The sequence below is a fragment of the Taudactylus pleione genome, unplaced genomic scaffold (assembly GCF_031769625.1).
Source record: "Taudactylus pleione unplaced genomic scaffold, aTauple2 ptg000393l, whole genome shotgun sequence".
In the NCBI taxonomy this organism is placed as follows: Eukaryota; Metazoa; Chordata; class Amphibia; order Anura; family Myobatrachidae; genus Taudactylus; species Taudactylus pleione.
Window position 1 is genome coordinate 4,749,772 of NW_028284794.1, and position 72,089 is coordinate 4,821,860.

Here is a 72,089-nt window from a genome sequence, read left to right on the forward strand (position 1 = left end):
TAGAATAATAGGTCTCTCTTTATTTGTAGAGCTCTTCTTGCCATGAGGGTTATTTATAACTAGTATATTGTCCCAGCCATGTGTGCGTTGAGAAGATGGGACAGACCTTCAGAAATTATTATATTATAAATTATTATTTCTGTATGATTTTCTCCAGAGTTCTTACATTTTATTAAAAGACACGTGAAAGGTTACCATGACGTCAGTCCTAATTCCTAAAATGTCCCAATCTGTAGATGTAATGGGTTGGGTATGAAATCCTGATGCCAGAAGCCCGAACGATGAAGATGCCAACAGGCATGGTAAGTAGCCTAACCCTACCCTTCTCGCCCCCCTAACCCTCCATTAGTGGTGCCTAACCCTAACCTCCCCCCTGGTGGTGCCTAGCCCTAACCTCCCCCCGGTGGTGCCTAGCCCTAACCTCCCCCCAGGGGGTGCCTAGCCCTAACCTCCCTCCGGTGGTGCCTAGCCCTAACCTCCCCCCGGTGGGTGCCTAACCCTAACCCCTCTTTCCCGCACCCTACACCTATCCCTCCCCGGGAGGTGCCTAACCCTAACACCCCCTCACTGTAGCCTAACACTAACTCACCCCGGGGCGTGCCTAACCCTAATCTCCCCCTGGAGTCCATAAAATGAACCCTCCCCAGGCGGCTAACACCTTACAGGGCCCCGCTTTCCTTTGTTCAGGATGCCGGCTGTCGGGATTTCGGCATCGGGTTAAAGATAGGCATCTGGATTTCAACGCCTATCTTTAGTCCCGGGTCATGCTTCTGACATCCTGGTCGCCGGTAAATTAACTATATCCTGATGTAACATCTGGTTTATTAACTAGGATTAAATCCAAAATAACTATGCCTCCCTAGCTGGATTTTCCTCTACCCAGAACTACCTATACATATGCCCAATAGGTAAGAGTGTTCCACCACTTAAAATCTTGTACCAACAGACCTAACTTGGTGATGCCTGACCATATGGAGAACCAGTGGTAAGTGTAAAGTTGATAGGCTATTGATTATTGGGTTCCAGCCAGAATGTTGGCATTTAGAATGTTGACATGGATATTATGTCAACGTAAAATTTTGACATTCACGAATATCAAAACGTCAACATGTTCATAATGTCTGCATTTTATACTGTATGCCGACAGAACATTTTTGTGTTATTTTTAGGGTTAGAATTAGGTTTAGGATTGGGGCTAGGGTTAGGATTAGGGTAAGGTTTTGGGTTAGGTTAAGGGCTATGGTTAGGCTAAAATAAGCAAAATCTGTCAACATTTTTAACCATGTTGTCATTTATGAACATTGACAATTTATTAGTCGAACTAATGTCAGTTTTGACACTGAGACTGTCGACATTTAGTACCTGTGAACATTCTGGTGTCGACATTCTCAATGTCAACTCTTCATACCACACCCTGATTATCCATAACTTTATTATAACCTCTGTCCCGGCCAATAGCCAGGCATTGCTGCACACATCATGGAAAACCCCAATGATTCCCCCTTGTTTCTCTAGTAAGAATTCAGCTCATTTTGTTAATTTTTTAGTTATAATTTTTATTTGTATTTTAAGATAATTGTATTTGTAAAAAAAAAATTGAGTTATACGTTGTGTTATTATGTCCAAAACCACTGACCAGTATAGAATTACTACCCCTGAATATGTATACTGGTCAATGGGTCAAATAGATACCTAAAAAAACCAAATTAATAAAAATAAAAAAAAATTCCTCGAAAATGTATTCAGTATTTTTTCCCAATTTTGGACCTAATTCAGAGCTGGACGCAGTTGCAGCCATGACTGCGTCACAAGGCTAATGCATCGGCCAATGGTCTTCCAACTGAGAGAACCCACCCACTGCGGTGCTATGCATATTAAGATGCACCATCTGTCGCACAATCAAATATTGCACCTGCCCTATGGTGACATAGACTCTCCCTCTGAACATGGCCACCTAGTGTCAGTGCCATTGTGTCTTTAGATGCCATTGCTGACCGTGACACACCCGCATCTTCCTAAACATCTCCTCCAATCCCTGGAATGCCCACTGATGTTCAAGACTCACGTCCAAATTCGTTCTGCATCTCCCGGTGTTAACCATGGGGGTGCATGTGCAATATTTCCAACATTGGCCAACCCCGTGAATATCGGCATTACATGCAATTAGCGTGTACCTCTGAACCGGGCCCCTCTCATCCGTATTGTGAAAAAAATAAACAAAGTAAAGAAAAATTAGTTAGCAGCTCATTGTCCTTTCCAGCCAATCAGATATTAGGAGAGTTATGGAAATAAATGACAAATATTCTCCTTTCATCTGATAAGTCGACCTTGTCCAAATAGTAGCTTTATTTGCTTTATCGTTAACTATTCTGCTTTATTATGATTTTTATGTTATGTTGTAACTTCTTATACCCAGGGGGAGATGTATCAAAACTATGACAGATATAAAGGGGAGAAGTTGCCCATAGTGACCAATCAGCTCCTAACTATCATTTTGTAGACTGTGCTTGATAAATAATAGTCAGAAGCTGATTCTTTACTTTACCTTTCATGAAGGTTTGATACATCTCCACCATCACGCTGTGCTGCTTATCCCATTTTTCGGTTCATAAAAGATCCCAAAAAATCTTTTGATATTAATCATTTATAATTTTGTTTTCCCCATGGCAGCTACACTATGTAGACAAACATGATTGAACACTGACAGCAAATAGTTGAATGAGATTTTATTGACATCAGTGCGTTGTAGGTCCACCACGTGCAGTGATTACTGTAGACACCCTTCTTGGCAAATTGTCTACAAGTTAATGGACAACAGCAGGTGGTATGTTTTGCCATTCCACCTTAAGTACAGTGACCAACTGTGACACCGAAGAAGGTCGAGTCAGCCTAGAACGCGCCCGTCGATCCAATTTGCCTAGAGGTTCTCAATAGGGATAAGATCTGGACTCTGAGCTGGCCGGTCCTCCAGGTTACCATTTTCTGTATTCCAGTTCAGTGTCACCCTGGTAACATGACATAGCATTGGGATCCTGATAAAAACATTTGTTGTTTCCGTAGAACTGCAAGTTAATGGGCCTCCCTACAAAGTGCTCTTGTTGAAACCGCCACATTAGTGGTCATTTGGAACTCGTGTGCAATGGTGTGCATGGTATACATTTCGCTTGCGCTGGGGGTGTCAAATCACTTTTGTCTACATAGTGTATATTTTCCATTTCTCTCTTTTCTTTGGTGGACAGCAGGGGAAGGCATACTGCCCCAATGCAAAAATGGATCTGCTAAATGATAAGAACCCCACTTGGAAAAGGTCATCAGTGTTACCAATGGGGTGAATAGTGGCAGCTTTATTTATTTTTTTATAAACTTAACAAAGGGGAAATGTTTGTCTCCTGTGAAAGTCATATCATGGTGACACAACATAGTGTAGAGCTGTCCAAAAATTCTCCTCAGGGCCCTGGTTTGTACCAAGAGATAGCCCAAATATCTGGGCCAAGGGAATGAATGTATAATGTATGCTTGGCTCTTCTGGTGACCTCCTCCAGCATGACAAACTGGAAAGGAAGAAGAAAATACTTTGATTATAACACAGGCTACTAAGGGGAGCAATCTTATAATGACCTCATTGGGGGAGGCTGCCCAAAACAGTTGATCCATGTTTCTGTATAAAAATATCAAAACCACCCCATGGCTTTAATAATGGTAACCTAGACCTTTAACTAATAATATGTTCTCCCTTTTAATTTAGGGATTCCAATGCCATGATCCCAGATCCAGGATGTTTTTCATTTCTAAAAATACCTGGAATTATAATCATTAAATTACATTGTGGATTGGGACAGAGAGCAGTGGGATAATTGCCAACTCAGTTCTGGTTGCATTATTTGGTTCTCTCAGAGTATCCCAGCTGCTTGTGGATTAGATGAAGTTCCATAATGCAGTTGCTCTCAGTCACTAATAGACTGGGAGCCTGACGCGCAGTGACAACATAACTGAGTGGTGAACTCAGGATACCAGCTCTTCTACTGCAGCTATTCCTGGGAGAGGACTGGACAAAGTTACTGCCAATGACAGAAACCCCTTCTGAGCACCACTATTGAATAAAGTAAGTGAAAGGGGAGGTTGATGCTGGGGGAGCAGGGAAAAGGATATCAGGAGGGTAAAGGAGAGAACAATAGCAGGGGGGAAGGAACAATATCAGGTGGCACAGAGGGGGTAGGATAAAATTAAGGGCATTGAGGACCGAGGGGGGAGATGGATGGCAGAGAGAGCAGAAGGGACAAATGGATGCCAGAGAGTGCAGGAGGTGGGAGATGAATGTCAGAGAAGGCACAAGGGGAAGATGGATAGAAGAGAGGATATGATGGGAAGATGGCTGAGACGGCAAGAGTGGGGAGGTGTATGGCAGAGAGGATGGGGGAATGGATGGTTGAGAGGACAGAAGGGGTGATTAATGGAAGAGAGGACAAAAGTGGGAGATGGATGGCTGAGACAACAGAAGGGGAAAATGGATGGCAGAGAGGACAGGAGAGGGAGATAGATGACAGAATGGACATGAGAGGAAGATGGATGGCAGAGAGGACAGGAGAGGGAGATGGATGAGAGAGAGGGCAGAAGAGGGAGATGGATGGCAGAGAGGACAGGAGGGGTAGATGGATGGCAGAGAGAACAGGAGGGGGAGATGGATGACAGAGAGGACAGGAGGGAGAGATGGATGACAGAGAGGACAGGAGGGAGAGATGGATGACAGAGAGGACAGGAGGGAGAGATGGATGACAGAGAGGACAGGAGGGAGAGATGGATGACAGAGGACAGGAGGGGAAGATGGATGGCAGAGAGGACAGGAGGGGGAGATGGATGACAGAGAGGACAGGAGGGAGGAGATGGATGGCACAGAGGACACAATAGAGATGGATGGCAGAAAGGACTTGAAGGGTAGATAGATAGCATAGAGGGCATATGAATAATAGAGAGGACAGGAGGGTGAGATAATAATAATAATAATAATAATAATAATAATAATTTTATTTATATAGCAATTTTCTCCCGCAGGACTCAAAGTCGCTTTACAGACATCAGAAAACATGGTACATTGTTCAAGGATTAGGTATTGCAGAGAATAGAAAACCACATGGAGATAATCAAAAACAACCAAATCTTAGAGAGCACAATAAGCATATTGCGGGGTTGTTGCAGACATTTTGGGATATAACTTCCATGGGTTATATATTCCACCCACAAAGGTACCAGATGAGGCAGCCATCTTGGGCACACTACATAGGATTATGTAGGTTATGCCTAGAAGAAATGACACAAAATGGGTGGTTGCAGCGTCCTAACGCTAGGAGTAGGGTCCAAACATAATTGTCAGGTCCATGTATTTTTCATCCCATCCACAAGTGTATCAGGTGAGGCAGCCATGTTGGGCGCACTATGAAGGTTACAATGTTGGAGAAAAGTCGTATGAGTACCCAAGGCATATATGGGAAAACTGATGTGTGTGTGGCAGTATGATATACCCAGTGTGAGTAGATCTATGTGAAGTACATCCTGCCCATGGAGGATACACTTCATTGGAGGTATATCATACAGTGGGGCGGAAGTACATGGTACAAAACAGGGAATACCAAACAGTGATGAAGTTTGGGCATGATGTAAATTAGTGACTGAAACCTTTGTAATATAATACACCCTGACTGAATAGATCCACGTGTTTATTCATCCTGCCCAAGAATTAACCATCCAAGGCAGCCATCTGGGGTGCACTGTGTAGGTTACACAGGGTGTGCAAGTAGCAGAAGTATAACATCCAGGTGGAGAGAAAATAAAAATAATGAATGAGAGGCTAAATACAAAGGTATAAAAAGGCCATCTTAAAAGAATAGTGACAGCTTTATAAGGTAAAAACCATGTTAAAGTTAATCAGAAATGATAAATAATGGTAAATAATGGTGTAAACTGTAACTGGTAACATGACTGTACCAAGTGTTTCCCTCATTCGAGTGTGAGATCTTGTCACATCCAGAAGTTTGTTGAGTGCGATTGGGATGCAGCATGAGACTGACCCCAAACCCAGTCTAAGGGGGGGTGGAGTGAATTGAAGGTGGAGTGGTAGCATTCCTGAGCTGCAGTGTTTGAGAAATTGTTCCATTTTGGTTTAGAAAGTAGTTCAAAGTCCAAATCCAGTTCCAACTCTGGTTCTAACTCCATGCTTCAGATGACATGCTTATGATGCAGGCTATAGTGGCAAGCCAAGCCTTTGCAGCCTTTCAAATGATTCCACTTTGTAGGAGATGCTGGGTCAGCTGGTACAGGGGAGGGAGTGTTTGAGCATTTTGTTCACCAAGCTAATTATTGGTGGGGGAAGTTGCAGTCCCACAATTGCAAAACAAAGTTTTAATACAGACTATTCTTGCAATGAAAAGCATTAGTTGTGGAAGATGGCATTCATTTACCTGAAAAGAGATGAGAGATGGTATTAAAACTCAACTCCGGTTCTAGCCCTATAGCAGAAGCATAGCAGATTACTGAAGAGAAAGATGGATGGCAGAGAGGACAGGAGGTGGAAGATAGATGGCAGAGAGGACAGGAGGGGAGATGGATGGCAGAGAGGACAGGAGGTGGAAGATAGATGGCAGAAGGATGGGAGAATGGATGTCTGAGAGGACAGAAGGGGTTGATGGATAGAAGAGAGGAAAGAAGGGAGACATGTATGGCAGAGAGGACAGGAGGGGAGATGGAGAGTAGAGAGAATAGGGGAGATAGATGGCAGAAAGGACAAGAAGGGATAGATGAATGGCACAAAGGACAGAATAGAGGATATGGATGGCAGAGAAGACATGAAAGGGAGATGGATAGCATAGAGGGCATATGAATGATAGAGAGGACAGGAGGGTGAGATGCATAGCAGACTACAGAAGAGAAAGATGGATGGCAGAGAGGACAGGAAAGAAAGATGGATAGCAGAGAGGAGGGGGAGATGGATGGCAGAGAGGACAGGAAAGAAAGATGGATAGCAGAGAGGAGGGGGAGATGGATGGCAGAGAGGACAGGAGGGGAGATGGATGGCAGAGAGGACAAGAGGTGGAAGATAGATGGCAGAAATGATGGGAGAATGGATGGCTGAGAGGACAGAAGGGGTTGATAGATAGAAGAGAGGAAAGAAGGGAGACATGGATGGCAGAGAGGATAGGAAGTGGGATATGGATGCCAGAATGGACAGGAGAGGAGATGGATGGCAGAGAGGACAGGAGGTGGAAGATAGATGGCAGAAACAATGGGAGAATGGATGGCTGAGAGGACAGAAGGGGTTGATAGATAGAAGAGAGGAAGGAAGGGAGACATGGATGGCAGAGTGGATAGGAGGTGGGAGATGGATGCCAGAAAGGACAGGAGAGGAGATAGGTGGCAGAGATATAGGGGAGATAGCAGAAAGGACAGGAAGGGGTAGATGAATGGCACAGAGGACAGAATAGTGGAGATGGATGGCAGAGAGGACATGAAGGGGAGATGGTTAGTGTATATAACATAGAGGGCATATGAATGGTAGAGAGGACATGAAGGGGAGATGGATAGCATAGCGGGCATTTGAATGATAGGGAGGACAGGAGGGTGAGATGTATAGCAGATTACAAAAGAGAAAGATGGATGGCAGAGAGGACAGGCGGTGGGAGATAGATGGCAGAGGGGGCAGGAGGGGAAGATGGATGGCAGAGAGGACAGGAGGGGAGATGGATGGCAGAGAGAATAAGGGAGATAGATGGCAGAAGGGCAGGAGGGACTGATGGACAGCAGAGAGGACAGGAGGGCCAGGTGGATGTCAGGGAAGAAAGAGTTGAACAAATACAAATACATTTTAAATATATATTGCTTTTATTACTCCTATATTATCCCAAATCCCAATCCCGAAATGTATCCATGGATCTAGAGATTGGAGCACATTAATCCCAAAATCCCAGGATTACAAAATTATTTTGGAATTGGAATCCCTTTTCTGAGTCCATAATTTCCATGACCCTTCAAATGTAACAACAATAAACCAGATTTGATAAGAAGTGAGTACAGCAGGACATTTTGTACCAAGTTACCAAAACTTTTCCTAAACACTATTTCTAAATGCCCTCTGATGTTGTGTAGAGACAAACTGTACAATGTGAAGACCCACCTAACCAGAATTTCCATCTGCATTATCCTCTATTATTAATGTAACTTCGCAACACATGGATTTGGGTTCTTGTCCTTCAGTTTCCTGAGTAACCCAGAAGGTGTAAATCCCAGCATCAGATGCAGCGACGTTCCGCAACTCAAGGTCGCCAATATTAGGCATCAATGTTCTACCAGCATACTTGCCACTTGACTCAACATCATCTCCGTCCCAGTTCTGGGAATAGACCTGAACTTTCTCTTTATCCTCCCACGTCAGTCTGGTAGTTTTTAATTTCCATGGTCTCAGGTCAAGACAGCATTTCAGAGTAACAGTCTCACCCAGCTGAGCAATGACCTGATTTTTCTTGCATGGACAGTAGCCCTTGGCTTTTACTGAGGAAGGAAGAGAAACCAGGTTGAGTATGAAGGTTACAGTGAAGGACCTCAGAAATAAATTTTTGCTTAACTATGCCAAGTTCAGGGGAATAACTAATATCACCACACACACTATGGGTCTCATTCAGACCCGGTCGCAAGCGCAGATGCGCTCGCAACCGGGTCAATGGTCCCCACAGAGCATGCGCACGACGGAGCCGGCTCCGTCGTGCGCATGCGCAAGATCTGGCTAGCGACAGGCGCTCCATCGCTAGTGGTCTCGTAGCCAATGGGGCAAGCTGTCGATGTTGAGTGACAGCTCGCCCCGTTTGCTGGGTGGCCGGGGGCGTGCCCGGCCAAACGGAGGCGGTCCAGTCGGAACGCTTGCCATTTCGGGGCAGCCCCACTGACATCATTGATGATGTCAGTGGGGAACTTCCTGCTCAAACAGAGCGGGAAGTTCCCTGGGGCTTACGAGAGCCCAGACCCAACCTTAGGGTCTGGTCATAAGCCCCGATGGTTGCGATGGTGATGACCATCGCGACCATCACCCTGATCGCAAGCTAAGCTGTGGGTGGTAACCCACAGCTTAGCTTGCGACCTGGAGGCAGCACTTCAAAACAAGACATGCCCGCCCTCATTCAGAGAGAGCGATCGCTTCTTGCGATCGACTCTGAATGAGGGCCTATATATATTGTGTCCTGTGAAATTCAGAGAGAGAGAGAGAGAGAGTTAAAGTTGGAAAACGTGGATGCGGCTAGGTTTGCACAAACAAAGATAACATAGGATACTTAAAACTCATCTAAGATATTAGTAATACTGTTTCAAACTCTACTCTGCACATATGTTAAGCTTACCAGCTCATGTCAAAATCTTCCCATTGCATATGTAGTATAAATGTAAACCAGCACTTTAATTCTATGCTATGCTAAAAGTACAGCAATGATCATGTGACCATTTATAGCACTAGACTGAATATAACATTTTATTTGTAAACAGCAATATTTATCTACGTGTTGATGCATCATTTGGCTGGAGTGCCGTTGCTTTTCTTCTGATATTATATACATATATATATATATATATATATATATATATCACATGACAGAGGGTGCTGCTCTGATTGGCTGTGACGCTGTCATTTAGGGCGCCTCTCTGATTGGCCACCATGCCGTCACATGACACAGCCCCATACTCTGAAGCCCTACAAATATCAGGCAATGGGAGACTCACAGTAACTCCTTGAAAAATGCTTATAAAAATTAAAACACGCTGGAGACACAGCATCCAACTCTGACATACCAGCATTGGCCACACAGTTGTACACAATGGAAGGAGATTGTAGCAGCATTTGCATAAACTCGCAGACTGGTAACCACATTTTTGGGGGTTTTATTGCATTTCCGCCCTTAGCACATCTCGCCCTTTGCCTTATAGAAATGTGCAAACAGCGCAAAAATGCTTCAGAATATATCTCTGATGCTGCTTTGAGGGACGGTGGAGCATTTCAGCAGCACTTTACCCTCCAGCTGTCTCCTCGGAATACTCACCAGCAATGGTCTTTGCTTTTCTGTGATGGTGCCATCCTGCACCCTGAGACACCGGGGGGGGGGGGACACTCACAAGCCTGAGAGGAGGCTTTACCGGTGCCGCAGTGGTCTGTAAGAACACTTCCACAGACTATGGCCTTTACATCTCATTAACGTTCTGCTGCTTCATGGGGGTTGCATGGTGCTTTGTGCGGGACGCCAGCTGTTGAAATCCCAGAGTCGTATTTCCGACCCTGGACGAAACATAGGCGTCGAAATGCCGATGCCAGTTTAGATACCGACGCCTGAATCCCAAAAGCTGTCATCCTGATCGTAAGTATAGCGGGCCATCTTAACTGATAGCCCTGAGGGGGGGAAGGGTTAGTTTTAGGCACCACAGGGGAGTTAGGGTTAGGCTTTGGGGGGGAAAGTTAGGGTTAGGCACCACTGGGGGGAGGTTAGAGTTAGGCACTAAGGGGGGAGGGATAGATTTAGGAAGGGGAGGGTTATGGGGAGAAGGGATAACATACTTACCCGACCCCTGTCGGAATACCGAGCATCACGATGCCGCGTTTGGCATTTTGACAGAAGGAATCCTGACTGCCAGCATTACATACCGATTCCTTCCTTTGCGAATATATGCTAAGCTTGCCAACAGCCTCCCCCCCCCACCAGAAATAATGTGCAACTGAAAAGCAAATGTTGCTACACCCACTTCTCCCATCTGCATTGTGTTCTTCGGGTGTTGAGAACACACCACCATCAACGCAACATCAGAAGCACATTGACTCCTCGAGTAAGTCCTGGGCTGCGCTGATTCCGGGTAAACTGTTAAACTCCACATCGTCTGATAAGTGCTCCCTCTTATCAACATGAGTAGAACATCTTAACACTTTAGCAATAATGAAATAAAGACACGGAGACTTACTTAAGGGGAAAGAAAGGTCAGCTTTATTGAATAATGAACTATTTTAACTATTTAACCTACTATTTAGGTTTTCAACTAACCAAGTAAAGGTAGAAGAAGGAAAGAATAGACATATTATGGTGGCACAGAAAGAACGGCCCCGATATGCAATATCACTATCTGCACATTCAGGGCCTGATTCAGAACCGGACGCTCTGACTAGAGCGCTCGCTCTGAATCAGGGCCGTCCTAGCTGGAAATGGAGCGGCCTCCTGGCTGCTCGCATATCTGTGGGTGACCACCCACAGCTTATGCGAGCGGCCAAAAAGCTGGTCGCGATGGTCAAGACCGTCATGACCATCGGGCTTGCGACGAGACCCTTGTGGTAGGGTCTCATCTTTTCCGCAAGCCCGGAGTGCTTTTGGCTCTATCAGAGCCAAAAACACTCCCACTGACATCACTAGTGATGTCAGTGGGGCCGGACCCAGACGGTAGGCGTTCCCATGGGAACGCCTCCGTCTGGGCAGCCACGCCCCTGGCACACCCACCAAAGGGGGCGTGCTGTCACTCACCATCAACAGCACACCCCCTTTGGTGCGAGACCCATAACGACGTGGGGTCTGAATTAGGCCCTCGATCAGATCTTCCAAATAGGTGGCGAGCAGCCAGCCCATTACCATCCTCAAGGTATCCACCTCCCACCCCAATGACACAGCATAAGGCCCACCTAGTTAGGTGGTTGCCGCTGACCCCAGTAGGGTATAATCAGCCTAAGCCATGTATTGGAAGGGAGAGCACCTCAAGCTGCAAAAGACAGATAGCGACTGCCACCGTTCTTTCCCGCATTAACAAAGCCAACACCAAAACAAACAAAACTCCAAAGGGAGGGTGGGCCGGAACCGATATCCAAGAAAGAACATACTGAAATGGATTCTGAATCACTCCACAAAATGGCCCTGAAACCCTTCCCACAACATCATTCACTAGGCTGACCCCTTCTTAACTCCTCACACCATTATCTCACTAAAAACCTTAACCCATGATTGTCCAGAGGCAGACTACAGACTCGGTGATTTAATTTTCCTACTTGCATATAAAATGCATTCCGTCTCTCTTCTCTGAAACTGGCCTCTGAGACTGTGATTCCGCCATTGGGAACGCAGCCGTGATTGGAGACACAAGCTTGGAACTCCCTTAACTCGCCCATACAAATACTTTCAGCCACCTTGCCGGCTCCACTCAGGAACGCCCATAGGTGGCAGGTGGTCTACTCAGGACCTTGTGATCCTGGAGACATTGTGTATGCCGTCTCAAACTTTAGTTCATGCGCGTGCAGTGGGGCTTTCACTGCGTTTCCCGCGTTCGCAGTAGCAAAGAAATCACGATAACTGCATGTACATGGCCATAGCAACTCCTTATACAGAAATACACCTGGGACATAAAGGAAAATAGAGCGTTCTTGCCGAGCAGGGCACCAGGGACTCGGAAATGGGTTATTTTACAATGTTAAACCCTTAAATGTGTTCTACTATCCTTCATATAGCGAAATATTGTATGAATAAAAAAGATAGGTCTAAGTGATATAGTACAGTTAGACAATTGTCCAGAGGTGACACTAATGCATGATCGGCTGCAGTAGCAAATTTACCAATAGGCAACAGAGGCGGGTGCTTAGGGCCCGGGGTCCAAGGAGGCTCTCAGACAGGCCTGTATATGGAGGGTATTTCCCAGCGCTGGGCTTAGTAAACGCTCTCACAGACTGTTAGCAGCACATGCCTGTGTGTGTCTCCTGCAGTGTTTTGTGTGCGTGACATCATGACACATGCGTATATGATGTCACACGCATGGAGAGAGGAGCCAGGATATGCCCAGAGAGGAAAGAAGCGTCCACCTTCTATCATCAGGGTGAGGACTTGTGGCACACGCTGACTGGGATATATTATATATAAATATGATATTATACTCTAAAAGCGGGGATGCTGAGAGGGGGAGGGCGGGTAATAATTACCTGGGCCCGGGATTGCTGGAGGGTCCTGGCGGGGGCCCTGGTATATAATGCAGTCACACTGAGGGGTGTAATAATGGGTATTTTAAGGGATGGGGGAATGCTCAGCTGCTACAATGAGTGGGGGGGGGGGTGAGAGGAAGCACTGATATATAATGCAGTCACTCATGTTTGTAATAATAAGTATTAAAACAGTGCCTTCCCCTCCCCCATCCCTTATAATACCCATTATTACACCCCTCAGACAGTGTGACTACATTGATTATGTATCAGTCCTCCCCCACACACACCCTCTCCACCCCCAATTGTAGCACGCATAATTTAATGGACGTAGTGGGTAGAAAAGAGCATACCATTGCTATTTATCATGCCTGTATGATATATTATGTCCATTATCATAATTAGCACCAGCAGTTATAACGTTGTGTTTAGTTTTGCTTTATGACTGCTGTTAATATAAGACTGCTGCTTTATGTTATTTTTTAATGTTGTAATTTCAGTAATGTTTTCAAGCTTTAAAAAGTTGAATACAAGGAGGAAAAATGACAAATAACATAAGGGGAAAATTTAGTGCTATGGATTGTTTGAAGGAGGGGGCCCCAAATCGATATCTTGCTTCGGGCCCTCTGAGGTCTAAATCTGACTCTGATCGGCTGGGATATTTTTCAGATTCACAGCTGCGATAATATGCAAATGGTAGCCTCAGCCCTCTCCTTCTGTCATTGCGAGCTCTGGACATTGAGCATTACTACACTTTCAATGTCCGTGGACAGAGCAAATCAGCCGGTGGACTCAAACACTCCACCACTGGTGCATCACCGTGATCACCATCTACACCAGGGGGCAAGAGCCCAAAAATTATCTGTGGTCGAGTTAAAGAGCTGTCACAAGGCCACTCCCCATTTTTGTGCGCACGCCTTTGGTATGATATCCGCAGGAGCATGACCTTGTGTCACACCCCCGTTTTTAGTCACGCTTGGGGCGAGCCCAGGACATTGAAAATACACATTTTACAAAATCTTCCCAATATAATTTTTTCACTGTTGAAGTGAAAGAAAAAGTCAGAGCAATATAGAAAACATTGATATAGCCACGTTCACATAAAATACACAGAAACAAGCCAGATCCACATAAATTACACAGAAACAAGCCAGATCCACATAAATTACACAGAAACAAGCCACGTTCACATAAATACACAGAAACAAGCCACATCCACATAAATTACACAGAAACAAGCCAGATCCACATAAATTACACAGAAACAAGCCAGATCCACATAAATTACACAGAAACTAGGGGTGAGCGGGTTCGGATTTCTGAAATCCGAACCCCCCCGAGCCCCCCCGATCCGAGTCCGATCCGAATCAGGCTCGACTTTTCCCGCCTGACTCGGATCTGAAATCGAGGCAAAACGTCATCATCCCGCCTTCCGAGTCTCGCGGGTTTTGGATCCTATATAAGGTACCCACGTCGGCGCCATTTTCTCACTCGGCTGTGGACAGTGAAGAGGGAGGGTGGGAGTTAGGGCTGTGTAGTGTAGTGTAGTGTAGTGCTGCTGTTGTCCACTACTTCAAAGTCCATAGGGGCTGGCTGTGTTGTGCTGTGCTGCTGTTGTTAATAGGGGCTGTGTCCACTACTTCAAAGTCCATAGGGGCTGGCTGGACTGTGTTGTGCAGTCAGTTCTCCATAGGGGCTGTGTCCACTCCAAAGTCCTGTGCAGTGTCCCAGTCCTAAAGAGGTGCTGTAGTGTTGTCCAGGGGGTGCTCTGTCCATCAGGGGTGCTCCCCCCAAGTGCTAAAAAAATAATATATTTTCTGTGTTTGTGAATTGTGTGCGCAGTAGCCGCACGTGCATCAACAAAGTAGTGCCAAGCGTGCGCCTGTGTCATAAGTAAAGGGCCGGCTGGCTTGACCGTTAAAGGGTGCTGTAACCCCCGAAAGTACACTCCAGTCCAAACCAAAAAAAAATTATTTTCTGTGTTTGTGAATTGTGTGCGCAGTAGCCGCACGTGCATCAACAAAGTAGTGCCAAGCGTGCGCCTGTGTCATAAGTAAAGGGCCGGCTGGCTTGACCGTTAAGGGTGCTGTAACCCCCGAAAGTACACTCCAGTCCAAACCAAAAAAAAAATTATTTTCTGTGTTTGTGAATTGTGTGCGCAGTAGCCGCACGTGCATCAACAAAGTAGTGCCAAGTGTGCGCCTGTGTCATAAGTAAAGGGCCGGCTGGCTTGACCGTTAAGGGTGCTGTAACCCCCGAAAGTACACTCCAGTCCAAACCAAAAAAAAAATTATTTTCTGTGTTTGTGAATTGTGTGCGCAGTAGCCGCACGTGCATCAACAAAGTAGTGCCAAGCGTGCGCCTGTGTCATAAGTAAAGGGCCGGCTGGCTTGACCGTTAAGGGTGCTGTAACCCCCGAAAGTACACTCCAGTCCAAACCAAAAAAAAAATTATTTTCTGTGTTTGTGAATTGTGTGCGCAGTAGCCGCACGTGCATCAACAAAGTAGTGCCAAGCGTGCGCCTGTGTCATAAGTAAAGGGCCGGCTGGCTTGACCGTTAAAGGGTGCTGTAACCCCCAAAGTACACTCCAGTCCAAACCAAAAAAAAAATTATTTTCTGTGTTTGTGAATTGTGTGCGCAGTAGCCGCATGTGCATCAACAAAGTAGTGCCAAGCGTGCGCCTGTGTCATAAGTAAAGGGCCAGCTGGCTTGACCGTTAAAGGGTGCTGTAACCCCCAAAGTACACTCCAGTCCAAACCAAAAAAAAATTTATTTTCTGTGTTTGTGAATTGTGTGCGCAGTAGCCGCACGTGCATCAACAAAGTAGTGCCAAGCGTGCGCCTGTGTCATAAGTAAAGGGCCGGCTGGCTTGACCGTTAAAGGGTGCTGTAACCCCCGAAAGTACACTCCAGTCCAAACCAAAAAAAAAATTATTTTCTGTGTTTGTGAATTGTGTGCGCAGTAGCCGCACGTGCATCAACAAAGTAGTGCCAAGCGTGCGCCTGTGTCATAAGTAAAGGGCCGGCTGGCTTGACCGTTAAGGGTGCTGTAACCCCCGAAAGTACACTCCAGTCCAAACCAAAAAAAAAATTATTTTCTGTGTTTGTGAATTGTGTGCGCAGTAGCCGCACGTGCATCAACAAAGTAGTGCCAAGCGTGCGCCTGTGTCATAAGTAAAGGGCCGGCTGGCTTGACCGTTAAAGGGTGCTGTAACCCCCAAAGTACACTCCAGTCCAAACCAAAAAAAAATTATTTTCTGTGTTTGTGAATTGTGTGCGCAGTAGCCGCATGTGCATCAACAAAGTAGTGCCAAGCGTGCGCCTGTGTCATAAGTAAAGGGCCAGCTGGCTTGACCGTTAAAGGGTGCTGTAACCCCCAAAGTACACTCCAGTCCAAACCAAAAAAAAATTTATTTTCTGTGTTTGTGAATTGTGTGCGCAGTAGCCGCACGTGCATCAACAAAGTAGTGCCAAGCGTGCGCCTGTGTCATAAGTAAAGGGCCGGCTGGCTTGACCGTTAAAGGGTGCTGTAACCCCCGAAAGTACACTCCAGTCCAAACCAAAAAAAAAATTATTTTCTGTGTTTGTGAATTGTGTGCGCAGTAGCCGCACGTGCATCAACAAAGTAGTGCCAAGCGTGCGCCTGTGTCATAAGTAAAGGGCCGGCTGGCTTGACCGTTAAAGGGTGCTGTAACCCCCAAAGTACACTCCAGTCCAAACCGAAAAAAAATTATTTTCTGTGTTTGTGAATTGTGTGCGCAGTAGCCGCACGTGCATCAACAAAGTAGTGCCAAGTGTGCGCCTGTGTCATAAGTAAAGGGCCGGCTGGCTTGACCGTTAAAGGGTGCTGTAACCCCCGAAAGTACACTCCAGTCCAAACCAAAAAAAAAATTATTTTCTGTGTTTGTGAATTGTGTGCGCAGTAGCCGCACGTGCATCAACAAAGTAGTGCCAAGCGTGCGCCTGTGTCATAAGTAAAGGGCCGGCTGGCTTGACCGTTAAAGGGTTCTGTAACCCCCAAAGTACACTCCAAACCAAAAAAATATATATTTTCTGTGTTTGTGACTTGTGTGCACTGTGGCTGCACGTGCATCAACAAAGGAGCAGCGCCAAGCGTGCGCCTGTGTCCCATAAGTAAAGAGCCGGCTGGCTCATTTCTTAAAGGGTGGTGTAACCCACAAAGTGCACTACTCTCCAGCAAAAATAAAAAAATATTTTCTGTGTTTGTGTGCGCTTTAGCCGCACGTATATATATCAATATAACATAAATGGAGGACCAAACTTTCTCTGATAAAAATAAAATAGGGAAAGATCAAGAACCACTTCCTACTAGTGCTGTTGCTGCTGCTGGGAGTTGTTCATCATCCCAGAGAGGAAGTAGGAACATCACTACTTTTACTAAACAATTGACCCTCCAACAGTCCCTAGCGATGAGGATGAAGTACGACAGCAGTCATCCTGAAGCAAAACGTATAACTGAGGCCTTGACTGCTATGTTGGTGTTAGACGTGCGTCCGGTATCCGACATTAGTGCAGTGGGATTTAGACAATTGATGGAGGTAGTGTGTCCTCGGTTCCAAATCCCGTCTAGATTCCACCTGCATCCTCAAAGCAGCAGCGACAAGCGTGCGTCTGTCTGTTAAAGGGTGGTGACACCCTCAAAGTGTGCTACACAAACAATTAAAATATTGTTCTTTTTTTTTCTGTCTTTGTGAAATGTGTGGGCTGTAGCCGCACCTGCATCCTTAAAGCAGCAGCGACAAGCGTGCGTCTGTCTGTTAAAGGGTGGTGACACCCTCAAAGTGTGCTACACAAACAATTAAAATATTGTTCTTTTTTTTTCTGTCTTTGTGAATTGTGTGGGCTGTAGCCACACTTGCATCCTCAAAGCAGCAGCGACAAGCGTGCGTCTGTCTGTTAAAGGGTGTTGTAACTCTCAAAGTGCTCCAAAAAATCAAAAAAAAATTTTTAATGTGTTTGTGACTTGTGTGCGATGTAGCCACACTTGCATCCTCAAAGCAGCAGCGACAAGCGTGCGTCTGTCTGTTAAAGGGTGGTGACACCCTCAAAGTGTGCTACACAAACAATAAAAATATTCTTCTTCTTTTTTCTGTCTTTGTGAATTGTGTGGGCTGTAGCCGCACCTGCATCCTTAAAGCAGCAGCGACAAGCGTGCGTCTGTCTGTTAAAGGGTGGTGTAACTCACGAAGTGCTCCAAAAAATAAAAAACTATTTTTTTAATGTGTTTGTGACTTGTGTGCGATGTAGCCGCACTTGCATCCTCAAAGCAGCAGCGACAAGCGTGCGTCTGTCTGTTAAAGGGTGGTGACACCCTCAAAGTGTGCTACACAAACAATAAAAATATTCTTCTTTTTTCTGTCTTTGTGAATTGTGTGGGCTGTAGCTGCACCTGCATCCTTAAAGCAGCAGCGACAAGCGTGCGTCTGTCTGTTAAAGGGTGGTGACACCCTCAAAGTGTGCTACACAAACAATTAAAATATTGTTCTTTTTTCTGTCTTTGTGAATTGTGTGGGCTGTAGCCGCACCTGCATCCTTAAAGCAGCAGCGACAAGCGTGCGTCTGTCTGTTAAAGGGTGGTGACACCCTCAAAGTGTGCTACACAAACAATTAAAATATTGTTCTTTTTTTTTGGTCTTTGTGAAATGTGTGGGCTGTAGCCGCACCTGCATCCTTAAAGCAGCAGCGACAAGCGTGCGTCTGTCTGTTAAAGGGTGGTGACACCCTCAAAGTGTGCTACACAAACAATAAAAATATTCTTCTTCTTTTATCTGTCTATGTGAATTGTGTGGGCTGTAGCCGCACCTGCATCCTTAAAGCAGCAGCGACAAGCGTGCTTCTGTCTGTTAAAGGGTGGTGACACCCTCAAAGTGTTCTACACAAACAATTAAAATATTGTTCTTTTTTTTCGGTCTTTGTGAAATGTGTGGGCTGTAGCCGCACCTGCATCCTTAAAGCAGCAGCGACAAGCGTGCGTCTGTCTGTTAAAGGGTGGTGTAACTCTCAAAGTGCTCCAAAAAATAAAAAACTATTTTTTTTATGTGTTTGTGACTTGTGTGCGATGTAGCCGCACTTGCATCCTCAAAGCAGCAGCGACAAGCGTGCATCTGTCTGTTAAAGGGTGGTGACACCCTCAAAGTGTGCTACACAAACAATAAAAATATTCTTCTTTTTTCTGTCTTTGTGAATTGTGTGGGCTGTAGCCGCACCTGCATCCTTAAAGCAGCAGCGATAAGCGTGCGTCTGTCTGTTAAAGGGTGGTGACACCCTCAAAGTGTGCTACACAAACAATTAAAATATTGTTCTTTTTTTTTCGGTCTTTGTGAAATGTGTGGGCTGTAGCCACACCTGCATCCTTAAAGCAGCAGCGACAAGCGTGCGTCTGTCTGTTAAAGGGTGGTGACACCCTCAAAGTGTGCTACACAAAGAATAAAAATATTCTTCTTCTTTTTTCTGTCTTTGTGAATTGTGTGGGCTGTAGCCGCACTTGCATCCTCAAAGCAGCAGCGACAAGCGTGCGTCTGTCTGTTAGAGGGTGGTGTAACCCTCAAAGTGTGCTCCACAAACAATAAAAATATTCTTTTTTTTTTCTGTCTTTGTGAATTGTGTGGGCTGTAGCCGCACTTGAATCCTCAAAGCAGCAGCGACAAGCGTGCGTCTGTCTGTTAAAGGATTACATCGGTGACAGCATCCAAGTAGGCATGTCAGACAGTCCGTACCTGTACTGGCAGGAAAAAGAAGCAATTTGGAGGTCCCTGTACAAACTGGCTCTATTTTACCTGAGTTGCCCCCCCTCCAGTGTGTACTCCGAAAGAGTGTTTAGTGCAGCCGGGAACCTTGTTAGCGAAAGGCGTAGGAGGTTGCTTCCACAAAATGTGGAGAAGATGATGTTCATAAAATGAATGATCAACTCTTCCAGGGAGACCAGCCTCCAGAACGTACAGAGGGACCTGTGGTTCCAGCAGGGACGAATTAATACTCTGTGAGGATGAGGATGTACATAACACTGAAGAGGGTGAGGAATCTGTGGATGAGGAGGATGAGGACGACTTCTTGCCTCCGTAGAGCCAGTTTGTGCAGGGACAGATTAATTGCCAGCTTGTTTTGTGGGGGCCCAAACGAACCAATCATTTCAGCCACAGTTGTGTGGCAGACCCTGGCGCTGAAATGATTGGTTTGTTAAAGTGTGCATGTCCTGTTTATACAACATAAGGGTGGGTGGGAGGGCCCAAGGACAATTCCATCTTGCACCTCTTTTTTTTCTTTGCATTATGTACAGTTTGGGGCCTAGTTTTTCAATGCCATCCTGTCTGCCACTGCAGTTTCACGCCTAGATGGGTCACGTGTTTGTGCCGCCCACTCGTGTCGCTTAGCATAGTCATCCAGCTACCTCGGTGCAACCTTTTGGACATAAAAACACTATTGTGAGGTGTGAGGTATTCAGAATAGACTGGAAATGAGTGGAAATTAAGGTTATTGAGGTTAATAATAGCATAGGAGCAGAAAAACCTACAAATTCTGTGATTTTAGCTGTTTTTATGCTTTTTTTCAAAAAAATACAGATCCAAAACACAAAACCCAGAACCCAAAACACGGAAGGGTGGTTTTGGCAAAACCAATCCAGATCCAAAACACGAAGAAAGATCCAGATCCAAAACCAAAACACAAAACACGAAAAGTGGCCGGTGCACACCCCTAACAGGAACAAGCCAGATCCACATAAAATACACAGAAACAAGCCAGATCCACATAAATTACACAGAAACAAGCCAGATAGATCCACATAAATACACAGAAACATGCCAGATAGATCCACATAAATACACAGAAATATGCCAGATCCACGTAAAATACACAGAAACAAGCCAGATAGATCCACATAAATACACAGAAACATGCCAGATAGATCCACATAAATACACAGAAACATGCCAGATCCACATAAAATACACAGAAACAAGCCAGATAGATCCACATAAATACACAGAAACATGCCAGATCCACATAAAATACACAGAAACATGCCAGATCCACATAAAATACACAGAAACAAGCCAGAAAGATCCACATAAATACACAGAAACATGCCAGATCCACATAAAATACACAGAAACAAGCCAGATAGATCCACATAAATACACAGAAACATGCCAGATCCACATAAAATACACAGAAACATGCCAGATCCACATAAAATACATATTGAAATCCAGATCCACATAAAAAACATTGAGAAAGCCAGTGGTCATTATGCAGTACCCCCCTGTAGTTGTGCCCATTAAGCAATGCCCCCTGTAGCTGTGCCCATTACGCAATGCCCCCAGTAGTTGTGTCCCTTATGCAATGCCCCCTGTAGCTGTGCCCATTATGCAATGCCTCCAGTAGTTGTGCCCCTTATGCAGTGCCCTCCTGTAGTTGTGCCCATTAAGCAATGCCCCCAGTAGTTGTGGCTTGTATGCAATGTCCCCCAGTAGTTGTGCCCATTAAGCTATGCCCCCAGTAGTTGTGCCCTTATGCAATGCCCCCTGTAGCTGTGCCCATTATGCTGTGCCCCCTGTTATTGTGCCCCATATGCAGTGCCCCCCTGTTGTTGTGCCCATTAAGCAATGCCCCCTTTAGCTGTGCCCATTAAGCAATGCCCCCTTTAGCTGTGCCCATTATGCAATGCCCCCTTTAGCTGTGCCCATTATGCAATGCCCCCAGTAGTTGTGTCCCTTATGCAATGCCCCCTGTAGCTGTGCCCATTATGCAATGCAACCTGTAGTTGTGCCTATTATGCAGTGCCCTCCTGTAGTTGTGCCTATTATGCAATGCCCCCAGTAGTTGTGTCCCTTATGCAATGCCCCCTGTAGCTGTGCCCATTATGCAATGCCTCCAGTAGCTGTGCCCATTATGCAGTGCCCTCCTGTAGTTGTGCCTATTATGCAATGCCTCCAGTAGTTGTGCCTATTATGCAGTGCCCTCCTGTAGTTGTGCCTATTATGCAATGCCCCCAGTAGTTGTGTCCCTTATGCAATGCCCCCTGTAGCTGTGCCCATTATGCAGTGCCCTCCTGTAGTTGTGCCTATTATGCAATGCCCCCAGTAGTTGTGTCCCTTATGCAATGCCTCCAGTAGCTGTGCCCATTATGCAGTGCCCTCCTGTAGTTGTGCCTATTATGCAATGCCCCCTGTAGCTGTGCCTATTATGCAATGCCCCCAGTAGTTGTGTCCCTTATGCAATGCCCCCTGTAGCTGTGCCCATTATGCAGTGCCCTCCTGTAGTTGTGCCTATTATGCAATGCCCCCAGTAGTTGCGTCCCTTATGCAATGCCTCCAGTAGCTGTGCCCATTATGCAGTGCCCTCCTGTAGTTGTGCCTATTATGCAATGCCTCCAGTAGTTGTGCCTATTATGCAATGCCCCCTGTAGCTGTGCCTATTATGCAATGCCCCCAGTAGTTGTGTCCCTTATGCAATGCCTCCAGTAGTTGTGCCTTATGCAATGCCCCCTGTAGCTGTGCCCATTATGCAATGCCTCCAGTAGTTGTGTCCATTATGCAGTGCCCTCGTGTAGTTGTGCCCATTATGCAATGCCCCCTGTAGCTGTGCCTATTATGCAATGCCCCCTGTAGTTGTGCCTATTATGCAATGCCTCCAGTAGTTGTGTCCATTATGCAGTGCCCTCGTGTAGTTGTGCCCATTATGCAATGCCCCCTTTAGCTGTGCCTATTATGCAATGCCCCCAGTAGTTGTGTCCCTTATGCAATGCCCCCTTTAGCTGTGCCTATTATGCAATGCCTCCAGTAGTTGTGTCCCTTATGCAATGCCCCCTGTAGCTGTGCCTATTATGCAATGCCCCCTGTAGTTGTGCCTATTATGCAATGCCCCCTGTAGTTGTGCCTATTATGCAGTGCCCTCCTGTAGTTGTGCCTATTATGCAATGCCCCCAGTAGTTGTGTCCCTTATGCAATGCCCCCTGTAGCTGTGCCCATTATGCAATGCCTCCAGTAGTTGTGTCCATTATGCAGTGCCCTCGTGTAGTTGTGCCCATTATGCAATGCCCCCTGTAGCTGTGCCTATTATGCAATGCCCCCTGTAGCTGTGCCTATTATGCAATGCCTCCAGTAGTTGTGTCCATTATGCAGTGCCCTCGTGTAGTTGTGCCCATTAAGCAATGCCCCCAGTAGTTGTGCCCATTAAGCAATGCCCCATGTAGCTGTGCCCATTATGCAATGTCCCCCAGTAGTTGTGCCCCTTCTGCAATGCCCCTTGTAGCTGTGCCCATTAAGCAATGTCCCCAGTTGTTGTGCCCCCTAAGGAAGTGCCCCCAGTACTAGCTCCCCCTCCCCGCCCACACCCGTGTGAAGAAACTTACCTGTCATCATGCTGGCACCGCTCCACGCTGCCAGGGCTCCAGAGTCCCGCCATCGCTGCTGCTGCCGCTTCCACTGCCTGCTGAATCTAACTGGATCCAGCAGGCGCGCGGGTTCCTCACATCGCAGATAACGTCATGACGTCACCCGCGCGCTGCATTACTGGAAACGCTGACCTCTGAAGCGATCAGAGGCTTCTTTAGTCTCTGATCGCTTCAGAGACTAGTGTTCTCAGTACTAGTGGGGGTCTGCCGAGCCGCAAGCCGCATCGGAAACTCAAAAGAGCCACATGCAGCTCGAGAGCCGCCAGTTGGCCACCCCCGATGTACACTTATCACGCCCTATGGTCAGTGCAGTGTCTCCTTCTAATTCATTTCCTGTACAATACATCATAAACTGCATGTAGATGTTATGGAACCTCTCATTTTGTGTCTGAGGAATATGAAACCATGAGCATAAATTGTATGAAAACAATTACTGCTCTTTCCTCATGACAATAGGCAAAAACAATGCTATGCTAGTCTAAGCTACTGTCATACAGTAATAGCACTGCCCCCTAGTGCTGCCTGGGAGATAATGCACTATATGGAACACACAATCCTACTACTGTCTTAGTATTGCCACTCAGAGGCATAGCATGGAGCCATGGTACCCGGAGCAAGCATAGGATACTGCGTCCACCCCAGAATTAAATGAGCCAGGGGGTATGGCCGCCATGTGGGGGCACATTGAAGTGAATTGAATGTTAGGGGCCCAGAAAATAGTGTGTCTTCGTGCCTAACTAGTGCATGTAACTGCCTAACAAACCTTATATTGGCGAAACGCAAATAGGTGTTTAGCCGACCATTTCAGTGTATTATGTCCGGTGCACAGACTGAACAGATTAGTCACTGCATTGCCAGGTTTAGCTCCAGCTCTACATATTTTGATGCCTTACAGTAAGCCCTATGCCTGGCGCTTTTCTATTACAGCACTGCAGCCAGGGGCGACATTTTCCTGGTGCTGCGGGGTAATCCATAAAATACAGTTAACTCCATTTATAAGACTTTTTTGAGACAATGGATAACCGCCTCGCACCCATTTCCACGTTGTGTCCAAAATTTTTGCACTTCAGTATTTAATGGTGCCCTGCTCTAAAACTAGTACCCTGCCTGAAAAAAAATCTGGAATGACCCCTATGGGCCAGACTTAATTAGCTGCGAAAGCCGGCGTAATGGGTCTTGGTGGCTTTGGGGAGATAATGACAGAAGGCAGATTCTGCTCACAGACTAGGAAGGTCCAAGCAGAACCTGGTCACTGTAATAGACATACAGTAAGAATGTGCTATAATAAATTTCTTACATGAATAAAAAATATATTTAATACTATATGGATACAGATAGAAGGCTTGTTTTTGTATGATACATAGAATACGCTCTACCTAAATAACAATTTAGACAATTGTTTCACAGACAAGTGACAGCAGGCATTTTATATGCCTGGGGGGGAGTATATAAACCCCCAAAGGTGGATAATTTTACACTGGCAAAGCATAAGATTATTAGTAGGGGTGTCCCCAGAGCCGACGAGAGCCGCGCCAGGCCCAGGTGACAGGGGGCATGGCCTAATCGCAAGAGGCTGGCCACGCCCCCTTAGAAAAAAACTGAAAAAAAATATTTCAGCGGCGCGAAGCAGCGCTGCACGCTGGGGAGGAGGCCGCTGTGTGCCCCTCAGCCCGGCGCACAGCCAATCAGCGTGATCGCTCCCCCCGTAGGCATAGGAGACTGCTCCGGCTGCTGCTTTAGCAGCCACGAGCAGTCTCCCAGTGCAGCCCAGCACACAGCAGCGTGTACTGGGCTGATGTGACTTAAGAGGGAGGGGGAGCGGTGCCGGACCCGGGCCCCCGCCGGGCCCTTGCAGCAAGACCGGGCTCGGGTAATTTGTACCCGCCCATCTCCCCTTTCCACCTGCGGGCCAAAGTGTCTTGCGAGCGGTCGGGAGGTTGGGCACCTCCACTGCGTGCGGCATCCATTCAGTGCAGAAAGAGGGCTGGGGGCAGCCCAGCTACTGACGGAGTGCTGGGCTCGCCCGCAGCCTGACGTTAAACGGGAGACATGCCATTCGGACACGCCCCCAAACACCGTGTTTTTTTTTAGGGCGTGTGGTCTATGTTAATTAGGCCACGCTCCAATTTTCGGTCACACACGGCTTCACATCACGCAGGTAAAGGGTGCATCAGTCTTACCTCTAGTCTTCAATCCTTCAAGCGTTCCCTGAAAACTCACTTCTTCAGACAAGCTTATCAGATTCCAGAACCGACCACATAACCTTCATAGCTTCCATGTCTTATTACATCCCCTCTCACAGTCCACACATAACCTCACACACTGTCTTTCACATACTCCTGACATTTGGCCGACATTCCTGTGTGACTGGATCATGCAGCCCACCAAGAAACTCTGCATTCTGGCCAGACCAAATTGCAATTTATAGCACCTATCCTTGTGTATCAATGCCTATTTCCCTATAAATTGTAAGCTTGCAAGCAGGGCCCTCTTACCTCTATGTCTGTCTGTTATTACCCTGTTTTGTTCTATAAATGTTTCCAATTGTAAAGCGCAACGGAATATGCTGTGCTATATAAGAAACTGTTAATAGATAAATAAAATAAATCAGTCCCGTTCTGATGTCAGCCCTGTAGTTTACGCTACTGGTGTGAAAGGCACTATCCTAGGTGGGCCCTCTATTTGTGTCACTGGGCTCTATTTACTACAATCCGCATATTGAATGCAGATTGTAGTGTGATATTAACGACTGAATTCACATTGCGAATCCAGCCAATATCACAGGGATTTATTACAAATCTCCTTGCAGGGACAGAGCTTGCGATAAAGCTCTGTCTCTGCGAATCCCCTTCGCACACTAGTCATGGTATTTTCGCAAAAAATACCATGACAAAGTGCCCGCGCATGCACCGACCGGCCGCAGCTGCTACCCCCCCGGTGATAAGCCCCACTCCCATCGATAAGCCCCGCCCCTGTGGTCGCGGACCCCCCCACGACCCCCCCTTCCTTAATAGCACTTACCTGCAGTTATCGGTGCTCCGGTGATGTCTTCCATGCCTCCGGTCAGTTGATATCCCATACTGCACTGATGACCGGGCCGCAGTGCACCATGGGAGACCAGCTGACAGGAGGGAGAACATCACCGGAGCCTCGATCACCGGTCCATGGAGTCAGGTAAGTAATTTTTTTTTTTTACTTTTTTTTTTTTTGCAGTTATCAGCTTGCGGTCTGTTTAGACCACACAGCTGATCACTGGGACCGCCTTTTAGAGCAGAGTAGGAGTCCGGTAACCAGGGGAGACCCTGGATAACGCCCCATCCAGGTGGCGTTATTATAACAGGGCTTTCCCCGATATTTTTTCACATTTTATTTTTAGTAACTTTGGTCGGATCACATTTCCCATTACAATTATGGGAAATGCAATCTGATTACTAAAAATAAGTGATACTTAGGGGTTGGAGTAGAATTTTACCAATTCTACTCCAATTGCCCTGTAATAACTATAGGTGATACTAAAATAATGTGAAAAGGGTGTGAAAACACCCTTTTTCACTTTATTTTAGTAAAAATAATGTTAATAAATAGAGCCCATTAGGAGAAGAGTTGGATATCTTCAGTATGTGTGTGATGGGTTGGCCGTTGGCCTCTGATCTAGGCTTGATGAGTATATCTGGCAGAGTGGGGCCATTCTTTCTTCTCCACCATACTTTCTATTTCATTTATTTAATTTTAGGTAAAATAAATAAATAAATAAATAAATAAAGCTGGCCCATTTTCCCATCCACATATGTCTCGGTGATGTTATTTTAATGACGTTAAGTTAAGGAGTGTCATAAGTGTGAGATGATATCAGCCATTAGGACATTGAATTTTAATATTATATTTTTTTAGCCAAACTTAAATAAATGGGAACAATATACTATAATAAAAAAAAGTTTTAAAATAGATTAAATTAATTAAAACAAAAGTAAATGTATTTAAAGATATTTACATATTAAAATAAAAATGCTTTATTCAAGGACTAAATATTTTTTAAGATGACGACACAAATTTAATCAGTACAGGTATTGTGGAGGTACAAGTACCGTATTGATCTCTGCGCAATTCACACGGGGAAGCCTTGCACTGACATAAGTCACTGAATTTGACCGCTGGCCAGCACTATAGGGCAAAGTCATTAAAACCAGAAGATTATGCTCAGCTGCCACACTCAGGTTCCTCCATGCCACATCTGATTGGTGGCCAGCAAGACTCCAGGGACTACAGCAGACGAGGAGGAAGAAGGTAAAGTGTTAAGATAAGGGAAGTGCAAACAATGGGGGGGACTGTGGTGCAGGGATAAGGGTGGTGAAGGGCATAGAGGAAAGGTGGGCAGTGTGAGCAAAAGGGAAGTAGTCACAGGGGTAAATGAGAACAGAGAGACACACTAACTCTAAATAGGAGCCTTATTTGGAGGGTGAGGAGCAGTGGCGTAACTAGGGCAGGGCGAGCGGGGCACATGCCCTGGGTGCCGTGGGACCAGCGGCGCGGGGGGGTTGCCGCCGGACATGGTACTGGCCCGCCCTAGTTAGCCAGTGTAGTGCCGACCGCAGTGTGTGCGGTCAGCACTACACATTTACACAGGACTGGTGCTAGGCTTCCAGCGCTGGTCCTGTGCTGCACAGCCGAGCCCCTTCCCTCCCCCTGAGTGCTTGTCCAATAGCACCAGGAGGAGAGTGGCAGGTGGGCGGGATCAGGCTGTGTTGACACACACATCGCCGCCAGCACTGGGGGGGATCACCGTCAAGCGGCAGCGATGTGTGTGTGAATCAGCAGCCAATGAGGTCAGACAGACTCTCATTGGCTGCTGCTGCACACACATATCACCGCCAGCAGTGGCGGCGATGTGTGTGTTAAACAGCAGTCAATGAGCATCAGATAGACGCTCATTGACTGCTGCAGCTGCAACGCCCACTGCAAGAGCCGGCTCCCTTCCGGCTCCTGCAGTGTGTAATGGGACAGACGTCATGACGTCATGACGTTTCTCATATGATGCAGAGCGCGCCAGCCCGGGAGGACTGACGAGCGGACGGCGACAGGAGCGTGATTTCAGGTAAGAATTTTTACTTTGTTTCATTTCAGTGTGTATTTATCGGGGGGGGGGGCTAAGGAGGGGACTACTACTGGGGGCACTGCTTCGGGTGGTGGGGAGGTGGGTTCTACTACTGGGGGGGATACTACTGGGGGCACTGCTTCGGGGGGGACCACTACTGGGCTCTACTATAGGGGGGGGACTATTACTAAGGAGGGGACTACTACTGGGGGCACTGCTTTGAGGGGGGGGCACGGGACCACTACTGGGGGCTACTACTGGGGGGGGATACTACTGGGGGCTCTGCATTGGGGGTACCACTACTGGGGTCTACTACAGGGGGCACTGCATTAAGGAGGACTCCTACTGGGGCCACTATAAAGGGCACTGTGTAGGGGGGATTACTACTGGCAGCACTGCATTGGGGAGGACCACTACTGGGGACTACTACTGGGGAGGACCACTACGATTGGGGGCACTGCATCAAGGGGGACTCCTACTGGGGCACTATATAAGGGGCTTACTACTGGGGGCACTGCACAGGGGGGACGACTACAGGGGGCACTGAAAAGGGAGAACCACTACAGGGGGCACTGCATAGGGGGGACAACTACTGGGGGCCTGCATAAGGGGGACAACTACTGGGGGCACTGTATAAGGGGCACTACTGGGGGGCTGCATATGGGGGATCACTACTGGGGGCACTGTATAAGGGGAACTACTGGCAGGCTGCATATGGGGGATCACTACTGGGGGCACTGTATAAGGCGAACTAATGGTGGGCTGCATAAGGGGGACTACTACAGGGGGAACTGTGTAAGGGGCACTGCATATGGGGGATCACTACTGGGGGCCTGTATAAGGAAGGTGAACTAATCGGGGGCTGCATAAGGGGGACCACTAATGGGGGTACTGTATGAGGGGCACTACTGGGGGCCTGCATAAGAGGGACCACTACTGGGCACATTGTATACTGGGGTACTATAGGGGGACCACTACTAGGGGCACTGCATAGGGGGGACTGTATAAGGGGCACTGCATTAAGGTGCAAATGGAAAAATGTTCCCAGTGACAAGAAAGGGGTGTGTGTCATGTTGACATGCCCCATTTTTCAGTGGCCATGCCCCTTGTGACCATGCCCATTTTTCAGCGCGCGCACATAGTGGGGGGAGCTCCATTTTTAAATTTGCCCTGGGCTCCAAATACCCTTGTTACGCCACTGGTGAGGAGGAATAACTTAAATGTGATGTGTGGGAAACACATCCAGATGTCATGTGCCAGATGGACGGGAAGGAGCAGAGGGCCAGGGGGCGCACTTTTGGAGCCAGGTCATTACAAAAATTTGAGGCGTGCAATCCCTCTTTCATGAGCAAAATGGTATGGAGCTAGGCCGGACTTGCTAACTGGCAGTTCTGGCAAATGCCAGAAGGACCAATGGCCTGATGGGCCGGTCTGGTCTGAAAGCCTGGCCAAGTAGCTCCACAACCTGGTGCTCTGCTCGGCCGGGATACTGAGAGATGGGGGCATGCCATGAGACCAGTTCCCCCATGAGAAGATTGCCAGGGCTGAGTTAGAGCCCCAGTCTGTCCCTGGCGTGAAGCAGAAAATATTCCCTGACTGTCCTTGCAGTCGAATGAAAGTCCCAACTAAGCAAGTCAGTCCAGGACTGACCCATCAGAATCGGGACAGTTAGTAGAATGCTCTGCTCTCTCCTACCTGTCCTTGAAGCTTTGTTACCTGCAGCTCCACTTGTCTTATGTCCAGTTGGTGATTGTCTGTGCCTTGTTTGGAAAAACTGGATATGTACGTGAAACACGTGACAATGAGTGCGTACTCATGTACTCAACAAGCCTGAAAGTTCATTCAACATCACCGACTATTAAGAATTATGTGTCCCAACCAGCAACAAGGCATAGGATTCATTTATTTAACCCACGCCCCCCTCCCCCCCAAAAAATCCTGACTTTAGATAACTTATACTCAAAGTTAACACAGAAACCAATATAGTAAATGGGAGCATTAAGGGGCCTATTCATCATCACTTATTTTTCACAAACGTATGTGAAAATTAAAATTTTCACATACTTTTGTAAAAAAGCAAGTGTCAGGGCCAGTGATCACGATACTTTTTCGGAACTTGGTGTTACTGAATGCCATCCTGAGATGACGTTCAGCCCCCCGATAACCTTCATAGGCTGCTGTTTAGAAGGCAGCCTGTGAATAAATACCTGCCAGCCACAGCACAGGGATCTGTTCAGATCCCTTCCTGCTGTGTCTGTACTGCCGAGCCCCGGAGCTGAGAGTTCCAGGTCACTGCAGACATATGGCCACACTCACTGGCCGAAGACACAGATGGAAGAGGTGAGAGGGGATGCGGTGGGGGAGGGAGGGCATCTGACACCCGCAGGGGGAGAGCATCAGACAACCACGGAGGGGGTGCAACGGACACCAAGGTGGGTGGGAAGGGGGCCGGAGGCGCCACAGAGGAAGGAGGTGAGACACAACAGGGGAATAGAGAGTGAAGGAGGGGGGAAGAGTCATGAAGCAGTGAGGAAATCCTTGTGGATACCTCAGCTGCATGGGGAAAAGTATCACTTTCCAAAAGCTGACTCCACAAAAAGAGCAGCTTTTCGGAAGTGATGCTTTTGTTAGTGAGGAATGATGAATGCCTCCAAAACATATTTTAAACTCGCAGTGACTTTAAAACATAATTATCACTAGTGATAATTATCTCATGATGAATAGGCCCCTTAGTATTTAAATACTCTTCCCTTCCCCACATCAATTAATTGCCCCCAAAGCACCTAACATAGAAAGTTCAATCCACACCATTGATGCCATTGTCTCAATATTAAGTAAAATTATACCCACCATTAATTACCCCACCAGTAAAATATGTCCCATGAATTAAATAATTAGCACCTGCCCCCACCATTGATTAAATGAGTATACCTCACTGCCCCCCATACACACACAGAGTAATTTCATATAAGACCTCCTTCCCACAGTTACCTTCTTCCCTTAGTGCTCTGCATTGAAAAGGCAGACTCTTTTATCTGTTTCTCTTGCACTGTAGGCTGGGACAGAGCCCATAGGTCAGGTGGTGTGTGCCGTCTCTCAGATGAGACATCTGGCCAGTTGGAGGACAGGGGTGTGGAAGTTAAGGGAGGAATGAGTCTTAGAGATCCATTCCTCTCGTCACTTTTGGCATTCAGCAACATAATTGGCTGGCCCAGAGGAGGTCCCCTAGATGCCAGCCAAGGAGGTCTTGCCAGGCATAGGCAAACTCAGGAGGGGTAACCAGTCAACCAGAAACACCCATCTCCTGGCCAGCAGCCCAATTAAGACAACAATAGCAGTGGTACATAATATGATTTTACGAGAACTGCGACTGGAACATGCCTAGTGGTAGTCTGCTGTGTGTGGATCTGAGTGCACTCTGTCTGTGCACTGGACCAGAGAGCAGCTGCCAGCAAGGAGAAACAGGTGTCTTAATATGGGGTGGAAGAATGTTTAAGTATTATGGGATGCTTATGCTGATTGATTATCCTGTATATGTCTGAAATATTACATACACTGTGTATGAGGCAGACTATAGTGTGTTAAGTGCTAATTATGCCTTCTTTATGGACTGGCCACACTGACTCTAAAATCAAGCATATGGAACCCCCTTCTAGAAATCCTGCATTTGCGTCTGCCAGGTGTCATCCAAAACATTCTTACATGCCACCATGTGGCACACATGCCAAGGGTTGCCAACCCCTGCTCTAATTTAGTGGATCATGAGGATTCATCATGAGTCATGTTGTTTGGAATAGTTGTATCCTGGTAGTTTATATAAAGTTCTTATTCATCATTCATCTAATCATTAACCAAGCAACAGTGCAAGATTAACAGTCACATGGACCTAGGGCCTGAAATTGATCAAGGACCTATTGTGTGAAACACAGGAGCTGTGACCAATCTCTCCCTAAAAATGAAAAAGATTGCATCATTTTGTGATGAAAATGTAAATACAATTTTCATGTTTAATGATCTACGGGCGACTGTGTGGCCAACTGGGCAGCCAGTCATTATCATGCTGTCATGATGCTGGACCTATGTTTATGTAGAGGCCTGGTGCTGTAGTGTCATCTGACTCCATAGCTCCAGGCACTTTACCTGGAATCTATGGGTTAACGCGCACTAGGTGCAGGTTTACCAGGTGGGGAAATTGCTAGAGATGTGCGGTTCGGTTCTCCAGAAATCCGAATCCAACCGAATTTCGTGAATCCGGGTAAATCTGAGTCGCAGTTCTCATCTCCGGAGGAGATCCGGGTAAATCCGGCTCGTGGTTCGGAATTCGGATTTTAAAATCCGAATCTTGGGTTTTGGATTGCATAAATTACATGATTTTAGCTGTTTTTAAAACTTTTTATTTATTTATTTTTTTTATAAAAAATCCAGAGGATGGTTTTGCAAAACCAAATCCAGATCCAAAACCTTGAAGGAGATACAGATCCAAAACCAAAACCAAAACACAGGCATTGGCATCCCTAGAAATTGCCTAATAATTGAATAGCTTTGGTCCTAAACTTAGAGCTTTAGCCATCTGGTAAACACTGCAGTTAAATGAATCTGTCCCGTAGTGTCCAATTGTAGTTCTGCCACAGGCGGCAAGCAGAGTAACACATGGCCCCCCCAAACTTTACAGAAGATGTCTGTTCCGCTAAATAGGGAGAAGGCTAACACTTCTGCTTACTTGGCCTGATTCACGATGGATCGCAAATGCAACAGCGTACGCGGTAGGCCAGTTGTTGCGTACGGCACATGTGTATGCATCGCAGTGCGCATGCGCGAAGGCTACACTGCGATTACGCAGAGCACGGAAAGTGACAGGTAGTGAGCCTTTGGGGGTGGTGACGGGAGAGTGGTTGGAGAAACGCAGGCGCACCTGTCCGAGCGAACGCCGTTACATGGGCGTGCATAAATTAGCCACTGCGACGGCATACTCAGCTTCAGTACTCACTGCATTCAACGAGGTCAGCAATGTCTGTGTAAGGTCAGGGCTGCTGTAATTGTGCATGAGAAGTCGATGTTTCCGATGTGTACGCAGGACTGCTAGGTATTACGGATGTGAAATAGCGGTAGTGGAGGCAGTGGGCGTCTCTATACCGGCAGTGCGACGGCATCACGATAGCGATCATTAGTATATTTTCGCAGCAGACCTGCATGCGATTACGGAGCTGCGATCTCAATAGCCATCCGTAATGAATTAGGCCCACTGGTCACATCACCACTGAAACTCACTGCAGAACCACCGGTTATAGAAAGGGCTTTGCCACAATGAGGATATTGCCTGGCATAATCTACATTGAGATGGTGCTTGTGCCAGATGAGAGGACTTGCACATGACATAATATAACTGCTTTAGTTGCACAAACATTTAAACACCTTCAGCTTCAGCTAAACACGTGTCCCATTCAGTGTCGTCCTCAGACAAACCTCGAGCAAAGCATGTTGCTTGGTATGTTGCAGGATTTCCAGGAACCATTCTTATGTCAAATGAGGCTGCTCCTTTTACATGATGAAGAAGTATTTGCAAAACATGTTTTTCTCTGTCAATTAGATTTACATTAAACATTCTACCAATAGCGATATCTGCACCTCTTTGTTGAGGTTAGTATTTACTATCTTTGTTACTCCAGCAGGGTCTCCAGGGGGCCTTTGTACAGCAGGCCTCCTCCTCGGAGCAGCAGGCTCTCCAAACCCCCAACCAAGCCTTGCATTTGGTGCCAGCAAGCAGGTCCCTCCTCCTCCACAGCGCCATCTTCCCAGTGATATTCGGGAAGATGACACATGCTCACAAGAGAGCAAAGGCTCTAAAATGGTGCTTTACTTTTACTGTGTGGCGCCATCTTCTCGAAGATATCACTGGCGGAGAAGGAGGGACCTGCTTCCTAGCACAAGGTAAGTATACTATGGGTGCAGGGAGCTTCCTAGACTCAGAGGCCCATGTGCACTGCACACCCTGCGTCCATTAATAATACGCCTATGTACCATACTTGCCGACAATGGAGTTTTCCTCCCCGGGAGAAGCTTGGGGAGGAGAATCAAGTGGGAGGTGTTGGGGGCGGGGCTGGACAGGGCGTACCATTAAGCCCTGCCCCCTTGTGGCAATTTGCCGCAAACAGCGCATATTTAATTAAGGGGCGGTGCCAAAATGACACGATTCTCATACAATTGCGTCATTAGGTCACGCCCCCTACTCGCGGAGCTATGTACTCCAGGTATAAGCACAGCCTGGCAGGCAAAAGACAGACAGTTAGCAGCATTTATATAATAGATAAATTATGGGGCCAAAGTCATTCATAAAAAATTATAAGGGGGCAATATTCTAATTTTTATTGATAAATTTGGTCACATATATGATTTTTTTAAGAGGTCTATTGAAGTATTTATTTAGATGACTAACTTTATTGCTGCTTATTGCAGTATAACAGCTTTTACAGATTGCGGTGTCATTTACCAATGCGGAACACCCGGTGAAAAACACTGCAGGAGTTTCCTGCCCCTCTCTGCCAGCCTAGTGCTGTTACGGAAGGGTCACAGTAAAATGTACATACACGGCCAGTGGTCTTTTCTCCACTAGCCCCCATTTTTGGGGGTAGGGTGTTGTCATCTCAATATAAGAGGTCTATGGGGACGGCAATAAGAGCAGTGCAGACATCTTTGATTTCTCTTTTGTTAACCTTAAAATAAACTGAGAAAAAGCTTGTTCTCTGGTGATAAATAATTGATAAATAATAATAAAGCTCGTTCTCTGTTGATAATTAAGGGGGTCACTGTCTGTGACCCCCTTAAATGTTGGGGTCACAGACAGTGGCGTAACTAGGGTATTTGAGTCCCAGGGCAAGATGAATAATGGAGCACCCCCCCATTATGTCAGAAAAAGTGGGCATGGCAGCATGCCACAAGGGGCGTGGCCACTGAAAATGGCCGACATGACACCACCATTTTTCTCGTCACTCTGGGAACATTCCTTTCCATTCCATATGCACCTTAATGCCCCTAGTAGTAGTGCCCCTTATGCAATGCCCCCAATAGTAGTGCCCCTCATGGAATGGCCACTATAGTTAGCCACATAAGCAATGTCCTCAGTAGCAGTACCCCTTATGTAATGCCCCCTGTAGTAGTGCCCCTTATGCAGTGCCCCCAGTAGCAGTGCCTCTTATACAATGCCCCCTGTTGCAGTGCACACTATGCAGTGCCCCTGTTGTAGTGCCCTTATGTAGGGATGCTGTCAGGAAGCAGGCGGTCGAAATGCCGACCACCAGCTTCACCAAACTGTGCAATCCCAGCAGGGGTCTAATGATAGCCATCGAAATCCCGACGCCTATCATTATCCCTACGCCGGGAGCCCAACACCCGGCATACCGAACGAAGGTAAGCCGGGCGGCGGGCACGGACAGCCGCGGGGGGGGAGGGTTAGGTTAGGGGCTCCCGGGGGGGACTTAGGGATAGGGACCCCCCCGGGAGGGTTAGGGTTAGGCTAAGGTAAGGGAGGGTTAGGGTTAGGCACCACCGGGGGGACTTAGGTTTAGGTTGCAGGGATGGGGGGATTAGGTTTAGGCACTTACTGGGAGGGTTAGGGTTAGGCTCCCCCAAGGGAGGGTTAGGGAGGGAGGGTTAGTTATACTTACCTTTTTTACCTGTCGGGATCTTCACTGCTGCTGGTCTTCCTTCGTCGGAATTTGAACCGCCGGACATAGGTCCAGCGGTCATTCATACCGATCCCCTGTTGAAGTGCACATTATGCAGCGCCCTCAGTGGTGCCCCTTATACAGTGCCCCCATTAGTGCCCCTTATACAGTGCTCCCAGGAGTGCCCCTTATACAGTGCCACCAGTAGTGCCCATTATACAGTGCCCACAGTAGTGCCCCTTATGCAGTGCCCCCAATAGTGCCCCTTATACAGTGCCCACAGTAGTGCCCCTTATACAGTGCCCCCAATAGTGCCCATTATACAGTGCCTCCAATAGTGCCCCTTATACAGTGCCCCCAGTAGTGCCCCTTATACAGTGCCCTCAGTAGTGCCACTTATGCAGTGCCCACAATAGTGCCCATTATGCAGTGTCCCCAATAGTGCCCCTTAAACAGTGCCCACAGTAGTGCCCCTTATACAGTGCCCCCAATAGTGCCCATTATACAGTGCCCCCAATAGTGCTCATTATACAGTGCCTCCAGTAGTGCCCCTTATACAGTGCCCCCAGTAGTGCCCCCTATACAGTGCCCCCAATAGTGCCCATTATACAGTGCCTCCAGTAGTGCCTATTATACAGTACCCCAGTAGTGCCCATTATACAGTGCCCCAGTAGTGCCCCTTATACAGTGCCCCCAGTAGTGCCCCTTATATAGTGCCCCCAGTAGTGCCCCTTATACAGTGCCCCCAATAGTGCCCATTATACAGTGCTTCCAGTAGTGCCCCATTATACAGTACCCCCAGTAGTACCCATTATACAATGCCCCAGTACTGCCCCTTATACAGTGCCCCAGTAGTGCCCCTTATACAGTGCCCCCAATAGTGCCCATTATACAGTGCCTCCAGTAGTGCCCATTATACAGTGCCCCTTATACAGTGCCCCTTGTAGTGCCCATTTTTCTGACTCTCATTGGCTGCTAAAACAAACACACCACCGCCGGGTAGTACACTCACTGTCAGTGAGGTAATAAAACTAGTGATTTGGGGCTCTATTTACTACAATCCGCATATTGAATGCAGATTGTAGTGTGATATTAATGACTGAATGCGCACTGCGAATTCAGGCAATATCACAGGGATTTACTACAAATCCCTTGCAGGGACACAGCTTGCGATAAAGCTCTGTCCCTGCGAATCCCCTTCTGAGCCTTATCATGGTATTTTCGGAAAAAATACAGTGATAAAGTACCCGCGCATGCGCCGACCGGCCGCCGCTGCTACCCCCCACAGTGCTAAGCCCCGCCCCCCGTGATCGCGGACCCCCTGCGACCCCCTCTCCCCCAATTAAACTTACCTGCATGATCCCAGCCTCCAGTGATGTTCTCCATGCCTCCGGTCAGGTGATCTCCCATACTGCACTGGGACCCGATCACCTGATGACCGGGCAGCAGTGCACTATGGGAGACCAGCTGACCGGAGGGAGGACATCACCCAGAGCCCCGATCACCGGTCCCTGGAGTCAGGTAAGTGAATTTTTTTTTTTAGTATTTTTTTTTTCTTTTTTTGCAGTGAATCAGCTTGCGGTCTGTTTAGACCACACAACTGATTACTGGGACCGACTCCTGGCTCTGCTCTCCCCGTTAGAGCAGGGCAGGAGGTCGGTAACCGGGGGAGACCCTGGATAACGCCACCTCCAGGTGGCGTTATTATCACAGGGCTTTCCCCGATATTTTTTACACATTTATTTTTAGTAACTTTGGTCAGATCACATTTCCCATTACAATGATGGGAGATGCGATCTGCTTACTAAAAATAAGTGATACTTAGGGGTTGGAGTAGAATTTTACGAATTCTACTCCAATTGCCCTGTAGTAACTATAGGTGATACTAATATAATGTGAAAAGGGTGTGATAACACAAAACATCCCTTTTTACTTTATTTTAGTCAAAATAATCATAAGAAATAGAGCCCTTGGAGAGCAAAATTGCTGTTGATGTGCAGTGATTATAAACCATCCAACAAAACCAGCCATCAAGAAATCCCCCCCTACATAGGAAGTGCCACCCATAAACCTACCCTTAGACATACTGGGGCTGATTCTGATTTGGGAGCAAATCCCCCCCCCCCCAAAAAAAGAAAGAACACACAAGTAACTTTATACCTTCGGCAAACCCATGTTTCTTTGTGGAGTGGGGGAGGGGGATATTTAGATGGAAAATATGCAGACATTTAGATTTGGGAGTGGTGTGTGACCTAGCTGAAATCTAACCTGCAGTGTAAAAATAAACCTGTCCGGAATTTTGAGGCTACATGCATAAGCAGCCAGTATTTACCCTGCATGAAATACTAAATCAATATACTTGCACCCCTTGTATTGGAGCCTGGTTTGTCCGGGTGCAAGGTTACTGGCTTTTTATTGCCTTGCCCCCTGACTAAAAATCAGCCCTACTGCATACACATGCACACACAAACACACACATGCACACACAAATACATACACATGCACACACATGCACACACAAACACACACAAACACACACATGCATCATACACATGCACACACAAACACACACATACATACACATGCACACACAAATACATGCACACACAAACATATACATACACATGCACACACAAACACATGCACACACAAACACACACATACACACACAAACACACACATACATACACAAACACACACATGCATACACAAACACACATACATACACAAACACACACATGCACACACAAATACATACACATGCACACACAAATACATACACATGCACACACAAACAAATACACACACACACGTGCTCCCCAGCCACTATCAATTTTTAAATCAGAAAAAAAAAACTGCAATAAAGATATATGTGCAGAAAATACAATAAAAGTGTCTAAAATTAAATACCTGTTGAAACCATGTAGGCAAAGGGTATAAATATAGAAGACGCAACTAGACAGTATCCATACAAATAATTCTCCAGTACATTGAAATCTCATGTTATTGTCACTTTTGTGCAGCCCCATTTTTGACTAGTCTAAAATGAGACCAGTTTATACTCAGAGATATTGCTGGTGGCTAGTTTACAAAACACAGACCCCTTTCAGCTGGCCAGTACACATGTAAGACCTCCTTCCCTGGTAGATATATGTGATCCCTAGCCCCTAGTACTGTAGCCTTCAGTAGAACACTGAATAAAACATGAACAGTGCTCCCGGGTATGTAAGTAATTAACAGCCGGGCAAATGAGAACGTAGGGAGAAAATGAGAACATATTGGTGATTAGTAGAAAAGACAGTTTAAAGATAAGAGGTAATTAGCCACCAAAAGTAAGCAGGAGATAATTGCGCATATGATGGGAGTGGATTTAAATACCTTTATCCTGATCCTGGCATGGACGGGTGGAACACATAGCGATGAATAAAAGAGTCTGTACAAGACCAATATTGGACAACAATACTGACAAAGCATAAGGAACTCACAGTATCTCATTTTCTTTTACTATGTTGTCAAACCAGTTAAGTTCTAGAGGAACCAGTTTGTATAACCGGATAGAAAAGCAGTGGGTACAGGCCAGCACTGGGTTACAAAGAATATTCATAAAGAGCATTAAAAAAAAACTACACACCCATAAAATAGATTTTTGTGAATGTACAAACCTTTCCTCTACGTAACCTCCTAATCTCTGGGTGTTTTTTTTAAACTTTGCTAAAAGTCGCATTCATGAGTGTGAGGACGTGTGCACTAGGCACCCTGGGGACCAGAGCAATGACAACCAAATATTTTGCTCATCCACCTGTTTTAATGATGCAGCGATATACTGTTTACCGATATTTCTAAGGTTAAAATGTACATTGATTTTCTTAACACTTGCCTGATGTGTTGGTGCCAAATTATCGATACAACCAATATATCGGATTTCTTGAATCAATTCAATATTGTTACAATATCATGCCAAAATATTCATGTATTTGATATATATATATATATATATATATATATATATATATATATATATTCTGTGCACATCCCTGGTACAGGGTAAGAAGAGGCAATTTGTTGGTGAGAACATCGGGGGACAGGGATACTTGTCGGCGTCAACCGTGATTGGTGCACGTTAGCGGGAACTTGATTGTAGTCCTAATACGCAGGAGACAATGAACAAAACATTTTAGGTGCTCACATTCAATATAGAATAAAAGGGTCAATGCAGCATACAAATATAGGAGAAAAAAAGAGGTATTAGAAAAAACTTGAACAACCAGAAAACAAATTGTATACCGATTTGACATCCAAACTAGGTATGTGATAATAGTTGACTAAACCACACTAATTCTAATTATATAATTCAGATAATTTTATGTAATGATCTATCAATGACATTTAAAAGTATATGGCATTACAACAATTAAATACGGGTTGGGTATGGGAGCCCGAGACTCAGGATGCCGGCTGTCAATAGACCAACAGTGGCATCCCAATGCTGAGAATCCCGATAGGGGACAGTAAGTACTCTATCCCTCCCTAACCATAAACCTCCTTTCCTGTATCCTAACCCTCCCGATTAGTGCCTAAAGCTAACCTTCTTCCCTTAGTACTAAAGCCTAACCCCCCACCTTAGTGCCTAACCCTAACCTCCCCCAGCCTAACCCTAACCCCCCGTGGTGCCTAAAGCTAAACATCCCCCGGCGACTAACAGCTACACTTATGATCGGAATGCTAGCTGTCGAGATTCCGGCATTGGCATCTCCACTCATGTCAGGATTCCGACGCCAGTCTTGTGGCCGCGGTTCGGGATTCCGGCGCCGGGATTCCGGCAACCGGCATCACGATTGTAGGTGTATTAACTACATTCCTTAAATACCTATTACTTGATACACAAGAGACTCCTTACTGCAAATACTAAAGTGCTCTTTCACAAAATAGCACAAGCCAGCAATAACGCTTTCATGCAGTTGATTAGCGCACAGGTAAATAGCGGATATTGAGCCGAAATATTTCAATTGTGCCTTTTCCAATCATCACATCTCATTTCTTGGAGCATTCGAGGTCTACATGACATATAAATGAGGGCACAGGCACTAAATTATGTGAAGAGACTGAGGCCCTGATTCAGACTGGGTCGCTTTGACAGAGCGCTCGCTCTGAATCAGGGTCGGGCTTTTTTTTTTTTAGAATGGCCTCCTGGCCGCTCGCATAGCTGTGGGTGACCACCCACAGCTACAGCGAGCGGCCATGATGATGGTCGCGATGGTCAAGACCATCGCGACCATCGGGCTTGAGATGAAACTCTTGTGGTAGGGTCTCGTTGCCGCAAGCCCCAGAGAGCTTTCGGCTCTAACAGAGACAGAGGCACTCCCACTGACATCACTTGTGATGTCAGTGGGGCCGGCTCCAGACGGTAGGCGTTCCCATGGGAACGCCTCCATCTGGGCAGCCATGCCCCCGGCCCGCCCACATCGACAGCTCGCCCCCTTTGTTGCGAGACCCGGAGCGACGGAGTGCCCGTCGCTATCCGGGTCTCGCACATGTGCACGACGGAGCTGGCTCCATCGTGCACATGCGCTCTGGGCCACCGTTATGCTGCTAAAGCTGCACGATATCGGCCCAATTTGGAGAAATCGATAGGACAAATTGGCCATAGTGTGCAGTGTGTATGCCCGATATGCACGATCTTGCGGTCGCATGTAATTTCGTGTGATTGGCTGTATCACAAGATATCGCATGCGAGGATGTACATATTAATGAAGTACGGAACAGTGATCACTCTGTCATTCAATAAATCGTTCAAGTGTGTACCGGCAATCATGCGATGTCCAGGGTGAAGGCAAATCATCCTGTACATCGACATGATTGCCGGTCATTTAGGTGTGTGCAAGCTTAAAGAAAAGCAGAGGTGCCATACACTCCAAATAATTATTCATTCTGTAGGTGGCACAGCTGGTTTGTGACTGGGAATCATTTATGCAGCCAGGTTGCTGACATTCACTGTGCAAAATGTCGGCATTGAGAAAATGTCAACATATGACATGCCAGCATAGTAAAAATGTTGGCATTAGGCTTAGGTGTCGACATTGTTAACATGTCAATGTTGTGGCAGTGCATGTTAACATACAGAACTTGTCGGCATTATGCAGTCAACATTATGTCAATTGACACTGTGACTTGACGTATGTATCCCGGTGGTCATGTGAGTAAAATTGGCAGGTTGGCAATGTAGGGGGCATGGTGCAATGAAATGGGCAGTGCATGGGGCAAGATTGTGACCACATCCCCCGCTATACAATGCCATTATTGTGGGGGATGGGGACACAATAACACAATTCAGCACTGATCATGTCATCAAGCTGCCTGGAACGCAGGCAGCCTCGGGGAGATTTGCCCACCTTCCTGGGCATCCAGGAGAGCCACCCAAGATTCAGGGAGAGTAGGAAAGTATGATTCATCTGCTTAATAGAACAATCGTGTTGTGTGAGTGTGCCTGAGGCTGCGATGGTCCTCCATGTTACCGATGGTTTCACAGTCTTGCTAAACAGTACGTATGTGTGCTGAGTAAAGTGGGCGTCCTTGTGCCGTGCTGCGAGGGAATAGCGATCGCAATGAATTAGCATACTATCGCAGTTGAACTGCTTAAACGCTACAGTTGCGTACGGTAGTGAAACGAGCTAAAGTCCACCCTGAAACATGAATGTGTAACAGGAGTTTGTGAGAGAGTATCATTGTCCACTCACTGATCATCTCTCACCTTGACTACTGCAACCTTCTCCTCACTGGGTATGCAATCGGGAAGCCGGCTGCCTTAATACCGGCAGCCGGTGTCCCGCCTGTCATATCCCGGCGATTGTGAAATGCCGGGCGTCTAGATGTAGACGCCCGGCATTTCCCCGACGCCGGGAGATCGGCGCCCGGCATCCCGATCGTAGTATGCCGGGCGCTGCGAGCGGACAGCCGTTGTTAGGTTTAGGCCACCCGGGAGGACTTAGGGTTAGGCACCCCCTCGGGAGGGTTAGGGTTAGGCTAGGGGGAGGGAGGGAGGGTTAGGGTTAGGCACCCCCGGGGGGGACTTAGGGTTAGGCACCCCCCCGGGGGACTTAGGTTTAGGCAGAGGGGAAGGGGGTGGTTAGGGTTAGGCACTTAGAGGGGGGATTAGGGCTAGGCACTTGGGGAGGAGGTTAGGGTTAGGCACCCCTAAGGAGGGTTAGGTTAGGTTAGAGAATACTTACCTATCCACGATTGGGATTTCCAGCGCTGTCGGGCTTCCACTGCCGGGAACTCTGCTGATGTCGGGCAGCCGCTGCCGGGAATTGAACCGCCGGCCATGTGGCCGGAGGTATTTCATACCGATTCCCCTCACTGGACTCCTCTCCTGCTTCCATCTTGCTCCTCTCTAATCTGTACTTAGTAATTCCCCTACAGAATCATTTTCAAACTCCAAACTACTACGTACAAGACCCTCTCTAACTCCACAGCTCCCTACATCTCCAACCTCATCTCCTTACACGCTCCCTCCCGTCCTCTCTGGTCGGCCAATGACCTCCTCAAAGAGGACAATGATAAAATAAATAGGTAAAATTTGCGCAATAAAATGATAAAATAGCATCTTAATAGACACTTCAATGGACTTCTCAAAAAAGTCCCAATATGTACAATAAAAGGATTTTTCAAATGCCACCAAAAGCGCTGTTCATCATAAACATGTTCAAATAAATGTTTTAAAATGGAATTGTAATCACCCTGTTAAAGATGAAGATCCTGTTCGGATTATTAACAGATAGAACTTGTTATCCAGACGGTGACAGTTCCACAGTATCCAGAGAAAACGGTTTTTACTCCAATAGTTGGATAATCAATCTAAAAGACATAAATAGTATCTCCCACTTTCCATATCATGTGGAAAAGAAATGGGCCGATACATAAAAAAGTGCTAGTGCAGAGACCTTTTGACAAGGGTAAATATTGTAATATAAATCAGCTCACTCACCATAAAAACATATAAACAGTCATATAATACTCTTTCTCCAGTCGCTATACTGAGGGTGAGGGACACGCCTACCAGGGGTCCAGATGGAATATGGACCAAACTCAACGCAGTCTTCCAGATGACAAGCGTCCTGAACCAAGTAGTGATCCCCAGAATCCCATACAGCGATACCAGTCAGAGTCCACACACAGCTTCTGAAGCGGTTTGATATATTAATAGGGCTAATTACCTGCCAATTATCCTGGTAGGGTTTATAGTAAACATTCTTACCAGGTTCTTGGGATTTATAGCCACCTTTTCAATTTAAATGTCCTGGTTTATTTCTTAAATATTGTGGTTTAATATTTTTTTCCATCTTTGCCCTGGAAAGTTATCAATTCTGTCAGGGGAGTCCCACCTATCTCCTTTATTATAATTAGCCAAATTACCAAAATTCTTTTTTCTCCATCTATGAGTTTTATTTACTTCCATTTTAAAATTGGATATTTCTTTCCTTTTATTGTATGTTGGTACACTATCGGCTTCCTTAATCTGTTCTTTAATTAATTTGGTGTCTCTTAAATATTTTTTTTTTTTTTTCCCTGTAGTTCCTTATTACTTTTATTTAATTTGACCATTACATTTTTTTCCCCTTTCCTAAAATCATCTGATTCTTCAAAAGGTTCTAACATAATTAATAAATTGTTAATCTCTTCATTCAATTTGGATACATTTTCACGTCTTTCTCTTAATATTAAACTAATGAGAGAAAAGGAACAATTAGACAGAATGGAATCTCATTCTTTCCTAAAAGTCTCACTAGATGTTAAAATTATGGGGGTTTTTGAATTTGTAGACCTTTAGGTATTAATTGGTCTGCTTGATATTGTTCAAGTGTTATCTGTCGAAGATGCCATCAGAGTGGCCACATCGAACGATAATGCGATCAGAGAGAGTCGTTAAACATGGAAATCCTGAGGTTGAGGGCCAGCTCTCAGGAGGGACAGATGGAATAGGCCCAATACTGGAAGATAGGCAACCCGGAGATGTGAATCAAGGCCCAATATCACAGAACCAAATAATATTTGTGAGCATTCCACCTGCAGGCAAAATGTCAGGAAAAGTTGTCTGGTTCCATGTGAGACGCAGGTATGGATTCATCAACCGGGATGACACCAGTGAAGACGTGTTTGTTCGCTATACAACCATCTAAAGGAACAATCCCAGGAAATACCTCAGCAGTTTGGGAGATGGAGAGTAGGTAGAGTTTGATGTGGTCCAAGGAGTGGTAGGTCTGCAAGCAGTAGATGTCACCGGTCCTGGTGGCATCCCAGTTCAATGCAGTAGATACACAGCAGATCGCAAGCATTATTGGAATCGGTCACGTCAAAGACGTCCTCCACATAATTACCACCAAAATGACCGATACCATGAGTATAGAAAGGAACTGGAAAGTGAGACAGTGCTGCAGAGTCGGCAGAACGTAATTGGGCCAAAACCTTCTCCAGAACCTGAGAGCGAAGCTAAAGTGGAGGACATCCCTTCTCAAGTAAATGACTTCAATCAGGAAAATTCCAAGGCCACTGAACAAGAGACAGACACCAAAGGGAACCGCATGGCCACGGCAAAAGAATGGGAACCTCCTGAAACCAATTGTTCAGATGTAGTTACATTGAAATCCAAATCTGACAACACTACCGACACTCCAAGCGTAGCTAAGAAAGAAGTGACGTATCTTTTCCCAGAGTGGCATCGCGCAGACTGCGAGTATATCACAATAAGCTCTCAATAGGTAGCAGCAATTCTGAAAAAAACATGTAACAAGTCAGGGAAGAGATGCAAAGGAAACTCTACCCACTAGATGCAGGCAATAGAATGCTCAGAAGCTGTTATGACTGCCTAAAAATATCAAACTAAATTGTTACTTGTATAGTTATTGTTGGTAACGTCTTTGACTGGTGTCTTTGCTACAAATGTAGCTAAAAGTTTCTGATTGTGAACACAGGGCCTGATTCAGAGCCGCTCGTAAGCGGCCGCTCGTTTGCTCCGATGGGTGTGCAATTAGGGGTGTGCACCGGCCACTTTTCGTGTTTTGTGTTTTGGTTTTGGATCTGGATCTTTCTTCGTGTTTTGGATCTGGATTGGTTTTGCCAAAACCACCCTTCCGTGTTTTGGGTTCTGGGTTTTGTGTTTTGGATCTGTATTTTTTTTTAAAAAAGCATAAAAACAGCTAAAATCACAGAATTTGTAGGTTTTTCTGCTCCTATGCTATTATTAACCTCAATAACCTTAATTTCCACTCATTTCCAGTCTATTCTGAACACCTCACACCTCACAATAGTGTTTTTATGGCCAAAAGGTTGCACCGAGGTAGCTGGATGACTATGCTAAGCGACACGAGTGGGCGGCACAAACACGTGACCCATCTAGGCGTGATACTGCTGTGGCAGATAGGATGGCAGTTTGAAAAACTAGGCCCCAAACTGTACATAATGCAAAGAAAAAAAAGAGGTGCAAGATGGAATTGTCCTTGGGCCCTCTGACCCACCCTTATGTTGTATAAACAGGACATGCACACTTTAACAAACCAATCATTTCAGCGCCAGGGTCTGCCACACAACTGTGGCTGAAATGATTGGTTCGTTTGGGCCCCCACAAAACAAGCTGGCAATTAATGTGTCCCTGCACAAACTGGCTCTACGGAGGCAAGATGTCATCCTCATCCTCCTCATCCACCGATTCCTCACCCTCTTCAGTGTGTACATCTTCACAAAGTATTAACTCGTCCCCACTTGAATCCACCACCACAGGTCCCTCTGTACGTTCTGGAGGCTGGTCTCCCTGGAAGAGCTGATAATTCATTTTGATGAACATCATCTTCTCCACATTCTGTGGAAGCAACCTCCTACACCTTTCGCTGACAAGGTTCCCGGCTGCACTAAACACTCTTTCGGAGTACACACTGGAGGGGGGACAACTCAGGTAAAATAGAGCCAGTTTGTACAGGGGCCTCCAAATTGCCTCTTTTTCCTGCCAGTACAGGTATGGACTGTCTGACATGCCTACTTGGATGCTGTCACCGATGTAATCCTCCACCATTCTGTCAATGGTGACAGTATCATATGCAGTGACAGTAGACATGTCAGAAATTGTTGCCAGGTGCTCCAGTCCGGACCAGATGTCCAAACTTGGTCCTGCCTGCCCTGCATCACCGCCAGCGGGTTGCTTAGGATACCTAAGTTTTTTCCTGGCAGCCCCAGTTGCGGGAGAAAATGAAGAAGGAGCTGTTGACGTGTCACGTTCCGCTTCAGCTGACAGTGTGTTCACCAGCAGGTCTTTGCACCTCTGCAGGCTTGTGTCGGCCGGAAAGAGAGACACCACATAGGCTTTAAACCTAGGATCGAGCACGGTGGCCAAAATGTAGTGGTCTGATTTCAACAGATTGACCACCCTGGAATCCTGGCAAAGCGAATGAAGGGCTTCATCCACAAGTCCCACATGCCGAGCGGAATCGCTCCATCTTAGCTCCTCCTTCACTTTCTCCAGCTGCTTCTGCAAAGCCTGATGAGGGGAATGACCTGACTCAAGCTGGCAGTGTCTGAACTGAATTCATGTGTGGCAAGTTCGAAGGGCTGGAGAACCTTGCACAACACGGAAATCATTCTCCACTGCGCTTGAGTCAGGTGCATACCCCCTCTTTTGCCTATGTCATAGGTGGATGTATAGGCTTGAATGGCCTTTTGCTGCTCCTCCATCCTCTGAAGCATATAGAGGGTTGAGTTCCACCGCGTCACAACCTCTTGCTTCAGGTGATGGCGGGGCAGGTTCAAGAGTGTTTGCTGGCGCTCCAGTCTTCGGCACGCAGTGGCTGAATGGCGAAAGTGGCCTGAGATTTTTCAGGCCACCCAAAGCGTCTCCTGCACGCCCCTGTCGCTTTTCAGAAAATTCTGCACCACCAAGTTTATTGTGTGAGCAAAACATAGGACGTGCTGGAATTTGCCCAGATGTAATGCCCGCACAATATTGGTGGCGTTGTCAGATATCACAAATCCCCAGGAGAGTCTAAGTGGGGTAAGCCACTGGGCGATGATTTCCCTCAGTTTCTCTAAGAGGTTGTCGGCGGTGTGCCTCTTACTGAAACCGGTGATACACAGCGTAGCCTGCCTTGGAACGAGCTGGCGTTTCTGAGATGCTGCGACTGGTGACGCTGCTGCTGTTGCTGCGTAAGGTGATACATCTACCCAGTGGGCTGTCACAGTCATATAGTCCTTAGTCTGCCCTGTTCCACTTGTCCACATGTCCATGGTTAAGTGGACATTGGGTACAACGGCATTTTTCAGGACACTGAGGACACTTTTTCTGACGTTTCTGTACAGTCTCGGTATCGCCTGCCTAGTGAAGTGGAATCTAGACGGGTTTTGGAACCGGGGACACACTACCTCCTGCAATTGTCTAAATCCCACTGCACTAATGGCGGATACCGGATGCACGTCTAACACCAACATAGCAGTCAAGGCCTCAGTTATACGTTTTGCTTCAGGATGACTGCTGTCGTACTTCATCCTCCTCGCTAAGGACTGTTGGAGGGTCAATTGTTTAGTAAAAGTAGTGGTGTTCCTACTTCCTCTCTGGGATGATGAACGACTCCCAGCAGCAGCAACAGCAGCAGCGGCAGCAGGAGGCGTAGCAATGCAGGATCCTCCGGAGGAATCCGGGATAGGAGAGTCAGTCATGCCAGTGACATGGCCTGCAGGACTACTTCCGATCCTGACTAAGGAGGAAATTGACGAAGAGGGAGTTGACGGTGTGGTTTGCAGGCGCTTGGATACAACAGGACAACGGGATTTAGGTGTCCCTGGACTGCTTACGGTCTTAGCCAAAGTTTCTGAACTTGACAGTAACTTATTATGAACGCGCTGCAGGTGCCGTATAAGGGAGGATGTTCCTAGGTGGTTAACGTCCCTACCCCTACTTATTCCACCTTTACATAAGGTACATATGGCAAGACAGTTGTTGTCCGGATTTGGATAGAAATATTGCCAGACCAAAGAGGTGGAATGTTTGGTCTTCTGCCCAGGCATGACCGTGATGGGCTTTTTCATCCCACGGACAACAACTGTCTCCCCCGGAGCCTGATTTAAACAAACCACATCACCATCAGAATCCTCCTTGCCAACTTCCTCCTCAGCGCCAGCTACACCAGTATCCTCATCCTGTTGTACTTCAACAGTGACATCTTCAATTTGTATATCAGCAAGTGGACTGTGGGTGCTCCTTTCAGCACTTGCAGGGGGCATGCAAATGGTGGAAAGAGACACCTCTTCCCGTCCAGTGCTGGGAAGGTCAGGCATCGCAACCACCACCACACTTGGACTCTCCTTGGGGATTTGTGATATCTTCTTAGAAAGCACGGTTCTTCGCTGTGCTTTTGCCAGCTTAACTCTTTAGATTTTTTTAGTGGGAGGAGGGCTTCCATCGTCACGTGAAGCTGAACCACTAGTCATGAACATACTAGGGATCGACCTTAGCCGTTCCTTGCCACTCCGTGTCGTAAATGGCATATTGGCAAGTTTACGTTTCTCTTCAGCTGATTTAAATGTTTTTTTCAAGGTCATTTTCCTGAACTTTGTCATTTGGGATTGTATGTGCCCTCTATTATGACATTGGGCATCGGCCTTGGCAGACGACGTTGATGGCATGTTATCGTCTATGTCATGACTAGTGGCAGCAGCTTCAGCACTAGGAGGAAGTGGTTCTTGATCTTTCTCTATTTTATTTTTATCGGAGAAAGTTTGGTCCTCCATTTATGTTATATCGATTTGATATATACGTGCGGCTAAACACAGAAAATATTTCTTTATTTTTGCTGGAGAGTAGTGCACTTTGTGGGTTACACCAGCCTTTAAGAAATGAGCCAGCCGGCTCTTTACTTATGGGACACAGGCGCACGCTTGGCGCTGCTCCTTTGTTGATGCACGTGCGGCTACTGCGCACACAATTCACAAACACAGAAAATATTTTTTTTTTTGGTTTGGACTGGAGTGTACTTTGGGGGTTACAGCATCCTTTAACGGTCAAGCCAGCCGGCCCTTTACTTATGACACAGGTGCACGCTTGGCACTACTTTGTTGATGCACGAGTGGCTACTGCGCACACAATTCACAAACACAGAAAATAATTTTTTTTTTGGTTTGGACTGGAGTGTACTTTGGGGGTTACAGCACCCTTTAATGGTCAAGCCAGCCAGCCCTTTACTTATGACACAGGCGCACGCTTGGCACTACTTTGTTGATACACGTGCGGCTACTGCGCACACAATTCACAAACACAGAAAATATATATTTTTTTGGTTTGGACTGGAGTGTACTTTGGGTGTTACAGCACCCTTTAACGGTCAAGCCAGCCGGCCCTTTACTTATGACACAGGCGCACGCTTGGCACTACTTTGTTGATGCACGTGCGGCTACTGCGCACACAATTCACAAACACAGAAAATAATTTTTTTTTTGGTTTGGACTGGAGTGTACTTTGGGGGTTACAGCACCCTTTAATGGTCAAGCCAGCCGGCCCTTTACTTATGACACAGGCGCACGCTTGGCACTACTTTGTTGATACACGTGCGGCTACTGCGCACACAATTCACAAACACAGAAAATATATATTTTTTTGGTTTGGACTGGAGTGTACTTTGGGTGTTACAGCACCCTTTAACGGTCAAGCCAGCCGGCCCTTTACTTATGACACAGGCGCACGCTTGGCACTACTTTGTTGATGCACGTGCGGCTACTGCGCACACAATTCACAAACACAGAAAATATATATTTTTTTGGTTTGGACTGGAGTGTACTTTGGGGGTTACAGCACCCTTTAATGGTCAAGCCAGCCGGCCCTTTACTTATGACACAGGCGCACGCTTGGCACTACTTTGTTGATGCACGTGCGGCTACTGCACACACAATTCACAAACACAGAAAATATATATTTTTTTGGTTTGGACTGGAGTGTACTTTGGGGGTTACAGCACCCTTTAACGGTCAAGCCAGCCGGCTCTTTACTTATGACACAGGCGCACGCTTGGCACTACTTTGTTGATGCACGTGCGGCTACTGCGCACACAATTCACAAACACAGAAAATAATTTTTTTTTTGGTTTGGACTGGAGTGTACTTTGGGGGTTACAGCACCCTTTAACGGTCAAGCCAGCCGGCCCTTTACTTATGACACAGGCGCACACTTGGCACTACTTTGTTGATGCACGTGCGGCTACTGCGCACACAATTCACAAACACACAAAAAATATTATTTTTTTAGCACTTGGGGGGAGCACCCCTGATTGACAGAGCACCCCCTGGACAACACTACAGCACCCCTTTAGGACTGGGACACTGCACAGGAGTTTGGAGTGGACACAGCCCCTATGGAGAACTGACTGCACAACACAGTCCAGCCAGCCCCTATGGACTTTGAAGTAGTGGACACAGCCCCTATTAACAACAGCAGCACAGCACAACACAGCCAGCCCCTATGGACTTTGAAGTAGTGGACAACAGCAGCACAGCGCAGCACAGCACAGCACAACACTACTCTGCACTACACTACACTACACTACACAGCCCAGCCAGCCCTAACTCCCACCCTCCCTCTTCACTGTCCACAGCCGAGTGAGAAAATGGCGCCGACGCGGGTACCTTATATAGGTTCCAAAACCCGCGAGACTCGGAAGGCGGGATGATGACGTTTTGCCTCGATTTCAGATCCGAGTCAGGCGGGAAAAGTCGAGCCTGACTCGGATCTGCCTCGGATCGGGGGGGCTCGGGGGGGGTTCGGATTTCAGAAATCCGAACCCGCTCACCCCTAGTTGCAATGCGCATGCGCCAACCAGTCAGTAAGGTCGGAAATCGTGTGCTCGCAAAATAGCGAGGGCCTACTAATTTGAGTGACAGGATGAGGTGTTTGTTGGTGGTAACAGGGGTAGGTGCTTGAAAACGGGGAGTGGAGATCCGAACGCAGGCGTGCCAAACGGTCAAAACGTGCGTTTTAAGGGTGTGCATAATTAACAAAGCAGTGTCATCGACCACGTCACTTGGTTGTCTTTTAGCCTGAACTGATCGCATGATTGCGGTGGGAAAATGCTACCACAAGAATAGCGAGCACGTGACCGCTGGGGATATAAGGAGACCTTCGCAGGGGCTGCTGGGTACTGTGTGTGAGGAGCCTGAGGTAAGCGAGCAGCGGAGAGTGCGTTGCGCTTATCGGAGGGGATAAGGAGAAAGGCCGGACTTACTGGAGGGACAGAGAGCTCTCTGAGGTGTTGAGGAAATTGTTCATTTCTCACTGAACAGATCACGCAGAAGTAACAGGTATTAAAAGGGGCTATACCAGTCACACCCCTGAAGTATAATCAGACTGTCCAAAGGGAGAAAGGGACATTTCAGTCACCCTCACAGAATCTCTTGCAGTCAAAGGAAGAGAGGGACAGCTAGTTTACAGAGATGGTGTCAGTAATAGAAAACGCAGACTTCTACTAAATGGTCACAAGGGACTGTGTTATTTAAGTTACCTATAAATGAAAGGAGAATCAGAAAAGGTTCAGCGCATTAAGCCAGGAATCGTGAGATAAGTCAGGATTGTACACTGGGGCTAGGCAGCGAATGTGTCACCTGTAGTAACGGACAGCCTCAGGGACAGCAACCACCTTGCTAAAGGAATTCACAGGCCCGGGCTTGCCACATACAAGCGTCAGCATCAGTAGCAACACCTGAGATAGTGCAGTCTACATACGTATCATCAGAGATCAGGGAGAACTAGTGACTAAGCAGCTATCACCCAAAAACATGCACCAACATAGGCAGTACTGGCCAGAACTCTAACGGAAATTGGGGGCGACTTAGGCTGTTACTTGCATGCAATAGTAGCCGCACACTGACTGGGCTAAGAATCATTATCGAGGTTGGATATGACATTTGTTGCTAATGTTTTGGGAATTTCACTTGTTGTGGTTAACCTTTAAATTCCTCAGTTGGATTGCGAATCCAGAGTTCCTGTTTAATAAAAAGCACGGATCCGAGTGTAACTTATATACTTGAAGAATATCTTAACAAGTGTAATGTAATCAATTCTATGTAACGCTGGTGTGAAAATTGTTTATTATAGCACAGCTCCAGTTAAATAAATACTTGTCTTAATTGTACCCTATTGCCTGTATTTATATCATCAGCTTCCGGTAGAGTCCAAGATGAACTAGAGGCTGTGTGTGTGTCTGGTATGGAAACCGTCCAACACCGCACACTTAGAACAGTAGACCCTTAGCGGGGTGTTACAGGATGTTAGGTTTAGGGTGCGGAGAGAGGAGGGGGAGGTTAGGTTTAAGCACTAGGGAGAGAGGTTAGGTTTAGGCACTGGGCAGGGAGGATTAGGGGTAGGGGTTAGTCTTACCCAGGCCATAACTAGGGTGGTGTGACCAGCAGGGCAGGGGGCACTGTTTGGGTCTGTCAATTTTCCTGTTTATTATCATTGTCACTTGTAGCTTACTCTTCTTTTATCCCCAGCATCTCCTGGCCACCCCTATCTCTTCCCTGGCCCTTCCCCATGAGGCCATGGCCCTTTTTCAGGTGCATCTTATGTCTCTATTTAAAAAAATGAGGGGGGGTGGGTGCCAATGCTCTCTCTGGCACAGGGCACCAAAAAGTGAGCTTACGGCTCTGGTCTTACCTTCCTTCCTTATGGGTGTAGGGATTCTGTCCAGCGGCAACCAAACCCGTATCCTATAGTCTCTAATTTCCTCCTTAGAGACCTTGTTCCCATGTATTGCATTTGTCGATTTGGAACTTTTTAATATCTTCTTTGGTATATACAACTGTATTTTTATATGTATTTTTTTATGTTTTTCATGTGATTATTTTCTATTTGATAAGCAATGCCGTTATCTTTTAAGTAATTCTTAATACATTTATACGAGTAATTTAGACTCAGACATATGCCCGTTGTGTTTTATTACCTGTGTGTGCAGCATTTCCCCATTTTACCTTACTTCTTTTGAGAAAGATTTAGGCGATTTCTTGGGTGGTGTAAGGCAGCACCTATAACAGGTATTTGGACTTTTAATGTCAGTTTGGCGCTTGGTATTGTTTTCTTAGCTCCCCTTACACTGGCTCACTCCTTATGTCTTCTGTTATGTCTCCCCATTCCCTTTAGACTGTAAGCTCCATGAGCAGGGCCCTCCTCCCTCCTGTTCTCACTCCCTACTTCTCTTGCAGACTTGCCACACATACATCCACTAGACGATTAAATTGAGCGATTGAACGATAATGATATCGTAATCGTTTGAAAATCCTTTGCAGATTGTTAAGAAAAATTTGTCTTAAACGACCAGCGATGTGCGTTCCCGCTGTGGTTTGTGGGTGTTGACGGGGGTGTGTGGTCGGGGAAATGCAGGTGTGCCAGTGCGTTTGAATGCCGTTGCAGGGGCATGCATAAATTATCCTCTGCAATACCTTACGCAGCCTGAGGACTCATAGCGTGCGACGAGGTTAGCAATTCCTGAGTAAGGTCTGAGCTTCTGCAAATGTGAGTGAGGCTGCAATGGTACTCCATGTTACTGATGGTTTTGCAGTCTTGCTAAGGATTATGGATGTGTATAAGGTAAGGTGGGCATCCTTATATTATACTGCGAGGGAATAGCAATCGCGATGGATTAGCATACTATCGCAGAAGCTGAGACTGCATGCATAAATGCCTACCCGGACTTTTCACCTACTTCGCCTGTTTTGCAGGCGGAAAGGTATCGCGCGTGTGCCTGCGTATCGCCGTATTTAATTTGAAAGTAGGCAAAAATGGGACCTGGCGAAACTTAAACAAGCGGAAAGTACTGTCAGTTTTGGGGAAATCAGCCTGACACCCCCAAAAGATGCTCTGACATGGGGGTTAGCTATTATTTGGCTTGCTGAAGGTATTTGTTGTTTTTAAACAGGCTCAATAGCTGCTAAATAGCATTTTTCTATAGGTGGTGCAGAATAGCATTCAGGAGGTTTTTTTTGCAGAAAATAACTTATCCCAGCAAATTTGGGGTACTTGAAAATGGGGGCCAGCATATTTTAAAGTTGTTAAAGTTAACTTGAAAAAATCATGAAAAATACACCTGCCATAAGTCCCTGCAATGAAAAAAACACCTGGGGTATACTTGGGGACCCCCCCAGAGTCAAGTTCACTAGTTTTTAACTTTGTTCCCCAAATTTTTTTTTTTTCACCCACCAAATTCAAAGTGATTTTTTGGGGTGTTCTTAAGTCTTTTTTTTTTTTTTAAAATTGACACAGATTACCTTTGGGGGACTGTCTGAAGGCTGCAAAACCCCAATTCTGCACTTTTTTCCACCTGCCATTCATAGGCGAAACTTTTCCGCCTATTACATTGCATTGACTAGGCGAAAGTCTTCCAAATTGAATACGGGGTAAGATCAAAACAGGCGAAAATGACATCATCGGCGAAAAGTTTCCACCAAAAACACGCGAAAACGGCTTTTCGCCTCAACTTGAATACGGGCCTTAGTATCTCATGGTATTGTGGCGTTGTGAAGCCAGACATGGTAATACATAGACACCTCGCAAAGTACAGCCAAAAAAGATGCAGACAGAGAATATAGGCATACAGAGATCACGGGCTAGCCTGAGGCAAGAACAAAGACTACTTTCAGGGTCAATCTGCATTCCTTAGTAATGTTTAGTAAATAGGGCATGGTCATTTACAGGCAGCAATCAAGAGCAGTATCCATTACACAGCCATGGTCAGGGGCACGCAAAAGAATCCTCTTCTCTGGAAACCTTTATTTAAGAGCATAAAGGTGAAACATTGAAATACAACAGGATTTGAAAATGTCATCATTATTAGCTCTACAGACAACTTCGAAACCATCAATTTACACTTTTGCATAAAAAAATTTAATTCCTCCATAACCCTCAAAATTTTTGGCTCTTCCTAAATATCTGGTATTGGAGACAGTTGAGATAGCTGGGACCTTCACTGCAGCTCACCCACCATCTGATATCTCCCTGAGTTAATAAAGTTTGCTGACACAACTGCTTAATCTTCTGCAGAAGATCAAATATGAACTCTGGACTGTCAGCCCAGGAGGATCATGGGAATAGTGACCCTGACAATGGTGAGCATCTCCCAAAGCATGTGGCAGTTGTGCATGGTAGCACCACTGTTCTGCTAATTGGAAGCAAGGGGCAGGAATGTAGTTTAATAATTCAAAGTTAGGTTTCAATTAATCATAACTCATCTATCTAAGTCTAGTTCACAGTAATTTTTTGGGAACAGCACATCGATGGTGTAAGTATTAATTTGCAGGTGTTAAGTGAAATGGTGAAAATACAGTAGCAAAATAATTTGCCGACAAGGATGGGATTCGAACCCACACGTGCAGAGCACAATGGATTAGCAGTCCATCGCCTTAACCACTCGGCCACCTCGTCACCATGCCACCTTGACTCTGCAAACCGTGTTTTGGTGTAATCATTTGATTTTACTTTTAGGGTTTTATTCACTTTTGATACTACCTTGGAACCTCCTCCCTGTTGCGTCACTTGCAGTGCATTCATGAAATTGGAAAGGGTATTGAAACTTTGGGGACAAAAAAATGAACAACAATCAGTCCAGTGTCACCCAGCTGTTCCCTTCTATTTGGATCCAAGGGCCTGCAATCTCCAACACTAATACCTGCATCATCATTAACATCCTCATTCATGATCGGAAGTAGTCTTGCATCCAATATCATAAGGACTGACTCCTCTCCTATTTGTTGTTCCTCAGGAGGATCCTTAAGTGTTACGCATGCTGCTGTTGCTATGAGTGGATCTTCATCCCAGAAGGGGACCAGGAAGAAGACTACTTTTAGTAGTTCACGTTCAACCAAACAATTGACTATCACACAATCCATTGCATTGGCAAACAAGTATGACAGCAAACACCCAGTTAGCGTTCCCGCTAGGCTGTTTTAGCGGGGCGCGGCGCCCTGCCCTCCTTCTGGAGGGCAAAAAGCACCCTGCCCTCCAGGAGGAGGGCAAAAAGCGCCCTGCCCTAACAGCCTGCGTGAGCCGTTCTCACCCGCAGGACGCAGTGTCCCGCGGGTGGACAAACATGCGGTGACCCGGTCACCGCCGGAGAATAGACGCTGGGCGCATGCGCCCGGCATCTATTCTCCCTTTCTGCAGCGCTTGGGGGCTGCCCGGGATGTCCGTAAGCGCCGGGCACGCCCCCAAGTATGATGAAAAGGGGACGCGTCTTATAGACATGCCCCCTTTTCATAACCACGCCCCCTTTTTGGATGCGCGCGCGCACAAGATTGTCCTCTCTAGCTCCGGCGCCCTGCCTGCCGCCGGAGCTAGAGGGAACACTACCCAGTTGCACAGCGGATTACTGATGCCATAACAGCTATGCTGGTATTAAGTTAAACACTACCTCCTGAAAAAAAGCTTAGGCTGAAACGCATTGTATATCATCCACCACCCATAACCAGCCATCAGCGCTCTTGACCTCTGGAGTCAGGGCTGGCTGTGCCACTACCCGTTCTTCTACCCAGCACCACGCTGACATTTACCACCAGGGGAGGCTGCCGACTAATCGATGCTCACCTGTCAGGGTTACCGGCAGCACCACCAGCCACCTGCAGCTCTACCCTCCACCAGAGCGCATCCCAGACAACCATCCCCTTCACCGGCGATTCGCGGTCCGCTACACACCATGAAGCAAACTCCCCCAGAGGAGGGTCACCCAACACCTGACCCTAGCCACTCACCACCACCAAGCTACCTCACCAATGGTTCCAGGTGAAGTGCGGACACCACACCCATCTCCGCATCCATCCTCATTGACGCACGATCTGCACAACCTGTGTTCCAACCATCGAACCAGCAGACCGAGTCAGGACTAAGAGGAAGGGTACATACCCACGACAATCCCGGCCGCAACGTTCAAAATACGTACAACCTACCACTGTGCGGGATGCCGCCGGCACAAACTGCCACTCGATAATCAAACATACCTAGTCGCTTGCACACTCTCAGCCGGCCCCCCAAGACTGTAGACCATAGGTCCAGCAGGGATAACGTGCTAGTCAAGAACCGCATGGCAAGGAGTCCCCTGAAAGGATCCAACTACTTTCCCACCAGAGCTCAACTCATCACACCCCTCCCACCATATTCAGCTCTCTACCCCACTTTATTATCACCCACCCCAGACCATATCAGAGCAGCATTCTGTCTCTCAATAAACAATTTGGCCCCATCTTTCATTTGTCTATCATCCTTTACGGCACTACACACAACACTCTTCGCCACCTACATCACAGAGAAATACTACCCCTAGTTCATCACACCTCAACTCCCAGCCAATCCACTATCCACAATAAGAGTGCATCTGACCTATAACTAATGACTTTACTATTATCAGGACCTGGTACTCCTTTAAGACGGTGCAGCACTTTACCCACCTGCAATACACACACTCCCTCACCCACCACTCCATTCCACAACCATATCTAACCCTCGCCCCACACACACTCCCCATTTCACTTTCCACCTAAACACACCACCCCCCTTCCCCCCCAACACCATCCAACCATCTACACAGGGTACCCCATTCTACAATCCCTTCCACACCGCTCCCCTACAACACCACACCCTGGATGTGCGTAGTTCACCGCAACCAACTGCTGCTGGTATTAGATGTGCGTCCAGTATCTGCCATTAATACAGTGGGTTTTAGACAGTTAATGGAGGTCCTGTGTCCCTGCTACCGTGTCCTTTCTAGATTCCACTTCTCTAGAAAAGCAAATCCCAATCTGTACAAGGACATTAAAAAAACTTTATTAATGTCCTCCGAAATGCCGTTGTGCCCACTATCCACTTAACCACAGATATGTGGACAAATGGGATAGAGCAAACTAAAGATTACATGATTGTGACAGCCCACTGAGTAGGTGTATTGCCTCCAACAGTGCAAACAGCAGCAACATCTAACAACTCCAGCTCATTCAGAGACAGGCTACTCTGTGTATCACCATTTTCACTAAGAGGCATACTGCTGAGGGTATGCTGTCGGGAAGCCAGCGGACCTAATCACGACAGCCGGCTTCCCGACTGCTTAATCCCGGCGAGGGTTAAATGACAGGTGTCTAAATCTAGACGCCTGTAATTTACCGACACCGGGAGACCAGCGCCCGGCATCACTTCGATCAGGATGCGCCAAGCGCGGACAGCCACGGGGGGGAGGGTTAGGTTTAGGGTTCCTGGGGGGAACTTAGGGCTAGGCACCCCCCCCAGGAGGTTAGGGTTAGGCTAGGGGGAGGGAGGGTTAGGCTTAGGCACCCCCGGGGGGGACTTAGGGTTCGGCACCCCCCCGAGAGACTTAGATTTAGGCGGTGGGGAAGGGGGGTTTAGGTTTAGGCACTTAGAGGGGGGATTAGGGTTAGGCACTGGGGGGGAAGGTTAGGGTTAGGCACCCCTAAGGGAGGGTTAGGGGGTAGAATAGGTTAGTGAATACTTACCTGGGGACGATCGAGATTTTCATCCTTTACGAGCTACCGCTGTCAGGATTTGAACCGCCGGCCAGGGGTCCAGCGGTAAATCATACCGATTCCCCGCTGAGAACCTCTTAGGAAAACTCAGGGAAATCTTTGCAAAATGGCTTACCCCACTTGGACTCTGTCAGGATCTGCAGCCTCCAGCCTGAGGCACTGCATTAATTACTGCCTGTGTGCAGTGTCAGGTGCATGCTGATTAATTCTCCTCTCTATGAACAGCACACCAGTCTTTCATTAAGGGAGACTTGCTGGTTGGGCCTTGTTCCCGTTAAAGTCCAGCCAGCCCTGCAATCCATGCCGGTGACAGAAGTTTTTCGTACTTCCGGTTCCTGTCTCCTGCATGTCAGTCGAGTTCCTGAGTCAATCTTGCTGTGTTTTGTGTGTGCCGTTTATTCCATCCAGGCGGTTCCACCTGCATCCCATCCACACGTGCTGCTTGTACCATCTGGGCAGCATGGAGCGCTTCCTACCCCAGAAGCATCTGTCACCATCTGGTGGCTTGTGTCAACACGACAGCACCAGTCACAGTTTAGCATTCCAGGTGCGCACCGTCGCACACCATCGCCAGTGGCATCCCGGTGGCACTGGTAGCTACTCTGCGTTCCAGGTGCACAATCTAGCACACCATCGCCAGTGTCATCCCGGCAGCACTGGTAGCAGCTCTGCGTTCCAGGTGCGCAATCTAGCACACTGTCACCAGTGTCATCCTGGCAGCACTGGTAGCAGCTCTGCATCCCAGGTGCGCAACTTAGCACACCGTCAACAATGTCATTCCGGCGGCATTGGTAGCAACTCTGCGTTCCAGGTGCACAATCTAACACACCGACGCCAGTGTCATCCCGGCGACACTGGTAGCCACTCTGCGTTCCAGGTGCACTATTAAGCACACCATCACCAGTGTCATCTCGGCGGCACTGGTAGCAGAACCACGTTATTGTTGCATACCTCACCTGAGTGTCATCAGCCCAAAGGCTGAAACGGTCCTGGGGCCCCAGGTCACTATCAGCCCTCAAGGCTGTTGCAACAGCCCAAAGGCTGCTTCACACCATTAGTCCCTTGACCACAACTATAAAGGCCACAATCACCCCCCAAGGCTGCTCCAACATCCCAAAGGCTGCTTCACACCATCAGTCCCTTGGCCACAACTATAAAGGCCTCAACCCACCATCAAGGCTGCTCCTACAGCCCACAGGCTGCATCATACCTCTTGCCTACGGCACAACTAGAACTATACATTCCAGCCCTCAAGGCTGTCATCAGCTGGCTCTACATTATACCATCGATTCCCTCCAGGAATCATAACAGACTCTCCTCGGGATTTGTGATTTTCTGACAATGCCAGCAATATTGTGTGAGCATTACCTGTGGGTGAATTCGAACACATCCCATGTTTTGCTCACACAATTAATTTGGTGGCATAATATTTTTTTTTAAATTACAGCGGCAGGCAGGAAATGCTTTTGGTGGCCCAAAAGATTTCTGGACATTTTCGACATTCTGTAACTGCATGTCAAAGATTGCAGAACCAGCAAGAACTGTTGAATTTGCCCTTCCATCAGCTATAGGAAGAGGTAGTAACTAGGTGGAATTCTACCCTCTATTGCTTCAGCGGATGGAGGAGCAGAAAAAGGCCATCCAAGGCTACACTGCGGCCTATTACATAGGGAGAGGAGCAGGAAGGCCCGAAAAATTTCTGCTTACTTTCACCATTTAGCGACTGTGTGCCAAAGACTGGAGCACCAGCAAACACTCTTGAACCTGCCCGCCATCACCTGAAGCAAGAGGTTGTGACGCGGTGGAACTCAGCCCTCTATATGTTTCAGAGGATGGAGGAGCAGCAAAAGGCCATTCAAGCCTATACATCCACCTATGACATAGGCAAAAGAGGGGGTATGCACCTGACTCAAGCGCAGTGGAGAATGATTTCCATGTTGTGCAAGGTTCTCCAGCCCTTCGAACTTGCCACACATGAATTCAGTTCAGACACTGCCAGCTTGAGTCAGGTCATTCCCCTCATCAGGCTTTGCAGAAGCAGCTGGAGAAAGTGAAGGAGGAGCTAAGATGGAGCGATTCCGCTCGGCATGTGGGACTTGTGGATGAAGCCCTTCACTCGCTTTGCCAGGATTCGAGGGTGGTCAATCTGTTGAAATCAGACCACTACATTTTGGCCACCATGCTCGATCCTATGTTTAAAGCCTATGTGGTGTCTCTCTTTCCGGCCAACACAAGCCTGCAGAGGTGCAAAGACCTGCTGGTGAAAACACTGTCAGCTGAACCGGAACGTGACATGTTAATTTTCTCCCGCAACTGGGGCTGCCAGGTAACAACTTAGGTATCCTAAGCAACCCACTGGCAGTGATGCAGGGCAGGCAGGACCAAGTTTGGACATCTGGTCCGGACTGAAGGACCTGGCAACAATTTCTGACATGTCTACTGTCATTGCATATGATACTGTCACCATTGCCAGAATGGTTGAGCATTACATCGGTGACAGCATCCAAGTAGGCATGTCAGACAGTTCTTACCTGTACTGGCAGGAAAAAGAGGCAATTTGGAGGCCCCTGTACAAACTGGCTCTATTTTACCTAAGTTGCCACCCCTCCAGTGTGTACTCCGAAAGAGTGTTTAGTGCAGCCGGGAACCTTGTCAGCGAAAGGCGTAGGAGGTTGCTTCCACAAAATGTGGAGAAGATGATGTTCATAAAATGAATTATCAACTCTTCCAGGGAGACCAGCCTCCAGAACGTACAGAGGGACCTGTGGTTGTGGATTCCAGCGGGGACGAATTAATACTCTGTGAGGATGAGGATGTACACAACACTGAAGAGGGTGAGGAATCGGAGGATGAGGACGACATCTTGCCTCCGTAGAGCCAGTTTTTGCAGGGACAGATTAATTGCCAGCTTGTTTTGTGGGGGCCCAAACGAACCAATCATTTCAGCCACAGTCGTGTGGCAGACCCTGGCACTGAAATGATTAGTTTGTTAAAGTGTGCATGTCCTGTTTATACAACATAAGGGTGGGTCGGAGGGCCCAAGGACAATTCCATCTTGCACCTCTTTTTTTTCTTTGCATTATGTACTGTTTGGGGCCTAGTTTTTCAAACTGCCATCCTGTCTGCCACTGCAGTGTCACTCCTAGATGGGCCACGTGTTTGTGCCGCCCACTCGCGTCGCTTCGCATAGTCATCCAGCTACCTCGGTGCAACCTTTTGGACTAAAAACAATATTGTGAGGATATCCCGATCGAAGGGATGCCGGGTGCCACTGCGGACAACCGTGGGGGGAGGGTTAGGTTTAGGGCTCCCGGGGGGACTTAGGGTTAGGCACCCCCCGGGAGGTTAAGGTTAGGCTAGGGGAAGGATGGGATAGGGTTAGGCACCCCCGTGGGGACTTAGGGTTAGGCACCTCCCCGGGGGACTTAGGTTTAGGCAGCGGGGAAGGGGGGGTTAGGGTTAGGCACTTAGAGGAGGGGTTAGGGTTAGGCACCCTAAAGGAGGGTTAGGGTTAGGGGGTTAGAATTAGGTTAATGTATACTTACCTTAGATGATCGGGATTTCCTCCTCTGCCTCCTGGTGTCGGGGTTCCAAACGTCGGCCAGGGGACCGCCGGTAATTCGTATGTATTCCTGTGCCACAAATGCCCCCAGAGTTTGTGACAAGCCTCCCACAGCAGCATGTTCCCCATTTACCTGGAGTCTCCCTGACATGCCCTTTCGTGTAGACTATATACAACAAGCATTTGCCAGCCGTCTTCGTGTTCCCAACCAGAGACGTACACTGCGTGGCTCCGATAAAGGGGTGTGGCCTCACAAGAAGGGGTGTGGCCTCATGGAAAGGGGCATGGCCTTGCACCCAAACCCCAGTGGTCCAGTTTCTCCTGGGGGGGGTGCCGGGTATGGTTACTGAAAATGATCTATCCATTACCGGCCCCCTAAGACCCGGCACCTGCTTGCCGCCTCATCACATTCCCTCACTGGCAACCAGGTTTGCAGCACGCTCCCTCTCTGTATGCAGCCGCATACCCCTGAGTAATGGTCGTCGGGCTGGCCTTGCTGTCACTATGACCCCACAGTCACCTGACCTAGTCTGTGCTGCCTTCTGTACGAGGGAGAGGGGGGGGAGCTGCAGAGCCGAATGCCCCTAGGCATTTAAGTCGCCCCTAGGCATTTGTTTAGAATGCCTATGCCTAGGGCCAGCTCTGCTGGTATTGGACACAGTTGAGACAGCTGGGACCTTCACTGCAGCTCACCCACCATCTGACATCTTAATGTTCATAAATCTTAGAGTTAATAAAGATCTGAGGAAATGGTGGTAGTTTCCTTCCCCCACCCAGGTAGCATAATCATGGGGTTTCTATATCTGGTATCTTAATACATTGGAGAGCTCATCCCTACCAGGGTTCAGTATCCAGGGGTTAATTATTAAATTACATTTTGCTGACACAACTGCTTGATCTTCTGCAGAAGATCAAATATGGACTCTGGACTGTCAGCCCAGGAGGATCATGGGAAATAACAACCCTGACAATGGTGAGCATCTCCCAAAGCATGTGGCACTTGTGCATGGTAGCACCACTGTTCTGCTAATTGGAAGCAAGGGGCAGGAATGTAGTTTAATAATTCAAATTTAGGTTTCAATTAATCATAACTCATCTATCTAAGTCTAGTTCACTGTAATTTTTTGGGCCCGTATTCAATTAGTTTTGCGCCTGCCCGACTTTCCGCCTACATCACATGTTTTGGACGCAGAAACTTATCGGGGCTTGCCCCCACTATTCGCCCTATTCAATTCCAAACCACGCGAAAACGTCAAGCCGCAATGTCGGAACAGGCGGAAAGTGCTGTCAGAAATGGGGAAATCTGCCTGAACCCCCCAAAAAGATGCACTAACATTGGGGATCAATGTAGATGTGCCCTAATAAATGGGGTATTTAAGTTGTCTAAATAGCTTCTTGTTAGCGTCTTTGCACAAGTGGTGAAGAATGGCATAAAGCAGTATTTTTTGTAAAAATAAGAAATCCTGGCAAATTTGGGGTAACTGAAAATGGGTGCTAGCATATTTTAATGTCTCTAAAGTGAAGTATTAATAAAAGTGAAATTCCTCCACCATACAAGCACCTGCAATCCCTAAAACACTTGTCCCCTTCTTAGAGCACCCCAGAACCTTATTTTCCTAGTTTTTGAAGTTGTCCCCTCACTTTGTGCTTTTTCACCCCAAAAAATTAAAGGAATTTTTTTGACGCAGTTATATTTTGGGGGGGCTGTTCCAAGGGTTCTGAGTGGCTTCCCCACCTTTACACCTTTGCACCCCAAAATAAAAATGTTGAACTTATTTTCTCCTACTATTCAGAGGCGAATATTTTTCACCTATTACATTGCATTGACTTTCCACTTACGCAAAACCCGTCTGGAATGGAAAACGGAGATAAATTTCCGCCACGTGAAAAGTTCCGATCCGCGATACTCGGCTTTTTTGTATCTAAGTGAATATGGCCCATAAATAGTTTTAATTTGCAGGTGTTAAGTGAAATGGTGAAAATACAGTAGTAAAATAATTTACCGACGAGGATGGGATTCGAACCCACGCGTGCAGAGCACAATGGATTAGCAGTCCATCGCCTTAACCACTCGGCCACCTCGTCACCATGCCATGTTGGCTCTGCAAATCATGTTTTGGTGTAATCATTTTATTTTACTTTTGGGGTTTTTTAGGTTACAATCAATAGATCACCAATTAAAAGGTCAACAGTATCTAGGAAGAGACAAACTGGTAGACAGTTACAGGTACAAAAGGTCGATATACAAAAGGTCAACATGGAAGAAGGTAGACAGGTACAAAAGGTTGACATGGTCAAAAGGTCGACATTTGAATGGTCGACACAAATTTTTATTTTATTTTTTTAGGGTTAGGCACTTACTGAAGCATTAGGGTTAGGCTGTTGAAGGAACGGTTAGGATTAGGCACTAAGAGGGACGATTAGGGTTAGGCATTTACCCTGATGGTTAGGGTCAGGCACCAAGGGGAGGATTAGGGTGAAGATTAGGGTTAGAAAACAAAACATGTCAACCGTTTTTGTGTTGACCATTCCATTGTCGACATTTGTACTTGTTGATCTTTATCCATGTCGACCTTTTGTACCGGTCGATCTATTGCCTGTCTACCAATTGGTGTCAATCTTTTGACTGTCTAACCCCTTTAGTGCTCGCTATAGCGCTTATGTCATTCTTATTCAACAAACAGTGGTAATATAAGATTATCGCCTTTAGGCAGCTGCCAAAGGGCACGGTCACAGGGGGGCGCCGGTGAGTCCACACACACAGGCCGGGACTACTGATGACCAAGGCTGACGCAGGAACTCTCCCAGCCCCCCAGCACTGAATTGTCACTTGTTAGTGCGGTAGAGTCTGTAGCAATGCTGGCCGCTCCTTCCCTCTCCTCCAGTCCTCTGGGAGCCAATGTGTCACTCACATCAGAAGCTCTGCCCCCCTAGACAACATGAAGAGCTGCTGCTACATGGAGCCTGTAAGGTATATTATGACTTTCTGGTGAGGAGAAAGGATTAATGGGTGGGTCAGTGTGTGTTTAGGAGGAGGTGGGCTTGTGTGAGTGTGTGTACGAGTGCAGACAGGCTTAGTGTGTGTGGGGGTGGTGGTTTTATTTAGTGCAGAGTGTGTGGTGGGGTTAATGAGTGCAGACAGGCTTAGTGTGGGGTTAATAAGTGCTGGCAGAGTGTGTGTGTGGGGAGATTTAATCAGGGCTGACAGGGTGAGTGTGTGTGCGGGTCAGTGAGCACTGGCAATGTATGTGTGTGGCAGTGAGTGCCGGCAGGGTGTGTGGGGGGGGAGATTTAATGATTTCTGGCAGGGTGAGTGTGTGGAGGGTTAATGAACCCTGGCAATGTATGTGTGTGGCTGTGAGTGCTGGCAGGGTGACTGTGTGAGTGTGTTACTAAGTGCTGAAAGGCTTAGTGTGTGTGGGGGTGGGTTAATGAGTGCTGGCATATATTGGGTCACAATTGTGTGGCATAAATATGTATTGTGGCACGGATGTGTGGTATAATGTATTGGGGGCACAGCTGTATGACAGATATATAATTTGGGGCACATTGTGTGGCATATTATGTATTGGGGCACAAATGAGTGGCATATTATATATTGGGGCACAAATGTGTGGCATATTATATATTGGGGCACAATTGTGTGGCATATTATGTATTGGGGCACAAATGTGTGGCATATTATGCATTGAGGCACAAATGTGTGGCATCTTATGTATTAGAGGATACAGCTGTGTGGTATATAATGAATTTGTGGCAGAGATATGTGGCATATTATGAATGGGGGGTAGTGTTATGAGGCACAGTATGATTTTGGGTCTCTGCTGTTTGCCATATTAGTTAGAGCATTTTTATATAGTATATTGTGAATTTAGGACACTGCTGTGTGGCGTATTATAAATTGGGGTCACTAACATGTGGCATAGTTTGAATTGGAGGGAGCAGGGGATGTGGGAGAAATGTTGCCTAGGGTGCCCAGGCACCTTGCATCGGCCATGATTATAGCTGTTTGTCACAGCATCGTTCTCACCATCTCTAGATGGCGCTGCTCTTCCGGCTTCAGCAAAGCCTTCCAGGCACTGCTGGGTCCCTGTGTCATGCACATGTGCAGATGGACGGTCGCACATGCACATTACACAGGAGCCCGTTGCTGGTAGTGTTAGGCTGCCAGCAGCTGAGCGGAGGGGTAAGTAATAATAAATACTAGTGCCATTTTTGTATGTATCACTGTGATACTAAATGAAAACTACTGCTGGTATTTACATTCATTCTTAAATGGGGCCCTAATTACTGTAAATATTTGAATCTACACCCCCTACAAGCATGGACTCTCCGCAGAGTGGCTATAGAGAAATGGCAACTGTGCCATATTGAGATTATGATAAGGAGTCCTAATCTGTCACTTACACACAGTGTCGGCATCCATGTTTGCTGTACCAATATGCAGTCTGTCAATTTGCTAGAAATTACTGAGGCACCCCCTGACCAATAGCCTACCCTCCAACTTGACCCGTTCCATTAGGCAAAAAAACGCTCTGCTCCTGGACTTCCCACCTAATGTATAATTGCAGTCACCTGTGCTGAACTAGGTAATTGATGAGACAGGTGTTTCAGCACAGGTGTCTGCAATCATACATTAAAAAGAAAGTCCAGAGAAAATTTTTTTATAAACTATATTAGGGGTTTTCGATCCAGACCAGCGTATGACCTTAGATAGTAAGAAATTACTGTTGATTATGAGTGCAGCAGGTAGGAAAACCATACTGCAGGGTTGGTTGGATAGCTCACCCCCCCAATGGTCCCTATTCATGACAAAATTGTATTTTATTTTTAAAATGGATTGGGTAGAGACTTTGACACAAAAAGAAAAAAAGGTGGAACGTTTCTTTTCACTATGGGAAATATACATACACACTCCCAGTTACTATAAGGAAACAAATACACCACAGTTTGAGGAATACCACATGGTATCTCACAAGACTGGCGGTAGGTGATCCTCCTATTAATATCATTTAGAAAGATTTGGTTTGCTCTCTCTCCGGCTCAATAATTTTGTAATGGTTTATCAAAATAGAAATATAAATGTAAAGGATAAAATTGAAAACTTGTTTATAAATTTGAAAGTTGTACTTCACAAAATGATCAATGTGATTTTATGTTGGATGTTGTAATACATATTGTCTCAATAAAAATTTATTGAAAAAAAAAAAGAAAGTCCAGGAGCAGAGCATTTTGTACCTAATGGAATGGGTTATGTTGGAGGGTCTGCAATAGTCATGTGAACGGTTGCTTACATTCTCATGAATATTAGTTCAGACCACAAAATTGCTGCCTCCATTGAATATCCTGATTATCCTTTCAGCAACCTAGACCCCTGACTAAACCAAACTTGCATACTTCCTCAAAATGTCCGTGGGACCCCCGGAAGTGTGTGTGGTCCTCCCACATTGCACCCACTTCCTGGGCAGAACAGGGAGCATATTGTTGCAATGCATGGGTCTAGGAGCAGGGGCTGGGGCAAATATTACATGATTCTATGATTGAAAATCGCATCATTCACACCTGAACTTGGGGTTCCAAGCCAAACAGAGTCCCAGCTCAGTTCACTTTGGTGTTCCGAGTAGAACTGAGTCCTGGCTTGGATTAGTTTGGGGTTCCAAGTAGAAGGGAGTCCTGGCTTGGATCACTTTGGGGTTCCGGGTAGAACTGAGAGCCTAATTCAGACCCGGTCGTGAGCGCTGAGCGCTTGCAAGCGGGTCGATGTTGGCCAAGTGCGCATGCGCACGATGGAGGCGGCTCCGTCGTGCGCATGCACAAGACCCGAATAACGACGGCCAAGCCGTCGTTATGGGTCTTGCACCAAAGGGGTCGTGCTGTCGATGGTGAGTGACAGCACGCCCCCTTGGTGGGCGTGCCGGGGGCGTGGCTGCCCAGACGGAGGCATTCCCTAGTGATGTCAGTGGGAGTGCTTTTGGCTCTGATATAGCCAAAAGCACTCCAGGGCTTGCGGCAACGAGACCCTACCGCAAGGGTCTCGTAGCAAGCCCGATGGTCGCGATGGTCTTGACCATCGCGACCATCATCATGGACGCTCGCATAAGCTGTGGGTGGTAACCCACAGCTATGCGAGCGGTCAAAAGGCCGTACTATTAAAAAAAAAAACGCCCTGATTCAGAGCGGGCGCTCGTTCAGAGCGTCCGGCTCTGAATCAGGCCCTGAGTCCCGGCTCAAGTATTCTCGCCAAGTCCAGAACTCAGATCTCAAAAACAGATCTCCCAAGTTTTGGTTTGCAAGTAACACAGGAGAGTGTATGGAGAGAGTGTGGGCTGTAGTCAGTGGCGGATCTAGACTTTACTTTTAGGGGAGGGGCGGTTAAGAATAATACTAACTCCCCCCTGGATCCCCCCACAATAATATGCTCCGGAAGCAGGCTCCTCCAGTCCCACATGTCCAGCAGAAACTTTAGTAAATATACCCCATGGTGGCAAATCTACTGTGAGGGGGCTGGAGGTAGACACAGCCCGGCAGCAGTCCCATCGCTGTCCTCAGCTGTCACGCAGGCCCTTCCCCATGATGGATATAATAAGGATATATACATTTTTGTACAAATTTATACTCCTTTGAATAAACAGCAGCCACTAGCAAAATAATTTAGGTTAGGGGTGTAAGGATACAGTATTGGGTGCAGGGTTAGGGGTGTAAGGATACAGTATTGGGTGCAGGGTTAGGGGTGTAAGGATACAGTATTGGGTGCAGGGTTAGGGGTGTAAGGATACAGTATTGGGTGCAGCGTTAGGGGTGTAAGGATACAGTATTGGGTGCAGGGTTAGGGGTGTAAGGATACAGTATTGGGTGCAGGGTTAGGGGTGTAAGGATACAGTATTGGGTGCAGGGTTAGGGGTGTAAGGATACAGTATTGGGTGCAGGGTTAGGGGTGTAAGGATACAGTATTGGGTGCAGGGTTAGGGGTGTAAGGATACAGTATTGGGTGTAGGGTTAGGGGTGTAAGGATACAGTATTGGGTGCAGAGTTATGGGGTGAGAACACAGTATTGGCTGTGGCAGAGTTAGAGGGTAAAGGGTATTGTATTAAGAGAAGGGTTAGGGGGGGTAAGGGTACAGTAGTGGGTTCAGGGGTAGGGGGGGTAAGGATACAGTATTGGGTGCAGACTCTTGTTAGGAAATAAGGCTACAATACTGAATGCAGGGTTAGGGGGTAAGGATACAGTATTTGGAATAGAGTTAAGGGTAAAGTAGTGGGTGCAAGGTAAGGACACAGTAGCGGGTGCAGGGTAAGGACACAGTAGCGGGTGCAAGGTAAGGACACAGTAGCGGGTGCAGGGTTAAGGACAGTAGCGGGTGCAGGGTAAGGACACAGTAGCGGGTGCAGGGTAAGGACACAGTAGCGGGTGCAGGGTAAGGACACAGTAGCGGGTGCAAGGTAAGGACACAGTAGCGGGTGCAAGGTAAGGACACAGTAGCGGGTGCAAGGTAAGGACACAGTAGCGGGTGCAGGGTAAGGACACAGTAGCGGGTGCAAGGTAATGACACAGTAGCGGGTGCAAGGTAAGGACACAGTAGCGGGTGCAGGGTAAGGACACAGTAGCGGGGGCAAGGTAAGGACACAGTAGCGGGTGTAGGGTTAAGGACACAGTAGTGGGTGCAGGGCAAGGACACAGTAGCGGGTGCAAGGTAAGGACACAGTAGTGGGTGCAGGGTTAAGGACACAGTAGTGGGTGCAGGGTAAGGACACAGTAGTGGGTGCAGGGTTAAGGACACAGTAGTGGGTGTAGGGTTAAGGACACAGTAGTGGGTGCAGGGTTAAGGACACTAGTGGGTGCAGGGTTAAGGACATAGTAGTAGGTGCAAGGTAAGGACACAGTAGTGGGTGCAGGGTTAAGGACACAGTAGTGGGTGCAGGGTAAGGACACAGTAGTGGGTGCAGGGTTAAGGACATAGTAGTGGGTGCAGGGTTAAGGACACAGAAGTGGGTGCAGGGTAAGGACACAGTAGTGGGTGCAGGGTAAGGACACAGTAGTGGGTGCAGGGTTAAGGACACAGTAGTAGGTGCAGGGTTAAGGACACAGTAGCGGGTGCAGGGTTAAGGACACAGTAGTGGGTGCAGGGTAAGGACACAGTAGCGGGTGCAGGGTTAAGGACACAGTAGTGGGTGCAGGGTAAGGACACAGTAGTGGGTGTAGGGTAAGGACACAGTAGTGGGTGTAGGGTTAGGAGGATGAGTATTTAGTGTAGGGTTGGGTGGTAAGGAAACAGTATAGAGAGCAGGGTTAGGGCTAAGGCTGAATAGGGAGGGTCGGGATAGCATAGTGCTGTGACAATAGTATGGGTGCAATTCTGAGACATTCACAGGACTGGGGGGAGAGAGAGAGATAGACAGACTCTAGGAGCAGGACACCTATTAGATGATAGACACCGCCGGCTGTGATTGGTCGGTGAATGCTGCCGGCGGTGATTGGCTGCTGTGTGTGCGCAGCAGCAGGCAGTCACCGCCGGCAGCATCTCCCCAACCAATCACCAGTGATTGGCTGTTAAGCGCGTCCTGGGATTTTTAAACACTGGTGCTGCGCCGTGGCAACCTGCGCACCTGCACTGTAGATGACAGGCAGCAGCCGGATGCCCGGCTGAGCCTGTGAATCGGGGCTTTGTGTACTGGGGGCATTTGTCCTGATCGCTCCCCCCCCCCCCCTGGATCCGCCACTGGCTGTAGTTCATGCTGCAATACTACATACTAGCTGCCACCAGAGAGAGTGGTATGTAAGTGGAGTGGGTAAGTGGGAAGCATGTAAAAGACTGCAGGCATCTTTGTTACTGTGAATGGTTGTCATACCTGCCTACGTTTCAGGAAGG

At 47.1% G+C, this 72,089-nt stretch overlaps 1 long non-coding RNA gene and 2 other non-coding genes across 3 annotated transcripts; all 3 read right to left on the minus strand.

Moving 5' to 3' along the window:
* Positions 1-5,007: 5,007 nt before the first annotated feature.
* On the minus strand, positions 5,008-39,590 carry LOC148507400 (uncharacterized). Its single transcript, XR_015869718.1, has 3 exons — positions 39,504-39,590; positions 8,162-8,535; positions 5,008-6,452 (listed from the first exon to the last, which is right to left on the minus strand). It is a non-coding gene; the product is annotated as an uncharacterized LOC148507400 (long non-coding RNA).
* Positions 39,591-56,477: 16,887 nt separating this feature from the next.
* TRNAS-GCU (transfer RNA serine (anticodon GCU)) lies at positions 56,478-56,559 on the minus strand. The gene has a single exon. It is a non-coding gene; the product is annotated as a tRNA-Ser (tRNA).
* Positions 56,560-65,225: 8,666 nt separating this feature from the next.
* On the minus strand, positions 65,226-65,307 carry TRNAS-GCU (transfer RNA serine (anticodon GCU)). Its single transcript has one exon. It is a non-coding gene; the product is annotated as a tRNA-Ser (tRNA).
* Positions 65,308-72,089: the final 6,782 nt, after the last annotated feature.